The sequence below is a fragment of the Mixophyes fleayi genome, chromosome 8, assembly GCF_038048845.1.
Source record: "Mixophyes fleayi isolate aMixFle1 chromosome 8, aMixFle1.hap1, whole genome shotgun sequence".
In the NCBI taxonomy this organism is placed as follows: Eukaryota; Metazoa; Chordata; class Amphibia; order Anura; family Limnodynastidae; genus Mixophyes; species Mixophyes fleayi.
In genome coordinates this window covers 103,674,244-103,746,332 of record NC_134409.1, presented here as the reverse complement: position 1 = coordinate 103,746,332, position 72,089 = coordinate 103,674,244, and the positions used below count along the sequence as shown (strand labels likewise).

Below are 72,089 nucleotides of genomic sequence, written 5' to 3'. Positions count from 1 at the left end.
AGCACAGGACACAGGACCACTGGACTGAACAGGACACAGCACACAGGACCCAGCAGCACCACTGAACTCAAAATTGACAGAGCACAGCACACAGCACCACTGGACTGATACTGCAGAATGTGGGAACTTTGTAATATTGCAGCAGTACCACTGGACTTTTACTGCTGAATGTGTGAACTTGGTAATATTGCAGTACCAATGGGCTTATACTGCAAGATTGGTTTTGCAAATTTTGTTGTAATTAAAAAAATAAATAAATTAGTTTTTTGTATTTTTTTTTATAACTTTTTTTAATTTTTTTTAAACACTTGGGAATATTGGGGAAATAACTATGCCCTTAGAAGCACAGAGCACAGGACACAGGACCACTGGACTGAACAGGACACAGCACAGGACCCAGCAGCACCACTGAACTCAAAATTGACAGAGCACAGCACACAGCACCACTGGACTGATACTGCAGAACACAGCACAGCACAGTACAGCACAGCACAGTACAGCACAGCACTAAACAGCACAGAACTAAACAGCACAGAACTAAACAGCACAGCACGAGATCTACCAGGACAGAGGACCACCTAACACACCCTCCCTCTACCCTGATCAATGCCCGAGTGAAGATGGCGGCGACTAGCGGGGAATTTATAGGATCCGAGTATCGCGAGATCCGACAGCTGGATTATGACTCCGAGCCTCGGTTTCAAGTTTTCATTTGGCGCCAATACCCGGATCTGTCTCGGATCCGACTCGGATCGGCAACGTTCGGGTGGGCTCGGATTCAGGAAATCCGAGTGCGCTCATCTCTAATTATAATCTCATTCGATCATTCAGTAGGTCTGGCCTGCCACTGTAGGTCAAGAGGGGCTCCACTTATTTTTCATTTAAAAAACTTTTTGGGAAGGAAGATGTCAAGATATAGGGGACATCGTAACAAAGGGGCATGATGCTGCTACACAGGCGTATGGTTTCTCACCCATGCCTCTTCTTCTATAGTACTAGTGTTTTCTTTGTGCTGCATTAGAGACACCTATTTCCTGGCTGTACCACCAGAATGCAGACAGTTAAGGGAATTTATATTCTCTTCTTTCAAGAGCTATGTTGTCATTGCATTGTGTGCCCAATAGAAAAGAGAATGTAAAATGTCCTTATCTCCATCACAGTCTGTGGTTCCATGGTACATAATAATACATGCATTTTATGAAGAAGGCAAGCGAGGTAGTGAAGGGGCAGTGGACACTTCCTCATTGTATGAAACATGGGGAGTACAGACAATGAGACAAGGTGGGGAAGATGAGGCAGACGTGAAAAATGGTGGCACAAAAAGGCACTAAAATAAGGATGCAGATAAGTTATGGGAGAGACACAATGGGCACTGAGCAGATATAAAGCAAGGAGTTCAGGAGATAAGGCAAGGGGTAGCATTCATCAGATGTGTAGGGGAATGGTCATACAAGAGAGGAGACACATGTAAGACAAGGGACTGATATATGGTAAGGGGCAGCAATCAATGAGCAAGGAAGAAAGTAATACAAATGTAGGGCACATAAAATTAGGTGAAGTATAGTGAGCAGATGAAATATGGGGGAGACAAGGAAGGCAGACAAGGTGAAGGTAGGCATGAAGAAAGCAGATTGATAGGGGCACAGGAGGACAGAGGTATGGCAAGTAGAAGCTAGCAGGAAAGAATGGAAGACACAAAGGGGGAAAATATGGGAAGCAGGAGAAATAATGAGGGGTACACTTGTGGCAAGTGTTAGGGAATACATTGGGAAAATGGGAGCTGGCAGAGACAACAGTGGGCAGACACAAGGCAATAGGAAAATGTATAGCAGGGTAAACAATGGAAACCAGAAAGCTGGAAGAGTGGGCAGAGCCCCTACCACGTAGGCAAATACAAACTTCACTTGAGAAATAGCTGCTAGGTAAGGAATGTTTTGTGTTTATTCTGTGCGCCTTTTAAAGAGTTCTCTAGTTAAATGTTTCATATTTTCCTTTGCTCCCTAAGTAGGTGATAGTTGTCGTACTTGCTGATGACTGCAGCTGCAGGATTTATACGTCCACAAGTGATTGGCTATAAGTTGTTATTGTTAGAGCACTGTATGGAGTTCTCACATTCTAGATTTTCCATGCCCCCTGCAGGTAACTGTGAAATGCTATACATGTAACATCTTGCAGCCAGGACCAAGTGAAAGTGCAGAGCCTGCAGCACCATTAGGTTTTCTAATGTCTCTTAATATAGCGTTTAACTGGTGGTGGATTGGGTGTTTCTATGTGTAGCCAATGCTATTATGATGAGGAGTTCTATTAAAATTGACTTTTTGTAAACTCAGTGTGAGCTTTAAAGGGGGTTTCCTCTTTGTAACCATAACCTGAGTATGTAAAGCACAGTAGCATTTACAACCTGTATCCAACATGAGGATGAGCATCTGTTTTTTTTTGTTGTTTTTTAGTAAACCCCATTATTGTACCACTTCTATTGTTCTGTGTGCTTGATGTAATACTCAGAATCTGCATTAAATGCAAAACAATTGGGAGGCTGTATAAAATGCATGATAGTAGAGCCGTATTATATTTTGTAGCATTAAACTCTGTGCTGTATTCTGTGTTATATTCTAAATAATAAGGCTGTATAATGTGGTGAAAATTGGGGCTGTATTATTTCATCATTATTATAAGCTGGTCATTATTTTATATGCTGAATTGTTTGGATGGCTAATAGATATGGGGGTAAATGTATGAACCTCCGGATTCTTCAACTCTGGCGAGTTCAGCGTCTTCAGCGCTTAAATTTCAAGCGGCGCTGCCTTGTAAAGGGAGACTTCCCTTTACAAGGCAGCGCCGCTTTAAATTTAAGCGCTGAACTCGCCGGAGTTGAAGAATCCGGAGGTTCATACATTTACCCCATGGTATTAGTTGCTCACTCAATAGGTCTCCCTGCCAGCTTGAGTGACAAGCGCTCACTGACAGCTTGCCACTATTTACATATGTGTATACCAACACACCTTTTTAAAATCTAGTGGAGGACAGCACTTTTTTTTAAGCTTCTGCCTCAAAACCATTTTCTTTGGAAACTGCACTACATTCAGAGCCAATGTCCTGAAAGCTGGCAATTTGATGATGTCATCAAATGTTTATCAGAATTACAGTGAGCATGCTCCTGCAAATATATTGAGTTTGTCAATCAGTAATGTTATCTACATTGATAAGCACCAATTCTATCATTTGCTGCTGTAAAATAGGTCTTGTGCAATAAATTTTGGCTGCTATAAAGGTGCTGTGTCAAAAATAATTGAATATAGCACAAATTTATTTTCTTGCACAAAATTAATTTTGTGAGTTACAAAACTATTCTTGTGACACAAAATCCATAGTGTTATACATATTTAATCCATATAACTGTAAATCTTATATATTTCAGAAAATCAATCTTTTATCATCATTTTTTATCTTTCATTCTGAAATAATGTTGTGCCACAAAACCAAAGGTGTTATAAAATAATGTTTATAAACTACACAACTGTATTAGAAAATAGAGATTTGAAACACATATTCAGCCCATTTGGTGAAATGAACATGACCGTCAACTTTGCACTATCCACAACTGTACATTACCACCAGATATTTATGATTATAATATACCAAATATACATTTTATAAACAACAAATTATTGTAATTGGTCCTAGAAAGGTCGCAGACTTTTTGTATGTCTGCCAGCATAATACATTATTTACTGTTACTTATAAAATAGTTTGATTTCTTATTAATTTATACAGATGATACATGTTAGAAATCAGCCCCATGGATCTCTATGGAGAAGGGGAGTAGCAGGGTAGCAAAAGTGGCTTACGAAGCCAAAAAGTTCTATCCATGTCTGATTGTAAGACACAGCAGATAGTTGTAGTAGACATGGAATCTTAAGTGTGTGTGCTATTCACTTTTTTTATTTTTCCTTATTTCATGTAATAATTTTAATTTCAATTTTAAAACACGACAGAGATGAAATACACTTGCTGCAGCTAAAGTGATTTAATCGCATGCTACATGGCTGCAGCTTTTGCTATGTAAGCTTACAGCCTACTTGTGAACTAATTAAAATGTAGCCTAGGGGCAGATCCAGAAGTGGGCTGCATACTACACAGGTGTACCTGGCAGCTGAGATGCAGGCAAAGGATCCTGTCTGCTTGCTCTGATTGTGTTATAAACACACATTCTAAACACAATCGGAGTGGCTGGGCAGCATCATCTGCCTGATTCTCAGCCACCAGGCACGGTCATACAGTTACTGGGTATGACAGCGTTGTGGCTGTATCTCTGAACATGGATCCTCACCAACAGCTTCAATTGTTACTCCACTGCCTTACATATTATGTGTTTTCCCCACCTCTTAGATTGTAAGCTCATCTGGGCAGGGAAATTTTGACCTTCTGTTTCATGTCATTTATTTGTTTCCATCACAATCCCCTCAGCACTGAGTAATATGTTGGTGCTTTATTAATAAACTATAATATTAGTAAAATGCCTACTTGCCACTTTAAAGTAGAGTTGTAGGGTGCCTTTGTTGATATTCTTAATCTATCTGTGAATAAATTCAAGTATGCTAGCATTCTAATGTAATAATTGTTGGACAATTATCAAATGAAACGACCTTTATCATACAACATTGATATCCAAGTGAATGGCTATAGCATACTTCCCAATCTCCTGATTTTGGAGGGACAGTCCCGCTTTGAGGGGACTGCCCTGCAGATCAGGATTTTGTCCCAATTTCAGGACAGTTGGGAGTTGTACCCTACTGATGGTTCATGGGCGGACAGGGTCGGACTGATCATATGGCACTTCTGGCAAATGCCAGAAGGGCCAATGGCAAAATGGTCCGATCTATCTGCCCGAGTATCAGCACCTCCCAGTGGTACATTTTTTTTTCCCCAGGAGTCACATTATGTCTCAACTCTCACATGTACCAAGCTTTCACTTCCTACCAAGTCACATGCTCCTGGAGGCTGCGCATGAGCAATGGCAGGCACACGGAACTACAACTCCCGGCATGCTTTGCAGTGCAGCTTTCCTCGCTGCTTTAGGTTCTATGCTCTAGTGTTGCTTGTGGGAGATGTAGTTCTTCTCTAAACCCCACTGACCACAGGTTGTCCTGGCCACGGCTTCAGTAGGGAACCTGTGTGATCAGGAGTGTGGTCACCAGTGGTCCTTCCTGATCGGTGTGAGCGTGCACACGGCTAGCGGAAGATGAGGGGTGCACTGGAGAGTGCAGTGGGTTGCTTGTGCGTGATAGTTACAGGGGAACGGAAGCTTTTTGTCAGCCACAGGTATAGCAGTTACTACCCAGGGAAGTAGGAGCATTGGGGTAAGTAGGAGCACTGGTAATGCACCTGGTCAACAAGGTGCATTTTCATTATTACAAGGGTGGTATGAGATGCATTGCGGTTGGGAATGGTTCTCCATGTTAGCTGGTAACTAGAATCCTTGTGCAGATGACCTGATCACTAAAGTGCACTGTCATTATCACTGGGGGATTGTACGGTAGTTACCTGGTCACTAGAGTGCAGTCATTATCACTGGAAAATTGTATGGTAGTTATCTGGTCACTACAGTGCAGTCATTATCACTGGGGGATTGTATGGTAGTTAGTTGGGCTTTTTTGGGGCTATTTAGAATTGCTTTAGGCTTGTTTTTCACTTAGCGGTTGCTTGTTTTTCATTTCAGCGTTGGCACACCACATGACAGCTGCCATTCCGTGTGGCCAGAGTAGCACCAAAGGCAGACAGTAGAGTCTCCTACACAGCGCTTATGGAAAAAGGTAGGTGTGAGTAAGGAGGGGGGGGGGGTGGCGGGTATGTTATGATAATGTATGGGGGGGTATGTTAATATATTAATATAATAAGCAAAGAAAGGGGGGGCTTAATATAATGGGGGTGGCAGGGCCGGTGCTAGGGTCCATGGCGCCCTAGTCATTTTGAAAAAATCGGCGACCCCCCCCCCCCCCGCAAAACCGGCTCCCTCCTCCCTCTGCCCTCCTCACCCCGTCTTTCCTTACCTCACCACCGCCGCCTCCCTGCTCCGTCTCCTCCACCTCCACTTACTGACACTAGTGAGTGGAGGGGAGGAGACGGAGCAGAGAGGCGGCGGTGGTGAGCAATAGCCTCTTCCCCCCCCTCCCCCGTGCATCTGAATGCTGTGTGGCGGCCGTGACAGGTATGGTCAGCGGTCGCCGCACAGCCCGGCGCCCTAGGCAAGTGCCTAACCTTGCCTAATGGGAGCGCCGGGCCTGGAGGGTGGGAGGTAGGCTATTAATTTAATGGAGTGTAGGTTGGGGCTAATTCTATAATGAGTGCTATTTTATTTGTGGCGTGTTGGTGCAGCAATTTAATTTAGTAGTGGGGCATATTAATTTAAGATGGAGTGATGCGGCCTGTAATTTAAAGCTGGGGTGGTTTGGGACTATTGATTGAATGTAGGGCTAAGTTTGTTAGGAGGGGTATTTATTCAATGTGGATATGAATTATTTAATGCCGGGGATGGTTGTGGAAATTGGTTATAATTATTAAACATAAATGTTATTAATTTATTGCTGGTGCTGTTTGGAGGAAGGGAAATAGGTTTATTTATTAAATGGGGATACTACTATTTTAATATTGGGGCTGGTTAAGGGAAATAGATCTATTTATCATATGTGAACACTATGTGAATACTAGTATTTTAATGTTGGGGCTGGAGGGGGACCTATTTATTAAACATGGGTGCTTTTGATTTAACACTTGGGATGGTTGGAGTTTTCTAAATTTCATGTACCTATTTTTTTTTACAAATAGGTTACCATCATTCCAGGATCCAGACAAGCAGCAACTGACCTAAATATACCAGTGAAAGTGACAATAACAGGGAGGAGAGAGCAGGACAGTCTGCCAACTGTACTGAAACTGTTGGGTCAGTCCCGTATTTGGGTCACTGTCTCGCTTAGTCAGGATTTGCACACAACTCTGCCTTTATAAGCAGTACCACTTCACACTGTACTGCTCGTGAAGGCAGAGCTGTGTGCACCTAACAGTAGTGCACACAGTATTGCTTGTGTATTTTGCTAAAATTTGGCCAAAATGATATCCATTTTACATCACCCTCCTATCTTAAGTGCCCCGGGCCCCCTAGGTCTTAATCCAGCTCTGGTTAGGAGAAGGGAGCTGATAGCTGCTCCCAGTCCCCGGACAGGACACAGCCTGCTGTCACGACTGATAGTGGGTACCTGCTGTTGTTGGCGCAACTCAGAGGAAGGCGCGGAGTCTAACGTGCCCCTGGTATTCACCAGGAACCCCCGCAAGGAAGTATAGACTCCGCTGCAGGGACACGCAGGTCGCGGTCCTTCCTAGAGTCCACAGCGAGATACAAGGAGGTGTCAGACAGGCCGGGTCAGCAACGTTCAGGTAGAAGAGGTACAAAGGGAAATCCAGAAGAATGGTGAGGCAAGCCGGGTCGGTAACTTTCAGGGAGAACAGTACAAAGGCAGAATCCAAATAGGGGTGGTCAAACGGTCCGGGTCAAAAGGTCACAAGCAGCACGAGGATAGTCAGGAACTAATACAGCAACTGGTATACACAAACGCTGGAGGCAGGAAGACCTGATACTCTGGCACTGGTGAGAGGGCAGGAAAAGGTTTAAATACCGTGGTAGCCCAATCAGAATCAGCGCTGCAGCGCTGTCATACCTGCCGCCGGGAATCCTTCATAGCGTCCCGTTGCCTAGCAACGGGGCGCGTCATCACACCCAGAGGTCGGACGGCAGGGGGATCCGGAAGTGATGCGTCTGGTTGCTATGCAACCAGACGCGCTGTCAGCAGACAGGCGGCCGTGCGGAACGGCGCCTGACACCTGCAGAGCAAGCCGAGGAGCTCTAAGTCTCATGAGATTTGGTAATCTCGTGAGATTAAAAGCTTCTCTGCTCACTATGCCCTGATGGATGTCAGCAGCACCAGAAGCATAGATAAGTACCGTGGGCTGGGGTGTCATAAAGTGCATGGGGGATGTGGTGTGACGTGGCTGGGGAAGGCGTGATAAATGTAATGCACGGTGGAACTCAGTTTCTTTCATACTCATCAACAGAGGTGAGCCTGTGTGCTTTAAATGCCAGGGCTGATTTTTAGTCCCAGTCCGGCCCTGTGGGCGGATCTAGAATTTTGTTTTGGGGAGGGGGGCAATTTAGTCCCTACCCCCATTTTGACAGGTAAGGCTGCCTGCGGCTGCACACTATGTGCTGGTTCGTGACACAGCAGAGACTGGCAGGCAAAGTATGCGGCCCGGCCGCTCTGATTGTGGTGGTGGCCTGTTCAATGCTGTGTGTACATGGGGAGGGAAAGTGTGGCAGCTTAGTGTTTCAAAACGACAGACAGAGGCCCGGAGACATACCAGGCTACCACACCCCCCATGTAGCATGATCATGCCCTTAGCTTAGACACTCCCTAAATCTTTGCAGCCTTAGGTCAGCTAACGGTATCACCAGGGCCGGACTGGGACTAAAAATCAGCCCTGGCATTTAAGGTACACAGGCCCACCCCAGTTCCAGCAGGAAAGAAAACATGTGCCGCCGCGCAGCGGTGGCGCCGAACAGGGCCTGACCTCATTGTGTTTTGAGTGTGGCCAACATGGGATATTGATACATACATTATAAAGATACATTACATTTATCATTTTAGACAAATACACAGGCACTACTGTTAGAAGCACACAGCTTTGCCTTCACAAGCAGTACGTTGTGAAGTGGGACATACCTCCCAACTGTCCTTGCAGTCGGACCAAATCCTGACTAAGGGAGACATTCACCCAAATTCAGGACTGCCCCACCAGATTCAGGACAGTTGGCAGACTGTCCTGCTATCTTCTACCTGTCTTGGTCACTTTCACCACTTGTAGCAGCTGGTTTCTTTAGCTCAGTCTTGATCCTGGAATATTGGATGCCCTATTTTGAAAAAAAAAATGGGTACATGAGATTTAGAAAACTCCCCGGTGTTAAAACAATAGCACTCACGTTTTATAATTAGGCCTCCCTCCAGTCCCTACAATAATAATATTCACATTTAATAAGTAGACCTATTTCCCTCCAATCAGCCCCAACATTAAATTAACAGTATACCCATTTACTCAAAACATATTTCCCTCCCTCCAAACAGTCCCAGCAATAAATTAAATAGCATTAAAGTTTAATAAATATAGCCATTTTCCACAACCATCCCAGATAATAAATAAATCATATTCACATTTAATAAATAGCCCTCCTCCCCAAAATCAGCCCCTTATTTAACTGATAGCCCTAAACCACCCCAGCATTAAATTAAACTTTCCTTCACCTCACCTTAAATAATTAGCCCTCACCTACACTCCACCATTAAATAGCCTACCTCCCACACTATATTAAGATCCTCCCTTCCCTCACATATTATATTAAAATCCTGCACGCGCGCACACACACGCACACTATATGAACATGGCCAAATGCACACTATAGCAACATGGGGCCACACAGAAACACTATTAGCCACACAGACACACTACTAGCCACACACACTATTTGCCACACAGCCACACTATTAGCCACACAGACACGCTATTAGCCACACACACTATTTGCCACACAGACACACTATTAGCCACACAATTTGTCACACAGACACACTATTAGCCACACACACTATTTGTCACACAGACACGCTATTAGCCACACACACTATTTGCCACACAGACACACTATTAGCCACACACACTATTTGCCACACAGACACACTATTAGCCACACACACTATTTGCCACACAGCCATACTATTAGCCACACACACTATTTGCCACACAGCCATACTATTAGCCACACACACTATTTGCCACACAGACACACTATTAGCCACACACACTATTTGCCACACAGACACACTATTAGCCACACACACTATTTGCCACACAGCCATACTATTAGCCACACACACTATTTGCCACACAGCCATACTATTAGCCACACACACTATTTGCTACACAGCCACACTAATAGCCCCACACACACTATTTGCCACACAGACACACTATTAGCCACACAATAGCCACACATCCACAAACACTATTTGCTACACAGCCACACATATCATTGAAAATAATCATTGTATAAATACAAAGAAATTCATTAAAATACTAGTATCCCTTACTAATGGGTAATGAGTATATTTAATTGACAGTAAAATATATATATATTGAAGGAAGACAGGACACACATGCGCAGAACGGAGTTCATGCACACTGGACATCGCAGCTAGAGCGCTCGCTGTGGATGCAAGAATGGACTTTATAAGGATCACCTGGTTTCTGACTTCTCATCCCCTAAACTGTAAGTTCAAAGACTATTGCAATTTATTGGAAAATAGACTCCAGATATAGACTCAGAACTTACACCTATTATACTACTAGTGGCTGAAGTAATCTTCATATCACGGAGAACAATATGATGTTTGCAACTTTTTTATCATACCCATGCTCATTCTAGCCTATAGTTATAGGCAATAGAACCTACATATGGATGTTTATTTTCTTTCTGGTCAGAAAAGTATATGTTTATGCATTTTAAATAACTACAATACAAAAAGTTTTATTCAAGATTGATAGAATATTATTATGATTTTTAAAGCGGTGGAGCGCCAGGGAAACTATCTATTGCAGTAAAATATATTACTTTATTTAATAATGCTGAAGCCCTATAGCAAATCTTTTACATTTAAGCCCCCACACACACTATTTTCCACACAAACATATTACACAAACACACACAGACACTTACCTTACATCCAGCAGCAGCACTCAGCGCGCAGCGCGGCAGAAGGAGAATCAGTGACAGCCGCCTATGCGAGCAATCACATGGGACGGCACCACGTGACAGGTGCCGTCCCATGTGATTGGTCGCATAGGCGGCTGTCACTGATTCTCCATTCGCCGAGCAGCGCGCAGAGTGTTGCTGCTCGGCAGACATGGGGACCGGCCCCTCTGGCTATCGGCCCTTCTGGCATTTGGCAGAAGTGCCAGATGGCCAGTCCGGCCCTGGGTAGCACCCTAGCTGTAGCACCCACCCATCCTATTCCTGGAAGAAAAGTAAAAGCAAAGACGGTATAAAATATAGGCATATATCACTTATGCTTTTGTATTTGTCTAAAATGCATGTAAAACATTTTTCAGCAAAAACCTCTAATATAACAAGGGCTAAATGTCAGGTTTCCATCAGAACTTTCACAATCGGGTAAAGATAATTCTTTGTGAACCAATCTGACACCATCTAGTGTGTGTGATAGAAATTGAGTATTGCTGATGGTAAGTGGGCTGAACAGTTTATATACCAAACTAGTTAAAATTGAATTGGAATGATTGTAACAGAGAATAAAATATATTTAAGTATTCTAATCTTTGTATTTAGAATATATATTGTACTGCAATGTCATTTTATGATGTATTCTCTTGGACATAATAAAATTTAAGTTTCAGAAAAAAAACTAGTGTAATGAGATCATATTTACCCAATTCAACTCAAATAATGCAGAACACACATAATCTACGCATTCAATCGACAGATAAATACTAAATTGTAGAATCAATGCGGGAGTGTAATATAATATTTAATATTTAAGTTATCTGAAATTTGTGTATTGTAATTGTACAAATAAAAGCTAAAAATCTTACAACAGCGAATGCAAATACTAGTGAAGCAGTCATTGCTTTTTTTATTTTTACTTCTGGGGGTGTATTTACTAAACTGCAGGTTTGAAAAAGGGATTTTGCCTATAGCAACCAATCAGCTTCTAACCTTCATTTATTGCATTCTACAAAACGACAGCTAGAACCCGATTGGTTGCTATAGGCAACATCTCTGCTTTTTGAAACCCGTAGTTTAGTAAATATACCCCCTGATCTGATTAGAAACAGAGGAAAAACGATTCAGATTGTAACATATGGGCCTTTATCCTACGATGCATCCATATGATTGCAGAGAAATCCAATCATTATATTTCAAGCAAAATAATAATTAAAAAACAATGGCCCTGTGTATGGTAAGCTTAACAAAGTTCAGTAAATACTAGAAGTATAAAAAGCAGTCACTCACTACTCCCATGGATATGGGGGAAGTGTAATCATCACATATGTTAATTTGCATTCTTTTCTTAATAAAAGGAATATGGTACATTCCCAGAGTATCCACCAAAGTGTCTCCCCAGGGGATATACTCACAGAAGTAGCCTTCCTTTTATTATTTGACACAGCAATAGTTAAAGTAAGATCCCTGTTGCTACTGCCAAACACGTCTGGGAGAATGTGGCCTCTAGGAGGCTGACTAATAGACATAAGGACATTGCATGGATGGCTATCCAGGGGGGTCTGCCTCTCAGGACATTCATGCACTCCCGGAACCTGTGCAGATATGTTCACTGCCCCTTTTGTATCACCAGAAGGGAAACAACTCAGCATATTTTTTGGGACTGCCCCACTGCACAGGCACTGTTGGATGCCCTGGAACATGAACTTAAGGACAGTGTGCCCAGGACTTGCCTTTCATATCATTCGGTATTTAATGGATTATTTCCTGGGACCCACACCGTTGGGGCAATCCAGGAGGCCTGGCGCCTTATGAACTGTTTTAAGGACGCTATGTGGCTTGCCAGGAATTGCCTCATCTTGAAGCGGGAGAAGATGACCATCCAGGACTGTCGCAGGCTGTGGATCAGCCTGCGACAGCTAAGAGACTATAACACCCTTGACAGTCCTGAGGAAGAAGAAGATGACGATTGATTGTTATTGATTGTTGTCTCGCTCTTCTTCTCCCCATTGTGTGTTTTTTTCAATAAAATCTTTGATTTGTGCCTCCCCTCCCTTACCCCCTCCAACCCACTCCCCCATCACAGGTTGAAGTGTTATTGATTATCATGCCTTATTTATGCACCCTTCCCTTTTTGTGTATGTCGTCAATAAAGCTTCGGGCTCATGACCTCCCCACCCTACTCCTATCACCTACCTCCCCCTCACATCCAATATTTTTTATTGCAATGTTAGGATGTTTAAGTTTGAATGGTTAGTGCAGTACTTGATGTATAGTGTAGGATGTTATATATGTACTTTCTGCCTTGTATTGTACTAAAATGTATGCTTGATTATGTTTTATGGTGTACTGTGTACACTAGAATGTAACGTATCATATGTGTTTTTTGTACTTTATGCACAATAAAGCTACTTTTTCAATCAAAAATAGTTAAAGTAAGATCGCTTCTTGGACTTTTGGCTAAGATCAAGTGTAGTATTTCTTCTTATGAGGCCCAACACCCAGTGGTCGCAATGCTGATTGTGGCTTATTTCATAGCATGATCTAACACTGGTGAGGGTTAAAACTGTTTAAGACTGTGCTGCATCTTGCTTCCTACGCCGACCGGATGAAGGATGATGATGAGGAAGTTCCACTTTAGGGAAAGAAACTCTGCTAGATCCTACCTGCTGGAAGAGAACTTTGGGATCAACTCCTGCTGAAGAAGCCTCCATCCCTTCGGGAGACCCTGCCCTGATCTTCTCTATTTGGTAAAAGACTTCGGGACAACCCCAGCCGAAGAACCCCTCTTCTCAGCTGAAAACCCTGCTCTTCTCTTCCCAGCGGGAAGAAATCTGCATCGCTCCTCCCCCTTGAAGAAGATCGCCCTCTAGACCAGCTTTTCAAGCCCTTGTACCTGGGAAGAAGAGCCAGGGAGATGGCTTCAGCTGCTGCAGCTCCTGCCTCCACCCCTGCTCCTGTCCCTAGGAAGAAGGGAGAAAAGACCCCTGCACCAACAAAGCCTCTCCCTGAGAACCTCTGCCTCCACTGCTCCAGCTGTCCCAGGACAAGGGAAGCCCAGCCAGGATGCCCTCCATAGAACTCCCACCCTGGAACCCTGGATGAGGCAGACCATCGTCCTGAAGCTGAAGGAAGTGGACGGAAGAGTTCCAGATCTGACGGCTAAGACCTTTTGGAAGAAGATGGTCCTTGAACAAGGCTTCTCAAAGGCTGAAACACTCAGCATCCACACCTACATCAAGGGGATCTTTTACATCACCTTTGCCTCCATAGCGATCTGCAAGAGATACTGGGAGGCGGTGAAGTTAGCAAGACCCGAATTCCATTTTCTAGATTTGTGGGGAAATGTCCCATGCAGAGAGAGGAAAGAAGAGTGACGGTCTCCATGAGCAAGGATATCGCTACCTTCCTATACCGCTTCTGCTCCGTGGTCTAGAACCCCTCCAAGATCCTGAATGCCAAGGTTTCTGGACAGGCAAGTGGTCTATCATTGTTAGGCTGAGGGAAAAACGACACTGCAACAGACGTTCTCTAACTCCTGCCATCATGCTTTGCTCTGGGCAGCTCTGCCGGCCTTCTTCACTACGCTGATCAGCCAAGGAACTGCAGGAAGTGTGGGGAAACTGAGCACATGTGGAGAAGCTGCAAAGTTTCAGCCTCCAGGAACTGCAGAGTGGCAGGGCACGAGACCAAGGATTGCCCAAGGAAGACATCTTCCAATCTCTGCGGCCTGGCCAGCCACATCTACAGGGACTGTCCCCAGAGGGCCAGTACCTATTCTGCAGCAGCTGGTATAGGTCTACTGGAAGGTGGACCTGCTCCTGGCCTGCAGCCCAAGCCAGCCCAGAGGAAGCAACAGAAGCCCCTAGTCATGAGTAGGTAAGATACCTTCCACCCCTTCTCTCCCCACTCCCCTTCCAACCTCTCTCCCTACTCCTTTCATCCCCGATCCTGTTGTGACAGTATCTCCCTCCATTCCTGCTGTCACAACTTCCCCACCCTCCACAACCCGCTCACGTCCTCTACCCACTTTAACACCTCCCCCTTCGCATCCCTCCCTCCTTTCCCATGCAGTAGCAATAACCCCCTCCAACGCTACTGCAGCTCTCTCCCTCTCCGTGGAAGATTTTCCCTTCTTGTGTCCGCTGAAGGTAAGGAAAGCAAATTGAGGAGGAAGAGAAAAGAGCTGGACAGCCCAACTGCCGACTGTGAAACTTCCAAGAAGCCAGCGGTCGAGCTCGAAGAGGACCCCCTTCCACAGAAGGAGGCCCTGGAAGAGATGGTAGAGGAGCTGCTGGTAGCTCAGGATTCTGAAACGGAGGAGGAGTTGGATGTGGATGTAGAGTTGGATGAGGCTAAAGGGAAGACAACAGGCGTGTGAGAGGAAAAGAAACTTCAGGAGGATGCAACGTCAGCTACAGTCCCTGTTGGTTCTCCAGCTTGGTGGCTGGGATGTGAAGGATGATCTGGCGGAGGCCAAGGGGGGGAGCTGCACTCTGTCGCTAGATAATTTTGGCCGGGTAGAACCCCGGGAAGTGATGGTCTCCCAGTCGAGGTCTATGTAGCGCTGTGGGACCTCATTGGCCCGGACCTGCTAGAGCTTTACGAGGAGATTGTGGTGGAGGGCAAAATGCCTCCTACTCTGAGAGAGGGATTGATCACGACCCTGTATAAGTGCAAGGGGGAGAGATGTGACCTTAAAAATTGACGGCCCATCTCTCTCCTGATCGTGGACTGCAAGATCCTCGCCAAGGTACTAGCCAACAGACTTGTGTCATTCCTGGTTACAGGATTGCAGACAGCCTTGCGCTGCTGCGGGACACTGTGCATTACATCAAAGTTCGCCATGCACACTTGGCCCTGGTCAGTCTTGATCAGGAGAAGGCCTTTGATCGTGTTTTTCATGATTTAATGCATAGAGTTTTGTGCAGGTTTGGCTTGGGTGATATGTTTTGAATGACGTCACTGTCTTTTGCGCTGACCAGCGTTCAGTGACAGCACTCGTCCAGACCTGCGAGAACTTCGGCCGAGCTTCAGCAGCAGAGGTCAACTGCGGAAAGTCAGAGGTGGTGCCCTTCAGGCAGTGGCAACTGTCATCCCCCGCTGCATTCCCCTTCGCAATCAAGTCGAACTTCATGAAAATTCTTGGAATTTGGTTCGGGGGCCAGCCCTGAAGTGTTAGGAAGTGTCACACATCAGGCCCACTGATCGACGGGTTCCTCGCTATGACTCACCTTATTCACGACGGCTGTACTTCTCAGTGACCGACACCAAGGCTCTCCTGGTGGGACGCCATCTTGTCTGGTGAACTGCGCGAACTAGCACTTCTCCCCCATTCATTTCCTTCAACCAATCAGATGACGCCTGACCGCACTATTTAACCACACCTCTTACCTGTGTAAGTTGCCAGATCTTCAGGTCTCACCTCCTGTTCAGACATCCTGTACACTGGCTCCATCGCTATCTACTACTTGTATCTCCAGCACCTTGGTCCGCAGATTATCACAGCCTCCATGTCTACACCACTGTCATTGCGGTAATCGCTCTGTAGATCATCGCTATCCACTACTTGTATCTACAGCACCTTGGTCCGCAGATCATCACAGCCTCCACAGGAAGTTACTTCAATGGTGCCATGCCTCGCGTTCCTCTCGTCATGCTGGAATCTGAAGAACCACTGAACTCATCTCCAGAAGTTATTGGTGGCCCACTTTTCGTATCGATACCAAACAGTTTGTGTCTGCCTGTAACCTCTGTGCTCAGCATAAGACACCTCGTGTAAGGACAGCCGGTCCACTAGTTCCACTGCCTCTCCCAACCAAACCATGGTTATACATCTCCATGGATTTTATTACAGATCTCCCCTCAAGTAAAGGTTTTAATACTGTGTGGGTGTCCGTTTTCCACTTTTCAAAAATGGCTCAGTTTGTATCTCTCCGGGGATTACCCTCGGCCGTTCACCTAGCCCGCTTGCTCGTGAAGGAGATTTTTCAACTACATGGGTGCCCTTTGGAGATTGTATCAGACCGAGGTGTTCAATTTACGTCCAGATTCTGGCGATCCCTGTGCAAACTTCTCAATATCCAACTCAACTTCTCATCAGCCTATCACCCACAATCTAATGTGCAAACAGAGAGAGTTAATCAGGAATTGGAGATGTTCATTCAAATTTATTCTTCTGCCGCTCAAAACAACTGGTCTGATCTCCTGCCCTGGGCAAAATTTGCACACAACAACCTTTACCACAAGTGTACCTTTTTCACCCCATTTTTTATTACATATGGGCAACACCCAAACCTCCCTAGGTTTGTCTCCCTCCCACCCACCCAGATGCCTGCTGTCGATAACACTTATCAGAATTTTGTCTCCATCTGAGCACAAACTTTCAAAAGTCTCAGAAAATCCTCCTCTTGTTACAATCACTTTGCCGAAAAAAAACGTTGGGCTATTCCTCCATTGAAAGTCGATGATAATGTGTGGCTGTCCACATAGAGTATCCAAGTACCTGCTTGAAATTTGCGCCCCGATTCATCGGTCCATTCAAAATTCTCTGGGTCATCAATCCTACTTCAGTGAAGTTAAAATTACCTGCTTCTCTCCGGATCTCCAACACCTTTCACGTGTCCTTACTCAAACCCTCGTCATTGATCGATTCTCACCCATTAGGGTTCCTCCTGCACCTCTCACTGCTACGCATGATGAGGAATTTGAGATAAGTCAGATTCTGGACAGTAAGATTTCTCGGAGGAAGCTTAAATATCTTGTGGATTGGAAAGGCTACGGTCCTGAAAAAGGCACGTGGATTGATTCTTCTAACGTCCATGCTCCTGTCTTGGTATAGAGGTTCCATTCCACAAAACCTAAGAAACCTACGCTTATGTGTCCAGTGTCCATCTTTAAAAGGGGGGATTCTGTTACACACCAGACCCACTAATCGACGGGCTCTCCACTGTGACTCACCTTATTCACGGCGGCTACTTGGTGACAGACGCCACAACTCTGCTGACGGAACGCCATATTATCTGTTGAACTGCCTGTGCACAAACCGGCACTTCTCCCCCATTCAGTTCCTTCAACCAATCAGATGCCTGACCGCACTATTTAAACACACCTCTTACCTGCAGATCATCACAGCCTCCATGTCTACTCCACTGTCATTGGGGTAATCACACTGTAGATCATCGCTGTCCACTACATGTATCTACAACACCTTGGTCTGCAGATCATCATGGCCTCCGTGTCTACTTCACTGTTATTGTGGTAATTGCTCTGCAGATCATCGCTATCTACTACTTGTATCTCCAACACCTTGGTCCGCAGATCATCATGGCCTCCGTGTCTACTCCACTGTCATTGTGGTAATCGCTCTGCAGATCATCGCTATCTACCTCCTGAGTCTCCTGCATGTTGCGCTACAGACTTTTGACACCCAGGGGTAAATGTATCAAGGTCCGATTTTGCCAGCGTGTTAAAATCGCAGCAAATCGCGGGCGGTAACCTGCGATTTTAGTTCCAAACTCATCAAATGTATCAAGCTGCGATTTTTACCCTGAACTTCAAAATCGCTGGTCATCTTCGACGATTTGCAGCGATTTCAAACACTCCTGTGTATGGCAAAGTCTCCTGTGTTGTAGCAGCGTTTTGTAAACACATCACTGTTACACTGCCTGTCATACAGCTGCCGGAGTTTGATCTCTGGCAGTTTTGGAAATAGCGATTTTGACAGAAGCACAACTCTGGCGATTTTGCATGAAATCTCTGCTTCGTACATCTGCGAGTTTCAACTCTCCCGAGTTGCTGATTTTGCAAGATTGCACCTTGATACATTTACCCCCCTGTGTCTCTACTGCTCATGGAGGAGACAATCTCCTAGACTCTCACTAGTTCTGAATCTACTTCCTGTAGCAATCTCAGTCATTCTCTGGGTTCTCAATACAGTCTCGCTCACCATCCCCTAAGAGCTCCGCGACCTGAGGTCTGGGAGCCGCAAAGTCCAAACTCCCTTGTTGGAGTCCCTGGCGAAAACCTCCCTCACCGTTAGATTCCGCACCTCTTGGGAGGTAATACCAAAATGTGCCGACTGTATTGGCATTCCTCTGACCCTAGCTGAGTGACAGGAAGAGAGACTCGCTGCTGTAAGACAGAAAGTTGGCTTGTGGAGCCTCAGATACCTTACCATCAAAGGGAAAGCACTGGTGCTGCGCAACGAGATTCTTCCTGTTCTGTACTACACGGCCCAAGCTTGGCCACCTCTTGCTGCCGTCTGCAAGACCATCACGAGGACTGTCTTCCACTTCATCTGGGACTCCAAAATGGACAGAGTGAAGCGGTTGGTTATGTACATGGAGCCCCTCAAAGGTGGGAAAGGGATCCCAGATATCCCAACGATGCAGCGAGCCTTCTTCATTTGTAACTGCATCCGCAGAAATCTTATTGAAAAGAATATGCTCTGCTGGGAAGTCCATGTCTTGCTTTTTCCTCCTGCCTCTTTGGAGGACCCTTGGTTGGGACAAGTGGGACAGCTCCTTCCCTTACAACTGGACTACACCTTGGTTTTACCTGGATGTTGGACAATATGTGAGAGAGCACCATCTGGAGGGACTTGAACCAGACTTGTGGAAGCCAAAAACTGTCTAGAAGCTCATCAGCGCTAAAGACGTTATGGAGTCTGTTCCAGGGCTCCCTGCAGCAACTGCTAAACATGTTTGGGAGAAAGGCTCCCTGCAGCAACTGCTAAACATGTTTGGGAGAAAGTGGCCTCTAAGAGGAGGACTAATAGACATAAAGATATTGTATGGATGACTATCCAGGGGGTTTGCCTCTCAATACATTCATGCACACCCGGAACCTGTGCAGATGTGTTCATTGCCTCTTCTGCATTACCAGAAGGGAAACGGCTCAGCATATTTTTTTGGGACTGTCTCTCTGGTTGCCTTGGAACATGAATAAGTAAGTGAATGGAATTTTATAATAGTTTTACATTGAAGGCAGAATGAAAAGCGGCGGAATGGTATACTACTCCGCATGCACCCCACTTCTACCACTGTATTTATGTATAATATACATATAATGTATGTATATATGCATATATATATATACACATACATACATATATATATATATATATATATATATATATGTATATACATATATATATATGTATATACATATATATGTATATGTGTATATATATATATATATATATATATATATATATATATATATATATATATATATATATTACACATGTGTGTTACTTTTACAAATAGTTTTCTTCATGCAAAGCAACTTTTGTTTGTCTATAGTTGTCTACAAACATGGTTATATTTGATTGGGAAAACTGGTTGAACTGGTATGTTTACCTCAAAAGTCATGTTGTAAGAGGCATTGGGATGTGGAAGGAAGCCTTTTATTATTTTCTGTAGTACTTGTCCTGAGTTGCATAGCTGTTTATTTACATACACCCTCTACCCGCACCACTTTTACCCCTTTTACCTCTAAGTTGTCTTAAGTTTAAAATCATGACCTGAAATAAGAACACAGACACATGTTTACATTTTTGGTGCACTAAGGTCACAGTTTCAGTTGTTATACAAAATGGTGGCAACGAAAGCAGATGAGGGAACAGCTACCAGTCAATACCAACAAAAACATGGGGATGGCCAGTCGACCCAGAACCCCAGCGCTACCTTATGGCATCAGAAAGTCTCCGACCCTTCTGGCCTCAAAGGGCCCGCTTACACAAACGATACCCTGGGCACTTACACAAGTGACCCCGAAGAGACAAGATTGACAGAGGAAGAATACTGCGGTTTACAACATAACACTTGCTCCATGTATTAAACCGCTGGCTAAACTGCTTCCTGCCGACTGTGCCTCATCTGAATTAGGAGAGAAGACCAAGGTTAAACAACAATATACAAATGTCATTGACAAAACACATCAATAGGCAGGACAGGAGGGAAATCCTGAAGAAAGAGAGAGAGACTTCCTGTCTCTCCTGCTTATGAAGACTTTCTACACCCCACCGCATGGGATTCCATTCGCTGCTTCAAATTCCTGAGAAAGCTTAACCCTTAAAGGTAAGTGCCGTGGTGAGAATACCAGCCTGGGGTTTAAATTCATTCCTCCCCATCTAGGTCTTCATTTATTATTCTGTCAGGCAGAGATTTGCCCTAACAGTGCTTAGATAAAATGGTAATATATTTGAATATAACTCAATATCATTATGTTTTGTTGCTAACTTTGTCCCTCCACAGCTTCTATAGTCTTTGAACTCTTGATTGATATTTGATTCTGTAGGTTTATCAATAGGCCCCTTACTTAACAATAAGTAGGATTTTTATCACCACAATTTACCAAATGATACTGACCTGGAGCTACATTATTTAACTTATCTTACCGCTTCTCAGGACCAATCTCTGAGAAACTTGTTAAATAGGCTTTCAGATGCTGACAAATTATTCTGCTGGCAGGAGTTATCGCTGGTGATAACAATGTTTGCACTGGCAGTAATTCTTTCATGTATAGGACAAAGTGAAAAAAAATCACTCTTTCAGCCCATTGATAAATCAGTCCTTTAGTTTAGTAAAAAACATTATATATTTCTATTTTTTGCCATTGGTCTCTGTATTAAGGATGTCTGACAATGAAGTGCTGATGTAACTCCATAGTTGCCTACTCTTCCGGAATGTCAGGGAGACATCCTCGACTATTGGGAAATCCTCGTAGCCCCAGAGAGGCAGGTTAAGTTCCCTGATCTCTGCTGTGTGTTAAAAAAGATGGCCACCGCTATACAGCACAAAGGAGGTGTGCTGCAAGAAAATGTCCACCGCTAATTAGCACGCAAAAAGAGGTGTACTACAACAAAATGGACATTGCTCTCCTACACGGAGGAACAAATTTTAAAACTGGAGACGTAAATGAAGGCTTAGGTCATCGAAAATTGCCTCAAAATGTATAGCACCTATAGGGCACTTGTTAAAGAGGCTAGCAGCACTCTGCATTCAGTTGCATGGCAGAGTGTGAGTCACTGAAGTGCTGCTCTGCTTTTTCTGTCACTGTGAAAAGTTTGTATGCTGTTGTGAGAGAGGACAAAACGGAATGTTCAATATGTCTTGCATTTAATAATTGGTGGTAGTATACACACTGATCAGCCATAACATTATAATCACCTGCCTAATATTGTGTAGGTCCCTCTTGTGCTGCCGAAACAGCTCTGACCCGTCAAGGCATGGACTCCAAAAGACCTCTGAAGATGTCCTGTGGTATCTGGTAACAAAACATTAACAGCAAATCCTTTAAGTCCTGTGAGATGCGAGGTGGGGCCTCCATGTCTCAGATATGTTTTTCCAGAACATCCCACAGATGCTTGATCAAAATGAGATCTGGGGAATTTGGAGACCAAGTCAGCACCTTGAACTCTTTGTCATGTTTCTCAAACCATTCCTGAACAATTTTTGCAGTGTGGCAGGGCATATTATTCTGCTGAAAGAGGCCATTGCCATCAGGAAATATCGCCATCATGAAGTGGTGTACTTGTTCTGCAACAAATTTTAGATAGGTGGTACGTGTCAAAGTACCACCCACATGAATGCCAGGACCCAAGCAGAACATTGCCCAGGACATCACACTGCCTCAGATGGCTTACCTTCTTTCCATAGTGCATCCTGATGCCATCTCTTCCCCAGGTAAATGACACACACGCACCCGGCCATCCACATGATGTAAAGGAAAACGTTATTTATCAGACCAGGCCAAATTCTTCCATTGCTCCATGGTCTAGTTCTGCACCAGGATGCACTATTTGAAGAAGGCAAGACAGCGGAAGCAGTGTGATGCCCTTGGCAATGTTCTGCTGGGAAACCTTGGATCCTAGCATTCATGTGCATGGTTCTTTGACATGTACTATTTACCAAAACATTTTTGTAGATCAAGGACACCTCTTCATGACAACGCGCCTATTGTAGGCGCTTTCAGAGGTGGATAGGGGTCAGCATGGGCACTTAGACTGGTCTGCAGCTAGCAACCTCAAACGCAGCAAACGGTTCACTGGTTGTTCTTCCATGGACCACTTTTGATGTTACTAACCACTGCATACCAAGAACACCCCACAGACCTGCCGTTTTGGAGATGCTCTGACCCAGTCTTCTAGCCATCACAATTTGGCCCTTGTTAAAGTCGCTCAGATGCTTAGGCTTTCCAATTTTTCCTGCTTTCAACACAGCAACTTCAAGAACTGACTGTTTACTCCCTGCCTAATATATAACACTCCTTGACAATTGCCATTGTAATGAGATAATCAATGTTATTCACTTCACTTGATGTGCCTGGACTTACTACAGTTTAACCCTCTGGAACTTCGCTTACTAACTTTTGTTAAACCATGTACCGACCTGGCTCTGGATATTGTTTAATCCCTTACAACTTTGCTTACTGACATTGCTATACTGTTTACTGACGCGGATCGGGACTATTGGACTCACTATAGCTTAATCCCCTGGAGGCCTTCCGACTAAATAGCTGCTATATACTGTACCTATTTAACTCTAGACATTTGAACTTGTATGATTAACCCCTTAGAGCTTCACCTTCATCATACTACCATCTTGCAGCCCAAACCTGCCAGGACTCTGGACTGTGTCTCTATAATTATGAAAAATCAGTTCTCACAGATTGCTCCACACCTGTACCAGAAAGTACTTTCCTGGAACCATCGTCTCAGCAGGCTCTCGGACTCCTCATCCAGCTTCATCAACAACTCCTTTCTGCTTCCAGTCCGTCATAGTAAGTTAACAGAGTTACTTTTCTTACTGTTACCATGACAGTAAGTCATTTTTAATTGTTCTTTTATATATTTCTTAATTTATTTTTTAATAATTTATTATAAGTCCAAAATCTGTTTGTTAAAGAATGATAGAGAGATTTTTGATAGTTAAAAAATTTAGGGGCTTTTTATCGAGCACTATAAAATAGAGATGGGCGGGCTCGGTTCCCCGAGATCCGAATCCTACCAAATCTAGGGTATGCGAGTACCGAGCCGAGCACGCTCGGTACTCTCCCGCTCATTCGGATTCGAAATCGAGGCAAAACATCATCGTGACATATTCGTTTTTCTGAGCTCGGTTCTCGCGAGATTTGAAAAGCATAAATACCAGCCTCCACAGCAATCCATCGCCATTTGACAGAGGGAGAAAGCAGGTCACACTGGCTATATCAGCACAGGGACAGTGATTGATTGTATTCAATACCATTGTAATCAGTTGTTACAGCAGTAAGAGGAGAAGAGAGGAGGGTTTTTGTTCAATTTCTGGCACTCCAAGTGCTTTTGGGGTGACCCCCATTCTTTTGCAGAAATGTATCTGGCTGTCAAAAAAGTCCTATTTGGCAGCAGTGCCAAAAAAATATATTTAGCACTCCCATTTGTTTTTGGGGTGTTCCCCATTGTTTTGCAGAGATTTTTCTGGCTGTCAAAAAAGTCCTATTTTGCAGCAGTGCCCAAAAAAATATATTTAGCACCCCCATTTGCTTTTGGGGTGTCCCCCATTCTTTTGCAGAAATTTTTCTGCCTGTCCAAAAAGTCGTATTTGGCAGCAGTGTCAAAAACAATTTGTAGCACTACAAGTGCTTTGGGCTCAGAATGGATTCAAAGCAGTCCACATATGAGCAAAATGAGCAACCAGGTTCTGTCAACAGTCCTGATGGTAGTGTTCCCAGTACGTCATCTGGGAAAGGCGATGTCAAACTACACCGTCTTTTGAAATCAGGCAAAAAAACACACACCCCAAAAAAATTTACTGTGTTGAAGCGAAAAAGAAGTGTAACTGAGGAAAAGTTAACTGCGGATAAAAAAAAAATTGCCAACATGCCATTCTACACAAGCAGTGGCAAAGAGAGAATGAGGCCTTCGCCTTTCTCTATTAGTGGCAGATCCAAAAATGTTACCGAGCCTGCAAGTGGTGCACAACTACTGTTACGCGTCAAAGCCGAGCTGCAAGATAACAGTAAGGCATTACAGGATAATGTTTGCTCTGAATCAGAAATGACACCAATCCCTGTGGAGAGTCCATCCAACAGTGGGATGTCTAATCGTGAGCATTCTGTTAGTGTACCCATAAAGAAGGGCCCTTTCAGCAGTTCTGCTGATGTGTGCCTGAACAGCCCGAGTGTAGCCGGTGATACCCAATTTGAGGATGCCACTTTGGAAATAGAAGAGGATGAGGGGGAGATTTGTGTAGGCGACGAGGGTGCTAATGATGATGTTGATGATTATGATGCAGACAGATACCAAATTGCCTTTCTCAATTTCTATTTATATTCTAGATTATATAACGGCTGAATAGTTTTCTATTTTACTCCTAGTGGAGAGGGGATCTGATGCAGACAGATACCAAACTGCCTTTGTCCATTTCTTTTAATATTCTAGTTCTACAGTCTATGCAGGCTGCTTTTTTTCTATTCAACTACAAGTAGAGGGCGGGGGGGGGGGGGGGGGTGTCATAGACAGCCACCAAACTACCTTGGTCCATTTATTTTTTATATTGTTCAGTCTATCCAGGCTGCTTTTTTCTATTCAACTACAAGTGGAGGGCGGGGGGGGCTGATGCAGACAGAAACCAAACTGCCTTTGTCCATTTCTTTAAATATTTAACTAGAAGTGTAGGGTGTAATATACACCCAAAGACGATGGCTGCATTGCCAATAGGCTAAGATGGAGAGGAAGACAATCAGGTTCGTGTGCAGAATTAAGGACGGCCTACCAGGGATTAAACTATTTTCTTCCTAATTTATTAGCTTTAGAATTACCTTAATTATCCAAGAAACAGGTGGAGCACTAAATTTGGTTAGTTTATGCCCAAAAACATTGATTTTTCAACAAATTAGCAAAACAAAACCAAACAAAACCAAAACACGCAATGGCGGTTTGGCAAAACCAAAACCAAAACACGACAGTAATCCAGATCCAAAACCAAAACCAAAACACGGGGGTCAGTGAGAATCTTTACTATAAAAACGATAAAATGTTTAGTGCATCGATGGTTTTTTTTTTTTTTGCTTTGCTCTATTTATTCAATCTGTTATCACAAGAGATTGAGCCTCCATGCTTCTGCATGGGAGACTTAGTTATTATTTAAACTTTAGTAAGTTTTACACTAAAATAAAAAATATCTTCCCTTCATCCCTGTTACACCATATTGTGGGATGCCGCGCACAGTACTATAAGTACCACCTGTGGTTCCGGGCATGCGCCTGGGTTGTACTAGATACACCCTCAGGTGGAGCTGGAAATGCCCCTTTGGTTTAGTAGGACACACCTCCTTGGGTATCTTGCCACACTCTGCATGGCTCCAGGATTTAATTTCCATAATCTCCCTGAATGATTTTTCAAAAATGTGTGTAATACACATCAAATAATAATTGTTCAATGCAAATAGACAAGTTGCATTCTTTGAATATTCACCAAACAATACATTTGTACATCGTGTTATGCCACAGTCACTGGAATCAGGCTCTCACAGACAGCATTTGGTTCTACTGCAATGCTAGCGAAAGATCGCTGTTTCAAACTGCCCTCAAAAGCAACAGGTCACTGTTAATAGTAACAAAAAAGAAAGAATTTAGAGAGCGCTGATTCCAGGCAATATATTTATTAGTTAGTATAAAAACAATTGTATAATAATTGTCACTGTAAATATAAACATAAAACTAGCAATTAGATATAAATATGCATGGATGTCTACAGCAGCAATAATTCATCATATAGACAGTTAAATATCTCAATATCTTTATCTCCTGGAGTGAAGCATAACAACAGAATCCGGGTTCAAGACCCTCTTCATCAGGGAGAATAAAAGGAAAAGTCACCAAATCCACTGGGAATAATTGAGTCCAGAACTATTAAATATTAAGAAATATTAAATAAAGGCTCAATAGCATATGGAAGTAGATCGCAGAAATTGTAGAAATGCTTATCTAACCTGATATCAGCTGAGTGTCCAGAGAGATAATAAGGAAATATCCCAATGTTGATCCAAAGCGATAGTGGTGACTCTAATCCAAATGTTAAAAATCCAAACCCAGAGGTTATAATAATTGTCACTCTAGAAGCTCACAGTGCCACTCACAATACATTGGCCATATCCTTTTCTCCGTCATAAGAGACGATTTCATCAGAGGACTAGTCCTCTGATGAAACCACTCAGCTGATATCAAGTGTGAAAAAACTGGTAGGCTGGGGAAGTATATGTGAGAAAAGCTGGTGAGCAGATGGTCATGTATGAGAAAATCTTGTGAGCAAAGAGTAGCATGTGAGAGAAGCTGTTGGTCACGGAGCATGTGTGAGAAAAGCTCAGATGCAGGGGACATGTGTGAGAAAAAATTGAGAGGCAGGGGGCATATGTGAGAAAAGCTGGTGGGCAGATGGGCATGTGTAAGAAAAGCTGGTATGCAGATTGGTATTGTGTAGGAAAAGTTGGAGGGCATGCGGCATAAGTTAGAAAAGCTGGTGGGCAGGCGGCAGAAGTGAATACTGGGGGGGAGGGAGAAGTAGATTGAAGTTTTGCCTATGGCACCGGCCCTGCCTGAGTCCCGTCCTCCTCTCCTGCTTCACCTTACAAAATGCGTCAGCATCCTGCACAGTGTAGTACTGTTCTACAAATTTGGGCTTCTCACTGATTTTTGAGCCATTTAGTTAGTCCTGCTCACAGACGATTAACAGTACACAATTCTAAAGCATGTCTCCCGAATATAAATTATCAAACTAACCTGAGCAAACAATCTTGTCACAGTCACTAGGAGTCTTGACCCAGAAATTACCAGATGTAGCTTTACTCACCAGAGGCGCGGAGTCTAACACAGTGACTGGTCTTCTCCAGGAACTCCCGCAAGGAAGTATGGGTTTTAGCGGCTTCCACTGTGCAAGTCGCGCCCCCCTGGAGAGTATGGTAAATAGACGGATACAGCTACACACAATGGGAGCAAGGACCACCTTGAGCTGGATAGGAGGTGGAATGCCAGAAGATTAGATAGTCACTGAGTAGTAGGAATAGTAATGACACAGCGGGAATGATGACCAGTAGTAACTGGAAATGAGAGGTTCCGAAGTGCCTAGAGTGCAGGTAAACTGTAATAGACGGATACTTCACAACTGAAGGAAAAGACTATACGGGCAGCCAATAATACAAAGTAGCAAAGAAGTCAGCAACTAGCAGATATTACCACAGATGCAAAGTAGAACCTTAGTTCCGGTAATAGATAACATAAAAGGTTGTGTGGAGTGGTCTGCGACTGACAGGTATTACCACTGGCGTGGAGTAAAGACTTGTCCCAATGCAGGTAAAATACAAGGTAGCGTGGAGCGGTCTGCGGCTGACAGGTATTACCACTGGCGTGGAGCAGAGACTTGTCCAGGTGCAGATAAGATACAAGGTAGCGTGGAGCGGTCCGCAGCCGACAGGCATCACCACTGGCGTGGAGCAGAGACCTGTCCAGGTGCAGGTAAGATACGAGGTAGTGTGGAGCGCTCTGCGGCTGACAGGTATTACCACTGGCGTGAAGTAGAGACTTGTCCAGGTGCAGGTAAGATACGAGGTAGTGTGGAGCGCTCTGCGGCTGACAGGTATTACCACTGGCGTGGAGAAGAGACTTGTCCAGGTGCAGGTAAGATACGAGGTAGCGCGGAGCGGTCTGCGGCTGACAGGTATTACCACTGGCGTAGAGTAGAGACTTGTCCAGGTGCAGATAAGCGTCCACAGCAAACAGGAACCACGAACAGGAACAGAGAACTCCTTGATTACCTCAGAGGAATGAGGACCAAGAACAGGCAAACGTAGTAGGGCAGCAGGTGTCTTAAATAGTGAGAAGTAATTAATCATCCAATGAGGAGAGGAACAAGGTTTTAACAGTCTGTAGGTCTGCACATGCACAGACCCCTGGTCAAGATGGCGGGCGGCCGCGGCGCAAGACAGGCGTCGGCAAGGCGGAGAGAGACCTAGGTCTTGAGCCAGAGGAACTAACAGTCCGGTGAGTGACAAATCTATAAAAGAAGGAAGGACAGGGAAGCCACTAACATTTTTACCCATCTATTACTTTGGTAAAAGTTTGAATATATTGTAATGTGGTGGCACTCCGGAATTTTTTATGGCTTGTAATGTTAAACTTCTGGCACCCAAAGAGAAAAACGTTGCCTATTCCTGTACTAAGGCTTTGGCTGCAGATCTTGACTTAGCAACTGTAATGGCAATATACGTAACAGTTTCATGCAACTCAGTTAAACTATCAATCACAGGGTGGTTTAAGGACATCTTTGATGCAGTATATTTGCTGGCTAAAACACTCCTCCACAGTGGAACTCTGTATTATGTGATTCAGAGATTTAACACTTGTTGCCATTTGGTCTTCAAGAGTGGATCATGCAGGGTGAATCATGCAAGTGCAGTACAGTAAGAGAATGAAGAAGCATTGACATTGTTGACTCATCAGTGATCTGGGCTTCTGCATTGTAAAGTCAAAGTTGTGTGGTCTGCATTGTAAAGCTAACAAACATCTGGGGTCTGCACTGTGTCAACACTAGAGGTCTGCATTGTGTTGCCACCAGACATCTGGGGTCTGCATTGTGTCACCACCAGAGATCTGGAGCCTACATTGTGTCCTGACCAGAGATCTGGGGTCTGTATTGTGTCCTGACCAAACATCTGGGGTCTGCATTGTGTAATGACCAGAGATCTAGCCTCTGCATTATGTTGCCACCAGACATCTGGGGTCTGCATTTTGTCACCACCAGACATCTGGGGTCTGCATTGTGTTGCCACCAGACATCTGGGGTCTGCATTTTGTAAACACCAGAAATCTAGGCTCTGCATTATGTTGCCACCAGACATCTAGGGCAGTGTTGGCTAACCTGTGAAACTCCAGGTGTTGTGAAACTACAAGTCCCTGCATGCTTTGCCAATATAGAGCCGCTTATTGCTGGAAGGGTATGCTGGGACTTGAAGTAAACATCACAACACCTGGAGTGTCACAGGTTAGCCAACACTGATCTAGGGTCTAAATTCTGTAACCACCAGAGTTCTAGGGTCTGCATTGTGTGGCCACCACACATCTCGGGTCTGCATTGTGTCACCACCAGAGATCTGGAGTCTGCATTGTGTCACCAGAAAAGATCTAGTGTCTGCATTGTGTCACCACCAGAGATCTGGGGTCTGCATTATGTCACCACCAGAAATCTGGGGTCTGCATTATGTTGCCACCAGACATTTGGGGTCTGCATTATGTCACCACCAGACATCTGGGATCTGCATTGTGTCGCCACCAGAGATCTAGGGTCTGCATTATGTCGCCACCAGAGATCTGGGGTCTGCATTGTGTCGTCACCAGAGATCTGGAATCTGGAGTCCCAATTCTCTAGAAGCTTTACAATGCAGACCCCAGATGTCTGGTGGCGACATAATGCAGACCCCAGATCTCTGGTGGCGACAATTACGAGAAGGCCTAGCTCGCAATCTCCGTTTCAGTTCAATCCAAAGGTGTTTGATGGGGTTGAGGTGAGGGCCCTGTGCAGACCAGTCAAGTTCTTCCACACCAAACTCATCAAACCATGTCTTCTGTAGTCCTTGCTTTGTGCAATGGGGCAGAGTCAATTTGGAATAGGCCTTCCCCCAACTGTTCCCACAAAGTTGAAAGAATAGCATTGTCCAAAATAACTTGGTATGATTAAGCATTAAAAGTGCCCTTCACTGGAGATAAGGGGTCAAGACCAAACCCTGAAAAACAGCCCCATACCATTATCCCTCCTCCAACAAAACTTCACAGTTGGCATAATGCAGTCAGGCAGGTAACATTCTCTCAGCATCCGCCAAACCCAGACACACCCATCTGGCTGCCAAATAGAGAAGCGTGATTCATCATTCCACAGAACACATTTCAACTGCTCCACAGTCCAGTGTCGGTGTGCCACTTCATCCGACACTTGGCATTGGTTTTGGTGATGTGAGGCTTGCATGCAGCTTCTTGGCCTTGGAAACCCATTCCATTAAGCTCCTGCTGCACAATTTTTGTGCTTACATTAATGCCAGTGGAAGTTCGGAACTCTTCAGCTATGAAATCAGGAGAGCGTTGGCAACTTTTACACACCATGCTCCTTACAGTTGTTGACCCTGCTCTGTGATTTTACGCGGTCTTCTGCTTCGTAGCTGAGTTGCTGTTGTTTCTAAACTCTTCCACTTTCCAGGACTGGGAAGAAAAATCCCATCAAATACCTGAATCACTTCTAATTTCCACCAAAAGTGCTTTTATTTAATATAATTTGGCATTGGATCCCCTACTACAAATTTTAACATTTCACCCCAATCTGAAAGACATTAATATATTACACTAAGAGATAAGAATTGTTGTGTTTACAGATGACATATTATTATTTTTCCCTGACTCGTATCTAGGGATGTGCACCAGCCACTTTTGGTATCTCGTGTTTTGGATTCGGATTCGGATTTGCTTGAGGTTTTGGGTTCGGATTTGTTTCGCAAAACACCTGACGAAAGGTTTTGGTTCGGATTTAAGGTTTTGGATTCGGATTTATTTTGAAAAAAACATAAAAAGTGTTAAAATCATGTTTTTTTGGTTTATTTTCACTCCTACGCTATTATTAACCTCAATAACATTCAATAACAATCATTTCCACTAATTCTCAGTCTATTCTGCAGAATTAGTGAACTTTGTAATATTGCAGTACCAATGGACTTATACTGCAGGATTGTTTTTGGATCTTTTTTTTTTAATTTCTTTTTTTTATAATTATTTCTTTTTTATTTTTTTTATAACTTTTTTTAAAAATTTATATAACTTGGGAATAATGGGGAAAGAGCACAGCACAGCACAGCACAGCACGAGATATAGCAGGACAGAGGACCACCTAACAAGACCTCCCTCTACCCTGATCAATGCCCGAGTGAAGATGGCGGCGGCTAGCAGGGAATTTATAGAATACGAGTATCGCGAGATCCGACAGCGGGATTATGACTCAGAGCCTCGGTTTCAGTTTTGCAATTGGCGGGAATACCCGGATCTTATCGGATCCGGCTCGGATAGGCAACGTTCGGGTGGGCTCGGATTTCAGATATCCGAGCCTGCTCATCTCTACTCGTATCTACACAATCACCACTTTTAAAAACAAAGTATAACAATACGGTGTAGTCTCTGAATTTGCAATTAACCATTTGAAATCGATGGTGATGTCCTTAGGCCTCAAGACCAGGCCATCATGGAGCAAAATCTATACTTTGTATTGGACCAGTAGGTTTTTCACCTACTTAGGCATCCAACTGCCATAAAAATATACACAACTTCTATACACTGAACATTAGAAGGTTCATCAAGACAGCAGTTTATGAAATGAATGGCTAGAAGCATCTTTTGCTTTCATATTTGGGTCGTGCAAATTTAATTAAGATGATCGTGTTTCCCAGACTCTTATATTCACCAGTAATGTTACCTATCCTGCTATCGGTAAAAGAGAAACAGCTGCTCAACAATTAATTCAGAAAATGCGTTTGGCAATCTAAGAAACCCAAAATTGGAGTTTTTAAACTCAAGCAAAGCACGTCTGATGGGAGCATCTAGTTCCCTAACTTAAAACTATACAGTTACGCAGGAACCCTATGATATATTAGAGATTGGTTGCACACTAGAAATACTTATGTCCAATATGAATTGGAGCTTTCATTTCTGTTAGGTATGCACTTGCCAGCCTTTCTCCATCTTCACAAACAGGAAATCCCGGAGGAGATTGTAGATAACCTACTTTTAATGACAGTCTTGAAGTCCTAAGGGATCTGGGAGTGACTGTTTCAGGTGACTTAGGCAGGGAAGCAATGTAACAAAGCAAAAGAAAGGCAAGTCAGATGCTTAGTTGCACAAATAGAGGAATCAGTAGCAGAAAGAAAGAAGTAATAATGCCACTGTATAGGTTATTGGTACGGCCTCATCTAGAATACTATATTCAATTCTGGAGGCTATATCTCCAGAAGGATATAAATACATTAGAGACTGTACAAAGAAGGGCTACTAAAATGGTACATGGCCTACATCACAAAACTTACCTGGAAAGACTAAGAGATCTTAATATGTATAGTTTTGAGCAAAGAATAGAAAGGGGGACATGATAGAAACTTTCAAATATAGCAAGCGTTTAAACAAGGTGCAAAGGAAGATAAGTATTAGAACACAAGGACATGCACTGATACTGGAGGGAAGTAGGGTCAGAGGAAATTTGAGGAAAAATTACTTCACAGAAACGGTAGTGGAAAAGTGGAATAGCCTCCCATCAGAGGTGGTAGAGGCTAATACCAAACACAAGTACATAGCAAGATATTGTAAATTATGTTATATTTTCACAGAGAAAAAGAAAATATCGGACATTGCCAAAATGTTGACAATAGCCATCAAATAAGCACCGCTCTGCACTGAGCAACTCTCACCTCTCTGCAGTGCCCAACAGAGGAGGGTTCAAAAGACTACCAATAGTCCGACTGTTCACAACAGCTTGCACTGCTAGTACATCTATTGCATCCACAGTTGCTGTGGAGAGAACTGTTGAAGTGGAGATACAAAAGAAGTCATAAATAGCCAACATGCCCCTCAGATAGTTTTCATTGGGACTACCTGTCCCCTGCCCTTAGATTTACAATAGACTGTACTGATTCCAGTGGGGGCCCTAAATTCCAAGCTAGTGAAGCATCCTTTTATCACAGTATGTGCGAGTGTCCATACATCAAACGCTTTGGATAGTTTGTACTAATATAAACAGCTATTTGGTAGACATGTTATTAGCTTATTAAAATGTATCAAATCTGAAATATTTGTTATTAAATATTGCTTATTGAAAATTAACTCTAATTGTTTGCTGCCTTGTACCTTCATATTACATATCCTGTTACCTGACCTTATAATATCAATGTACATACATGTTGTTCTATGCTGTTCTTGTTAGTGAATCATTAATGTTTATTATATTGTTGAGCAGTGCTTCAATAAAAATATTTCCTTAATAAAAAGCATCTCAGCCCACTTTTCTTCTCCATAAAGCAGGTTATTATTATTATCGTAGATTTATAAGGCACCACGGTGCTACGCAGTAGGGGTACAGGACATACATAAAACTTAAAAAGTAGACAAAATAAATGCACACATGAAAATAAAGTGCATGGAGGGCCTTGCTCATTATAGAGATTACATTCTAAGTGGAAGAGGGCACAGCTTTGAGTACAGATTGGAAAAGTTGTGAGGCTGCATTAGTGTGAGTAGTGTCATTGGGGATAAGGTAAGCTCTAATAAAGAGATGGTTTTTCAGAGAGCATCTAAAGATTTGTAGGCTGTGGGAAAGCCTGATTGGATGTGGTAAGGAATTCCATAAGTGGGGAGCAGCACGGGAAAAGTCTTGTAGGTGGGAGTGAGAGGTGGTTCTCAGTTACGAAACAAGACACAGATCAGTGGTAGATCTAAGAGGGCGGGATGGTGAATATTTTGATATTAGATATATGAAAGGGTGGTGTTATTGAGGATTTTGTAGGTAAGAGTGAGTAATTTGAATAGGATACTGGAGTTTGTATGTTTGCAGTTTCGTTAATGAGCCTTTCTTCCTGTCTAACAGTTTTCTGGCTTACCGCAAGTGAAGTGGAAATGGTGGCTCACTCTCCTTGATGCTCTACAATTTTCCAGGCCCACCTCCCCTCCGGGCACTGTAATGGCCACACTCCGTACAATGACTGTCCCATGCCCAGATAGGCTTGGCCTAGAACAAGCACGACGTGCTATGTGCGGGACATTTACAAAATTGTCAGTGTGTTTTTATGAATTAAGGGCATCTTTGCTCTTTCCTTTTCTGCTGTTCTCATTGGGCACACGTTTTCCGTGGTAAGATTTCTATAAACGTCTGAAATTGAGAGTCAATAAATGAGAGAGCCTTCAGAGGATATTGAACTACTGCATGTAAGTGTTCTGAAAACTATATATGTTTAATCAAACATGTAATTGTACTACATGGGCTCTGTAATTGTACCACAGTCACCAGAATATACACACAATAAGGAAATACTTTTTATTACCATAGCATGGTGCACATATTTACACCTCATTTACCACAGCACTAAACCTCTGTTTTTGACTTAAGCAAAAGGTGTCGACTTTAGCTCCTAGCATATCATTCTTTCATCTTTCTATCCATTGCTTTCAGTCAGTCTTAGCAGTTGATTTAACTTTCACTGTGATTTTATATGAACTCATATTGCACTTTCCCACCGTGCCTATTAACCTTTGCTTTACAGCCTCTCGACCAGCCCACAGTACACAGGAACAGCATATTACATGTCACTTCTAGTTCAGCATTCTCTGGCCTCTTTCCACCTCATGCAGTCTCTTCCTATTCCATCATATATTATACAGCGTAATGACATTCATACTTTGCTTCCCTTCTGCAGCACAACACTTTAGACTTAGCTGCTCATAGCTTAAACAGATAAACAGCAATTTCTATAGTTCCTATTTTACTCCATGTATTTCTCATAGTATCGTAGTCAATGCTTTTAAAATTTAGTTGTAATTTTGCATCAATTTTAGAACGTTGAGTTCATCACTATCAGTCTGATGTTTAATCTCATCTCCAGACTTTAACATGACCCTTTCAATTCTCATCATTTAGCTCATTCCATGCTATTTTACTCATCATACCACTGTCTGCTATTCAGTACGGTTTGTACTAATTTCCACAAATATTCCAAATGTAATTAACTATTCCGTGTTACTTTATTTCATTTTAAAACTACACTTAGTAATTGCCATTATTTAATATTCATATTTACACGTTGGTGGCTAAATTAAAATGAAGGAAACAGCCTTCACACCAACTTTCTTGTCTCTGCCTGTTCCTGCCACATGCCAAAGGGTCTTTTTTATTTCTTTTATATTAATGCATGTAAAACAATGAAAGCAAATATTTGGCTGCTATTTTTAGTGCATATTTTCACATAACTCCTTGCCAGAAACAAAACAAATTGTCAAAAAATAATTCATAGACCCTTTTCTTAAGTATTTTGCTTTATCCAAGTAGAAATTTGGAATCGCACTAGGAATGGAACCATCCTCATTCCTGAATCCAAAAAGATCTAGGTATAGTTGACAGTATAGGTGAGGGGGTGCTAATCTAACAGATTAACAATTTTCATTTTAAAGACCAGAGTTAGAATAAAAACAACAATAAGCACTCCAGTACACTAATCTTAACTAATATCTCATGTATTAATGGATCATTTATAAATTATTGATCATACAGTAATTGGCCAAAGCCTTGATTTGGAGAATAATATAAGTGAATATTAAAAACATAGTAAGAGATAGTGAATAGATTTATATAGATAAATGTGAGCTAGAAACAGGACCAGAACCCCTATAGTTGGTGCAGTCCTTGTATCCACACACTATATAACATTGTATAATTTTATTGATATGTATTTTTAGGTTGATTTATCTCTCCCACCTATTTTATACAAACATCTTAGGGGGGTATTCAATTGTTAGCGTTAACGGAAAAATACGAGCGCTCAAAAAATATTACCGTTTATACGGTAATATTGCGCGAGAAAAGCGTTAATACGGTAGTTTACTCGCGGAATTTCAGCTTGCCGCTCAGGGAGCTGCGAGCTGAAATTCCGCGAGTAATTACTGTATTAACGCTAAGATTTTTTGAGCGCTCGTTTTTTTTCCGTTAACGCTAACAATTGAATACCCCCCTTAGAGGCAGGAGTTGGCAGTTATTAATCAGTGCCGTTCATTGCCATTCTTATCATTCCCTATGATCCAACTAAATTGTGAGATAAAGAAATGAAAATGAACGATAAGTGCTCCTTATAGGGATTAGGGGATGGGCATTTGGATGCTGCCACCGTTCCAATAAGGGCAAAACATGCCAGTCCCCAAAAAGGATATATAGAAGAAATGCATAATTATGGACTAGGCACAAATAGGATGGAAATAGAAATATAGGAACTCCTTAATCACCATTAGATTTTGTCAAAGATGAAATAGATCTATAAATCAACTCCTATAGTGTAAAGTAATGTCCACTATTTTAAAGTAATAAAACTTGTGGCAACAGATGGATTCATCTTAATCAAATTGCGGGGGAATACCTTGTGCAACCCAATAATATGCGTCAATATTTATGCATGTATCTTCTACTGTATGAATAACTTACATATAGGGTAAATCAGTATTCATACAAAAGAACTCCAAATCTAAGAGACTACAATTTTCCAGACATAACAATTTAAACCCAGAAATCAGTTTATCAGCTCCTATAGTACAGGGTGATTTAAAAGTCGCAGTACACCCTTTTATTTCACAAACTCTACAGGAATTGGGCCGATTGGCCGATTTCAAGATGGCGCCCATGTTTGGTACATACCGTAAAAGATAGACCACGTCACCCATACCTTACTGGAGTATTCAGGTTTCCCAATTTCCTGTAGAGTTTTTGAAATAAAAGGGTGTACTGCGACTTTTGAATCACCCTGTATATTGTCCACTAGTAAAGGTGATGGCTTATAGCAAAAGAATATTGGGTATCTGTCAAACTGTAGGATTGCAAACTATATACAACCCGATATTATGCATCAATACATAGGGAAATGACAATGCCCGTGTTTTCTAGTCAATGAATGACATGTAATTAATATAAAAGTTTCCTTGGAAAAGGCAATCCGGATCTGAAAAACTTCAAATATCCAAATATGAAAATCTCAACACAGAATTGTTTTCTCCAAATTCCGATTAGTTTTACATGTGCTTTCTTTTGCCCTCAGAAGCCATCTTTCCCGACAGATGATCATAAAAGAAGAAAGGGAAAACAAGAGAAAGCTCCATAGTGCAATATTCTCCACACAAGTTTTAATCATAAACATAGTTAAAATTCACTCACATTTTAACGGCGAGATGAAACTTCAAAAGGTTTCTTTGTAACAATCCCTCCGACACGTTATTACCCTGAGTTCATTCTAAGGGGCAGTGTATAATAGCGGTCCATAAAATGCATGGATTAATATTGACGTATATGATTGGGTTGCACAAGGTATTCCCCCGCAATTTGATTACGATTAATTAATCTGTTTCCACAAGTTTTATTGCTTTAAAATAGTGGACATTACATTACACTATAGGAGTTCATTTATAGATCTATTTCCATTTCATCTTTGACAAAATCGAATGGTGATTAAGGAGTTCCTATATTTCTATTTCCATCCTATTTGCGCCTAGTCCAAAATGATCCATTTCTTCTATATAAGTTGTGAGATCAAAGTCATCCAATGACCGCTGATTGTAATTGTATAGTACACCTATTAGAAAAATCTCACTCTGTGACGGAGATAACTAATCAGTCTTAAATTAGGATTATGTAAAAAATCATAGAGGGATACAAATTATATAATCAACAAAACACAGCTGGGGAATGAATTAAAGAGTGTACTTTATACATTTGGTACAAGCAGGATCTTACCAGCAATGTTAGTTGGGTCAATTAACCCTTAGAAGAGCTGTTCCTTTAAGTGCATACACACGTCCCAACAAGATACTGTTAAGACATGGCCTACTAGTCTTTCTTTCATAGAGGTTTTACGCATATGATTGGGTAAACCAGACCCCCGCTCCCCTATACAATCCAGACCCTTATCTGTACATGAGGGTCAGCCTGGACATCTTTATATTCAACATAGTGGCAGGGGGGTGTCTCAAGTCCCTTGTCTCTGTGCAGACCACATAGGCTCAGACTCGTCTAAGCCCTGGTGTCACTAAGTATAAAGATATATATGTATATATTAACAAAGCAGGGAATCTGACAAACCGCCAATTCTCAGCAGTTTGCCATCATTTTCTTAAAACTGCAATTCTATTAAAGACAAGAACCCAATTAGCTTTATCTTCAATAAAATTGTCATTTAACAAAGGAGGAACTGCTGCTTGATAAATATACACTCTAATCTGTGAACTGTAAAAAGTGTTTTTCTTATTATATACATCAGTCTATTACATCCTATATGTACTACAATACTATGACATCCAGGTGCTATACTAACTATACAATCATTATATATTTATTCACAAAATCAAATTAGAAGGATGGCGTCACAGCTCCACTCTGATGTTAGAGCAGGGAGCGGCTGTGCATGGTGTGAATGGAGTGGAGCCCCCAATTCTTTTAAAATCAACACTCATGAGGGTTTATACAAACCTGCCTGTTGATGTGAAAGTATAGCTCCATTCCCATACATATGTGGCTCCAAATTAAGATTGTTAACCTTGTCTTATGAATGAAATGGCTTTAAGTAGAACGGCATTAAGGAAATAAATGCACAAAAAGCATACAGTGATAGAAAAATATAGTGGTTTTACTTCACTATCAGTTTAAAGACATCTTACAAATGTAGCAAACTTACATCCATTCTGTTACACCAATTATTGGAACTCAGAGGCTGGCTGGGGGACATCAGCCCCCAGGACGGTCCCATAATGGGCAACCTTGGGCTCTGTCACTGGGCTACCTGTCTTTTTTCGATTTAAAATGTTCCTAGTAGGCTACGGAGATGAGTCTCAACCCCCAACCCAGGCTACAATTTGCCAGTCAGCCCCTGTTGGACCTCCGCAGTCTTGTGCAGTCAAGAAGAAATCCAGCAGATAAATTAGGAATCTTGATGCTATGTTACTGGACATTAAGTTTGCTCAACAGATTACACAGCTGAAGTTCTAATGAACAAAGAACATAACAGTGATATTTATTACCAGTATCCTGTCTGTTCTCTTGCCTTTTGCAGTGGCCATGTATCCAATCAGAATGGACAGAATACTGTCTTATCTATATACTGTATGATGTTGTTTTACAGGTTAAGAGGTTGTCAGGATGTGCTATATGGCAAAAGTTGATCTGGTTACAATTGGTCAAATTCGTTGCTATACAATACTCATACATAGTTCATTGACTTAAACTGACCCCACAAACTGCACATATCTTAATAATGCCTGAACTTTTTAACATATGTCTGTTTTTGTCATTTCAAATCATATTAACCATTGTAGTCCACCTTGTAAAAATAATAAGTTTATTCACTTATTGAGATTGCAAATGTAGCAACTTTTTTAATTAATAAAACCGCTTTAATTATTTTGGATCACTTTTTTTTTTTTTTTTTTAAATCAGAAAGGGCCACAATATAATTATTTAATTATATTGTGGCCCTTTCTTTATTTTGGATCACTTTTGTTTTTTAATAAAATAAAGCATGTAGAGTCATTTACCAACATTAAACCCAGAATACATACAGAAACCTTCATAAATTAAAAAAAATACATTAATATATTACCATCCTCCATATATATTTAGCAGACATCTACTCTTCTACCTTTATGTTACACATTGGTCACTATAGCTCAGTATTTCCATTATCTAGATCGCGAGAGAAGGTTCCTAATCAGAGAATCATTTTAGACTTAAGAGTGCGCCCGTTACCTACACATAGTGGCAGCTTTGTATGTGCTGCAGCAACATTCAGCAGAAGGCAGTCCATCAATTTACTAGGAACCAGGGGCATCACTAAGGCATGAGCAATATTCTCATGAATATTTGTATAACCCAGACTGACTGCCTCTACTGTAGGCCGGCAATGAGTGGACTTTATTACCATCACTAAATAATATGTGCCTTAGAGTCATTATATATGTTCCTGAATCCTGCGCTCTATATTCCTTGTCTCTTATTATTTTTGTATATCCTCCTCTCCGATCCATGTCATACTCTCCCCCCTCCACCGTCTTGGTCTTTTATCTTAGTCGCTGCAGTCTTTACATTCTGACTTCCGCACCGAAGAAGGAATTCAGTAATATATCCGATAGTACATAGATTGCCAGACATGTGTTCGGCTCAGCCTCTGCTACACCTTCTTCTTTGGTTGTCTGGATAGGAATTGACTGTGTATGAAGTGGGTGAGTTTTCTTTCCGACAGGACAAGCGTAGCTAAAGTAAGGAAAAGACAGAGGGCTCCAACCACGATGTGAGCCAGGCGGGATGGCCAGCCCATGTCACAGCACAGGTTCATCTGTCAAAAGAACAGTAACAGTGTTAAAACAAGTCAGGCTACTGCTAACAGCACTCTGGAACATCTCTTGAAATATCCTAGGGGGAAAAGAAAATCATTCTATACTTCCTATGCAGACTGTGGCTTCCCACAGTCACTGAAACAAAGAGAAGTTAGCGAAGTCTTTAAGCTACATCATAGGAACAATATGCAAATAAGCCACTTATGCAAGAGATCAGACTCCTGGGTAATGCCATTTACATGGCAACCATTGCTCAATGCTTTGAGTTTGTGCTGACACGAAATATTCTATTACACAAAGAACAGCTGTAATGCAAATAGCATTACCCAGAAGTATATTCCCCTTAATAGGAATGGCTTATCTGCACAGTCATTGGAAAAACATCTGCAATGTCAAATAGAATTTTACACATTTTCTGGATGTTATAATATGCTTGCTCTCTCGCCAGCTGATATTGTGGCCCTTTCTGATTTAATAATTTAAATATATTTCTTTATTTGAACCAAAATCAGAAAGGTATTAAGTGGAAGAATACAATTCCAAGACATAAACAGAAGTCTTTTTTTCCCATGTGGTGACCTTCTTGTGACTTGATCTTTTAATTTTCTTATGTTCTTACTAGTTCTTGGCACTAAACCTGGTTTCTGATATACATTTAAAACACAGGTTAATATTTTTCCAGGATACCATTGTCAAAGATACCATTAACATTCTAAAGTTGGGTTCACACAAACAAGTTGACAACATGCTGAACGCAACTGCTCCCTATGCAAAACCGTTGACAGAAAAAAAAAAAATATGTTTTGCCACGCATGCCTCCCCAAATACCTTTTTTTTTTTTTAAAGGGCTCCAATGGGGCATCAGTATCACCTAGTCACATTGAAGAAAACAAACCATACAAAATAATCTACAAAGTTTTAAAAAAGGTACAAAAACTATTTGCCCAGTATCACCGCATGTGTAGTCCCAAAACATGATCAAAATTGTCCTGCTCATTGTTTAGTATGTACATCAGAAAGTACATATCACTGAAACAGCAACATGATACGGCTGCATGATCTGGTCAACGTGACCTACTGGCTGCAAAGCTAACAATAAAATATGGATCTTTCAAATCCCCCATCTTTTCTTTGTCCTTCCTCGTGTTTCATCTATTATCTGTTTTACTGTCAACACACAGAAGAAACAAACTGAATCAGGTTACTATTAAAGCAAGTTTGATGGCATTTGAGACGATTTTGGTTTGTGCCTAGTGACAGTTACTATGCAAACAGAAGTTTTGTACTACTGAGAAAAACTGTTTGTTTATTAGGTGACTGTCCTATTTCTTTGTATTTCACTACAACATAAAAGGAATAACAAAAAAAAAAAAAAAAAAAATCACAATGCAAGTATAAAACTATTGTAAGAAAAAAAAAAAAGTTTGGTTACCTCTGAATAGCCGGTCACCGCAGTACTGACAGCCAGAACACACATAACTGCTGGGGATGGGACAAGTCCAGAAAGAGGCTGGTAAGGGCTTTCCTTGTAATATCTCCTAATGTAGAGTAGACTGTGGGTGATCCGCATACCCATATTGAAGCAGTTTGCAAGGATGAATCCGATGCTGCCCAACCAAAGAGTCATGTAGTAGGAGAGGCAGAGAAAACTCAGCGAGAGACCCAACATGACATAGTTAAATCTGGTAAAGAGGTAATGGAGGGTATGAGAGACTGGCAGAAACCGAAAAATCAGGAAGATTTTACTAGATGTTTGCATGAGAAGCACAATTTGTATTTTTAAATCCATTCCGCTTGGATTGTTCCACTAACATGAAGTTGGCATGGTCATTCACTACATCCTACCCAAAGAAAAAGTTCCAATGGGCAGATCCTTTATGTATAAATGCACTCTATTCCTTTATATCAATATGAAGGGGTTTAAATCCCTTTCAAATAATATGCATTTGTAAATGAATTTGAACTAAAATGTGATCTGACCTTCATCTAAGAACTGATACAGTAAAAGATAAAGAGGATATTGTGAAATCCTACACAAAATAATTATATGGTTTCTTTTTTACTGAATACATTTATCCAACAATCACTGTACGATAAAAAAATATGTAATGTTTTACATTTATAAACTCTGTAGCGATGAGTTCAACAAAACATTTCCTTTTGCAGTTTTTTTGGCCAATTCCGCTCTACAGAACTGCTCCAACTTGCTCTAATTTCAGGTTAAGACACAACATTTCAATTGGGTTAAAGTCAATATTTTGGTTTGGTTATTCCAAAATGTGAAATGTCTTCTGCTCCAACCATTCTGTTGTATGTTTGCTCGTTCGTTTAAGATCAGCTCTGTATTGCATCTTGAATCAAACATCAAAAGCTTCGGCTATCTGATGTACTCTACTCCAAAATTCCCAGTACAATCAAGAATTATTTGTTCCTGCAATGATTTTGATCTGTTTGGATTCTTGAACTGCGAAAGTTAAAGCGGTAATCCCACATAGAAGTTTTTTTCCCCTTTAAATAGCAAGTTTTGTACCTTTGAAGCATTCACCTGATTTTTTTTCTTAGCTATTCTCCTACAAATCATTATCTCCTTTTCAAAATCTCTCTGCAGGGGAGACAAATATGACTGCTAGTCATACACATAGACTCCCAGGTCCCAGCATGTTATTATTTTTGACAACAAATTACAGACCCCCTCCCATTGTATACATTGATGACCAACTTTTGAGGAATACAAAGAATCCTTATTTTAGGATTTGTCTAAATCCTAAAAAACATTCTTCCAACGCATAAGTATTTATGGAGAGCGGGTTAAATCATTAAATATCTATTTTTAGCTTTTCACTGTGTCTTGTGCAGGCAGATCACACAAAATCGGGGTATGTAAAAAAACCCTTGGATTCAACTAAAATCAAAAACACACTGTTACATTCACCCACCTGTCTACCTCCTCTTTGCTCATTGAGGCGAAGGTGAAACACTCGGAGACCCCATTGATGGCCAGCAGAAGAACATACAGACAGTAGCAGCGCAGGAGAACAGGACCTATAAAACACATTGTTAGTGGATTTAGCAAGATGACACTTAAATGCATAATAATAATAACTTTATCTAGTAAAGAAATACAAATTGTAATTTTCCAAACTACATTTCTTAGACATTTTTTTCAGCCGGAACCACAAACTAACAATTTGTGGCCAGTGTCAGGCTATAAGCACTGATTCTATCTCAATAGTGGACTTGTCTAACTTTTAAGCCCCAGTATGTAAAACATTTACGTAAAGGGATGTAAATAGCACTTACTAGAAGTATTGTCTTTTGAAAAGCAGTTTGTTTAAATATATATTGCTAGTAATCTAAATCACTCTATAACCGTTTAATTGTTTCAGTGGGACTGGGCCAAACGAATACTATGATTAAATAGGTGTTCTTGTGCTAGAAAAGAATTACTCTGTATTCCCATATGTGTGTGTGGCTGGAGTCCTGGATTCCTCTCTCCCCATACGTACTATGGAACATGGTTTAATTTAATAACCTATAGGAAAGCGGTGTTACAAATGTTCGATTTTGCATTTTTAAATGTTGGAAGTCATGCCCACACTGTAGTGATAACAAGGAGAAAGAGATAGAATAACTGTTATAAATACTAGCCGTCACATGGTTAGTGTGACAGGATGGACCTCCTATGTCACCCTTGCCTTGCCACGGTCCCTATTCTGTATCCCAAATTCTGCCCTCTAACAGTAAGAGGGGCTTGCTGCTGCCACCACTAGGCTCCTTTGTCAACACCTAGAACCAGTTCCTTTTGGGTAACTGTCGCTGCTAGTGTACCCCCTTGATGGGGCTGGTACACCGGACCTCTTGCCTTCCAATCGGTGTTGCTGTTGATGGTTCCCCCTAGCCTATCAAACTGGCCAGAGCTGCAGGCAGTGGGCAGAGCATTGGTACTGGATTCCAACCTCAGAACAGCCGGATAACTGATTAGATTGGTCTAATCTGTAGGTCAGGAATTACAGCAGGAAAGAAATTGTCAAAGCAGGATCTTGAAGCAGTGATTTTTTATTAGCTCAAGTGTCCTAATAAGGTCGGTTACACACTAGTTTATGGTACTAGTGATCTCAGAAGGTACAGATGGAATAATGATACATTATATGGTCAAACAGTTCTCTTGTTATACAAAATTACACACATACTCTAGCAGGATGTAATCCAGCCTTTGACCAATCCAGGCTGCTTCATGCAGCCTGCGCATAAATCAGCCTGAAGGGGTTTAACATCTTTTTACATTGCTGCTAGTGGCACCATAACATCTGAGGTTTTAGATTGAATGTTTTACCATCAGGATATAACATTTTCTCTAATCTTGCATTCAACTTGCAAAACTCACTTGCATCATGAGATTTACGAAGATAGAGAGTCTACTAGCAAGTCTAATTACCCCCTCCTGTGCTATCAGGCAGTCAGACGTGTTGGTCACTCAGAGATGAAAGGTTGAAATAACACGAGTTTACCTGCCTTTAGACAGTTGCAAAACACACCCTTTGTCTACACATATGCCTAAATGGGGATTTCCTCTCGAAAAGTTACAAAACCAAATCCTGACATACTGTCTCAGAAATCCATACATTTCCGTGCAAAATACATACCAATATAAAAAAAAAGTACATTTGCAATAATATACAGCAGTGCACTGCACCCCTAATTAAAATAAATATCTTCGATTAGTTATTTCTATGTGATCCAGCCACAGTCAGTGTGTTCATTTTACTGGCACACTATCCTTTTTTTATTTAATGCAAAGTAATATCGTGTTGCATCATTTTTCTAGCTTCTATAAAATTTATTAAGTATACTTGAAGAGCTAACCAGGCATTAGAAAGCCAAGTACTTAGACTCTACCCCATAAATCCCTAATATCCCCAAAAGTCCTCTTGTCAAGCTGAAATGTGTGAAATAATTTACTGTACAACAGCTTGGAAGTATGGCCAGGGGTCTGATGCCACCAGGGGGTACCCAGGTAAATAAAAACAGAAAGGTCATATAGGCAGACACAATCTATCTTTGCTCAGCCTGGCCAGAGAGAAAACATAAAGCGATGTGTAGTATATCTGAACATTCCTATAAACAAACTTCCAAGGCAATGTTTAACTTTAAAGTGCCTTTGAAAGCAGTATCACACCACCGGATAACGGGAGGTGTGATTTTCACAAGTACACAGAAGACACAGCAGAGGTTAGCTAGACCTATCTCCCTTCACTCCCATTCCTTCTTACCAGAGCCTCCACTCAGCATTGATCCACCATAAATATCCAACGCCAGCTGGGAATATGCATATCCAAATGCAATGATAATCAGGCCAATCAATGACACCAGTTTCAGCAGTGACCGCAGGACTTTAGAGGCTTCAGAGATCTCCTCCTTTTGGAAACATAAAAAAGGATAGCAAAAAAACCGCTCTATTTTTAGAACATTTAGAAAAGTCCATCTCAATAAACATTTTACTGGTCTTAATTTAGACATCTCAGTACATATTAATGCAAATGTCAATTAAAGCATGAAAACTGTGGCTCACAAAACTGCCTATGTAGCAATGCAATGATAACATCAGGCTTTTCCTGTTCACACCAATAAAAAGGTTTTGTTTTCCATCAAAACAGATATTTTAATTGCCACTGTTGAGAAGATGTAGGTACACTTTGACGTACCTTTCTCTGGCTCCCGACATTTTTCCCTCTCTCCAAGACTTTGGCAAAATACACATAGAAACTCTCTTCTATAGGCAAGAAGATGAAGCGTGCCACCAGTGAGCCCAAGTTATTTATAATATCATACACTCCTGAGGAAAGACAGCAGATTGAGGGAGGTGTGAAGGCAGCTTCCAGGAGGTCTCCAACTTAAAATGTTCACATCACAGATATCACATTTCTTTCTAAACATTATTAATGTACAATTAGAATTACCCTCACATGACCTAAATATTTGACGTGCCAATTTAACAGTTATCCCATCCTAAAATACTGTGATTTCTTCATACTATTTAATCCATGGAACTAAAGCAATTAACAGTACTTCTAGATAGTGTCACACTTACCCTGATCTCCAAATGACAGCACATTCAGAAAGGTCATTACATAGCGTTCACCTGTGTGAGATACACAGAAATATTAAGATATAACCATCATAGATATAAACTCATTTATCTTTTTCCTCACTGCTCCCACATGTTGTATAACATGGCCGACACCCCAGACAACTTGTACCCAGGTATAACATGGCCGACACCCCAGACATCTTGTACCCAGGTATAACATGGCCGACACCCCAGACATCTTGTACCCAGGTATAACATGGCCGACACCCCAGACAACTTGTACCCAGGTATAACATGGCCGACACCCCAGACATCTTGTACCCAGGTATAACATGGCCGACACCCCAGACAACTTGTACCCAGGTATAACATGGCCGACACCCCAGACAACTTGTACCCAGGTATAACATGGCCGACACCCCAGACAACTTGTACCCAGGTATAACATGGTCGACACCCCAGACAACTTGTACCCAGGTATAACATGGCCGACACCCCAGACATCTTGTACCCAGGTATAACATGGCCGACACCCCAGACATCTTGTACCCAGGTATAACATGGCCGACACCCCAGACAACTTGTACCCAGGTATAACATGGCCGACACCCCAGACATCTTGTACCCAGGTATAACATGGCCGACACCCCAGACAACTTGTACCCAGGTATAACATGGCCGACACCCCAGACAACTTGTACCCAGGTATAACATGGCCGACACCCCAGACATCTTGTACCCAGGTATAACATGGCCGACACCCCAGACATCTTGTACCCAGGTATAACATGGCCGACACCCCAGACATCTTGTACCCAGGTATAACATGGCCGACACCCCAGACATCTTGTACCCAGGTATAACATGGCCGACACCCCAGACATCTTGTACCCAGGTATAACATGGCCGACACCCCAGACATCTTGTACCCAGGTATAACATGGCCGACACCCCAGACATCTTGTACCCAGGTATAACATGGCCGACACCCCAGACATCTTGTACCCAGGTATAACATGGCCGACACCCAAGACATCTTGTACCCAGGTATAACATGGCCGACACCCCAGACATCTTGTACCCAGGTATAACATGGCCGACACCCCAGACATCTTGTACCCAGGTATAACATGGCCGACACCCCAGACATCTTGTACCCAGGTATAACATGGCCGACACCCCAGATATCTTGTACCCAGGTATAACATGGCCGACACCCCAGACATCTTGTACCCAGGTATAACATGGCTGACACCCCAGACAATCATATTATATGAAGATTTACAAAAGAATCTCATTTAGATTATTTCACGTCAAGAAAATTAAGCTATTAAGTTTACCAACAGAGACACATCACTCAGTGTTTATTGTTTTACATTCATCGATATGGTAACTACCCAGGTTGTGGAGAGCCTTAAATACTCAAATAATGTACACATTCACCTTCTGTCAGGATCTGCTTCAGAAATGACTGCTTGAAGAAGCTCCATGCTAACCAGGTCTGTTTCCAATCTAGGAAGTCCTGTTGAATAGATATAATAACCCAACTGATAAGTATGATTGTCCATTGGGCACACTAACATCAAGGGGCTTTCTCCAGAAAACTGGGCTGCAGAAGAGAGATGTGTATGCTAAACACTATCACTGGAGCATGCTTTCTTGAAATAAAGCTAATCCTCCATTAGTCAATACTTAGAATTACCTAGAATTTCTGCCAAACGCAATAATTAATAATATTGGTTCATATAGCAATTAATGATTATAGAGTTTATCAGTGCTGGATGTGTCCATCTCACTTCTGCTTACAAGTTCCTAAACAAAACAGTCTTATTATTTTTTGTTTATTTGAGAATGATATTAAAGGAGTAATGATACATTTCCACAGACTCCTTACAGACAACTATATAGTATTTGAGGTTATTCATGCAGCTCACTGTCTATGGATTTCAGTACCTGAGATGCAGAATATCGGGGGAAAAATTCCATCATACTGCGGACAGGGAAAGATTTCTTCTCTGCCTTCTCGGAGCCCAGGAACTTTGCAAAGTAAAGTATGTAACACAAGGCGAGGAGGCTGGTGTACAGGATCTAGGTCACACAAAGCTCAGTTTGAGAGAAGGAAGGAGGCATATTAACTATTTACAATAACTGCAAAATAAAATACACAGCACCTAGTAAATGTTTAATGAATCTTTGCTAAAACTGTTGAATCTTCAAATTTATAGAGTAGAGTCCTACTGTTTTATTGACACAAAATAATGGAATATACAGTACTGTGCCAAAGTTTTAGGCAGGTGTGGAAGAAATACTGCAAAGTAAGAATTTTTTCAAAAATAGATCATTGTTAATAGTTTATTTTATCAATTAAATACAGGCAGGTACTTATCCATTATGCAATACCATCAGGGAGGCGTCTGATTGGCTCCAACTTTATTCTGCAGCAGGACAACAACAACCCCAAACATACAGCCAATGTCATTAAGAACTATCGTCAGCGTAAGGCAGAACAAGGAGTCCTGGAAGTGATGATATGGCCCCCACAGAGCCCTTATCTCAACATCATCAAGTCTGTCCGGGATTATATGAAGAGACAGACGGAATTGAGCAAGCCTACATCCACAGAAGATCTGTGTTTAGTTCTCCAAGATGTTTGGAACAACCTCCCTGCCGAGTTCCTACAAAAACTGTGTGCAAGTGTACCTAGAAGAACTGATGCTGTTTTGAAGGCAAAGGGTGGTCACATCAAATATTGGTTTGATTTAGATTTATTTTCTGTTCATTCACTTTGCATTTTGTCAATTTGAAAAATATAGACTAATAGCACTTCTATTATTGAAACCATTCTTACTTTGCAGCGTTTTTTTCCACACCTGCATTAAACTTTTGCACTGTATTGTATGTATAAGAAGTCCTGTAAAATGTATCATTATACATGGAGAGCAGTGATGTTCCTTGGGTCACATGACTCATTGTGACAGTGCTCCATGGTGTAAGGTATAACTGTCCACACCTGCATAACCAGATCACCTCCTACAAGGAACTTGCTTTGCTTGAAATAGAAAAGTGTTTGTATTGTAGGGACTGTATTGCTCCTCCTATCTTTATTATAAAATAAAAATAAAAATTAGAAGTCATCTGGTAGAAAAAGCAAAATTAATTTCCTAAGTCACCAAACTCCTTGGTGAATTCTAATATTCCTATATCTAATATCCATTATATACAATAGGAGATACATTCTTACTAACAGTGATAGCTGCCAGCTTTCCAGATTTCTGGCAGCCAAAAGTGGTGTGCCCTACCTAGGAATGGGTGTGGTGTCACTAACCAGGGGTGAGGAAACCGCAGATCAAATGCATGGTCTAGTTACTCCTGATTTTCCAATCAGTAATATTGGCAGTAGTATGCAGTGAGCAGATTGCCAACAGCAACGAATACAGTTTCCCAGATATCCTCTATACTATCATATAGCTTAAAAAAAGATTTTGTGTGGGTGAACCCTGAAGCAATGTTGTATTTTCTAGGTCAGTGATATTCAGTGTAGAATAGGCTAAATGTATATTCAGTAGTACAGACAGTCAGATAAACCCGTAGACAGTTTAAAAGAAAGGCTATCTGTCTTCTGTACATTACATAATGATGTAACTGTTTTGTCACTTGATGTTAGAGCGCTCCACTCTTAAAGGGCTCATATGCTGGGGACAAGCACTTTTGAAGTATTGATGAGAGCTCTACTCATATATAAAACACCAAATTTAAAGCTAAAATGCTTCAGGACGTGCGTTTTTTTAACAGTTTTTATAGGACTAAAATTTGAGCCCTACTAGTGGTTATACACAATAGATGTGTGTATTGTTCATATATAGGAAACAAAGTAGACACATATAACTTGTTTCCACAGCATGCAAAGAGGTAATCCATAAGTATCAGATCATTAGATCTGTTTTCAACTTTATCCTTTTTCCAATAATTCATATAGCTTAAAGGATAAATATGCCCTTATAATAAGGAGGGGATTTTGGTTTGTTATGTTAGTGTAATGGGTGCAAAATATTCTGTACAGAAAAACACACAGCTCTGTAGAGACACATAATGACCTAAACAACACAGAACTGACAAATCACTTTGGCTGTATCCTTGTTGCACTCCACAAGAAGAAATCTGAGAAGGAAAAATAGTTTATAAAGAGAAGTTATTTTGTCACAATGCTCTTTACAAGATTACATAGATTGGATAAAGTAAAACGGATGGCCTTGTCTAGAGAAACTGTTGCTTACAGATATTACATATGTGTTACCTGAGCCAGTGAGAAGATGAGGAGGCCCCAGTGAGGACATAGGAGTACCAGAATAACCGTGATAGAACAACGGAGAATTATTGCAAGACTCTCAGCCATCACCTACAATACACAACATTGGAAAGAAAATATATAGGGCAGCAAATAAAAAATATAGTCACCAGCCATACATCCTGTAACTAGTAATTGTGTCTTTCATACCTAAAGATATTTATCAGTGTGGATTATTTCTTTTTCTGTTACTATACAGGTGCAAAATTTAAAAATGTAATTCTGGCCATATGTCTATTCATTGGTTAGATACACGGGGGTAAATGTATTATGGTCCGATTTTTTTTCAACTCGCCGGAAATCGGCGAGTTTACAGCCGAAATTTAAAGTGGCGCTGGCTTGTAAAGGCAAGTTTGCCTTTACAAGCCAGCGCCGCTTTAAATTTTAGCTGTAAACTCGCCGATTTCCGGCGTGTTGAAAAAAAATCGGACTATAATACATTTACCCCACGGTCTAGTAGAGTACAAGGAACTGCTATCTCTAGGGGGCTGGGCAGAGGCATTGCCCAACATTGGATTTCAACAGAATAGTGCAAAGAGCTATTTTACTAGTGATTTTCGTTGGGCATAGGACGCTGCCCTGGGTGCATGGCATATGCTTAGAACTGTGTATGCCTGGCTTCCTGAGATGTAGGCCAAGCAGAAAAAGGTTACATAAATTCGATTAAAGAGTGTAGCTACCAAACAACCTGGGGTAGAATAGGTTATAGTCACAAAATAGACTTTTCAAGTCTATTTTGTACATTTCTTAAACACTGCCAGCAAAGTGGACATAATCCTTTAAATACAGCTAATTTTGTTTGGAATGTGCCTTATATTTTGTGACTAATGGGTATATTTACTAAACTGCGGGTTTGAAAAAGTGGAGATGTTGCCTATAGCAACCAGATTCTAGTTATTTAATATATTGCACAAAATGACAGCTAGAATATGAATGGTTGCTATAGGCAACATCTCCACTTTTTCAAATCCGCATCTTAGTAAATATACCAATTAGTATTTCATCTTGCATGTATTGCAATGTTAAAGCACTGGAAATGCTATGTGTGTTATTTTGGAACCTTAATGTATAACTGTGTGTGCTAGAAATAAGGATTTTTCACCTATATTTTTCTTTAACAAAACGCTGTCATCTGTACATATAAAAAGGCATTAGTGCTTTTAAAATATCTAATAATTATTTTTCCCAGTGCATATGTTAGAAAAATGGTCAAAATGTTGCTATTTAAAAAGAACCTTTAAAACCTAAGAAAGGGATTTTCGATGGGTAATGTTTACCCCTAGGGAGACATGGCCCTGGAAACAACTGACTCCTCCTCATTATATATGACCAACATCTACACTTTTTCAAACCCGCAGTTTAGTAAATATACCCCCAGGTGCCATAGACTGGCAGTTTATTTAGTTACACTGTCATTAGATTTATTTTCAGATCTGCACATGGTGCTGAAAAACTTCAAATTGGAGGGACCTGGGATATAGAGCATAAACTGGAAAGATGGATTTCTGAGAAGATCATGTATGCATGATGGAATATTGCTCCCCATCCCAGGAGACAGGCATCTGTAATGAGGAGTTGCCAAACTGCAACGGAGAAGCGTCTACCTACCCTCAAATAGGAGATATACATTCACCACGTTGGGGATGAAACTATACTGTGAAACCGGATGGGACCCTTGAGATGCCCGAGAGACCATTTCCAATAACAGCGAAATGCATTTTGAATAGAGTGCATGGGGAATTGCATGTAAGGCACTGCTTCCAGGATAAAGGCTATGATCTCCACTACCCTCATACACTGTCAGATGGTAATAGCAGTGGGTCATGGTTTGGAGGGCGTTACAAAAAGGATATCAGATATCCCAGATTGACAGTGAGCATCCAGGGTTACAATATGTACTGAGAAGAGAAATAGATGAGACCCAACCACTTCCATGTTCCCTAGGTCCTAGTTGGTAGACAACTACTGCTTTGACCAGACTCGGGATGTTCCCATGTACAAATCCAGAAGGGCTTATTTTTGGGATGCTAGCAAGCTGGGAGCCTGAGGCTGCAACAAATGATCCCATGACTGTTTTGCACCCAGGCAGCAAAATAAACTCTTGTGGTTTTTAAGTTATTTTGGGTCTATTCTAGAGATGAAATTCTTCCCACCTGTAGCACCCTTGATTATCTTCTCCAGTTGCAGCTGAAGAAAGCCTTCCTTGAAAAAAATCAGCAAAGGCAGGGATCTTTTAAATGTATTGGCTGCTGACAAAGATTTGAACCAGAGAGCTGTGAAAGCCACCACTTAAATCAGTGAGGATCTGGACACTAGTCTAGCAGAATCAAAGGCTGTGTTCTCCGCCAAATGCTGCTTTCACCCTGCAGCAGTTGGTCTGCACAAGTGAATATGGCTTAAGGCTGGACTAAGCACAAAGCCAGAGGTGGAAGGTAAGCTCTCTGAAAAACTGTCTAACCGCTTGTTCAAGGGATCATTAAAAAAACAGTGTCCAGAAGAGTAATCGTGATCCCCCTAGACAGATGTTAAGGTAACAAACTAAATTAAGGACCTAGTCCAAGCAGGTTCGAGGACAAAAACGTCCAAGGTACTATGGCTTCCCTCTGCTAGGACAGGTAGGTAAGAAAAGCGGTCCAGAGACAGTGAGACCAAGCACGCTCTGGTTCAACACATCCTGATTTGCTTCAGGCCCTGTGAGTGCTCCCTGGGCTTGCCAAAGGATGAAGCGGGGTACAATTGTCCCCAGGTAATTTAGTTTTCTGTTTGGCACAGACATAACTATTAACCACCAAGATTGGGGTTCTAGTGCCCTTTTTCAAGACTATCCTGCTACCTCCTAAAGTAAGCAAGAGTCACCAATTAGGATAGCTAGAGAGCAGAGAGGACGGACAATACCGTTCCCTAAAAAGGTGCAGTCCTGGGGGAGCAGGATGCGGTCCTCATCAGAATGGTACAATTGTGCCTCCAGGGAAGGCTGGAATAAAGAGTGGATGATAACCAGGCTGCCTTGACAGGCTAAAGGCCATCTGGAGGCACTAGCAGGTCCAGTACCTGTAAATTGCAGCCATGCTAATGGCCAGTTGTATCACATGGAGGACTCACATGGTCCCGCACTCTTCTAGTCTATAGGCGGCAGATACTTCTGGGAGTTGCAGAATCTTCAAAAGTTGTAACTTTTACAAATATAATTGAAGAACTATTTACTTAAAAATTTAATTAATTAGTGTCTCCTGAGTATAAAGATAAAAATACATTTGAAAAAAAAAAAATATTGTCTTTTTGTCTGAATACGCATGCACAAGTCTAACACGGTAAGAGTCCTCTTACTGCTGCCAGTCAGTATGGCCGGGGAGGCGAGTATCGCTCATTGTTCATTTGGGAAAAATCTTAAGTCTCCAAATGAGTAGCTGTATGCTTTGATTTGGGTGCAGAAGTCCTAAATAAATCTGGATCTCTATACACCAGTTTATACAGGATATGTTGAAATGGCAAATAAAGTAGCCTCTGCTTCTCTGGTTTTAAATAGTGGGTGGTCTGCAAGTAGTTAAAAAACTAAAATACAAGTAACTAAATAACATGAAATTGTACAACATTCTATATTTAAAAAGCATGTGGCATTAAAGTTCTGTTGCACCTTATTCCTTTTCTCATGGACACGAATGTTGCTGGTAGCGTAAATGTCGGCAATCAACAGTGTCTGTGTCTTGTGGGGTTTTTAATAAAACAGTGTATGATTTCACATAAATACCTTTAGCCTGACAAAGAGATGAGCTTGTGCAAGCACCCAGAACGGTTCTGCAAGGAGTTCAACCACTGCAGAAAATCCAAATGCCACAACTCCAGTGCCATAGTGTGGGATCATTTCTGGATCTGGAACCTCCAGTACTCTCAGCCATATCCAGCCTAAGACCAATGACCAGCAGATTCCTAATGGCACCCTAAAAACAATACACAACAGAAAAATGTCAGACTATAGTTGATCCTTGACTTGGTTTTTTATATTTTGAAATTAAAGTGGTCGCATACACCCTAGTATATATTTTAAAGAAAGCTGCAGTTCTAATGCACAGAATACAAATATAAGTATATATTTTATGTCATCTTCTACAGAACAGGATGTTCATGTGTTGAATACAGCAGGAGACCACGCTATTGTATAGTTATGCTGGCCACAATAGTTGTAATCCTCACCCTCACCTACAAGGCTCTCTCCCACTCTACTGCCCCTCACATTTCTAACCTCCTCTCCATTCACACTTCATCCTGCTCCCTGCGATCGGCCAATGACCGTCGCCTCTTCTCCACCCTGATCACTTCATCCCACTCCAAAATCCAAGACTTCTCCCGAGCTGCCCCTCTTCATCGGAATGACCTCTCACACTTCATCCGACTGTCCCCTAATTTGTCCTCCTTTAAGTTGGCACTTAAAACTAATGTTTTCCTCAAAGCCTACCAGCCATCCACCTAACCTTCTTTCCATGCTTGAATACTTCACCCTCTCTCATACCCCACTCTTGCGATTGATCCCCTCCTCTGACTCCCTTGTGCATTTCCCTTGAGTGGGGCCCTCTTTCCTCTTCTTTCTCTACCTATTCTTCTGCTCCTACATCACTATGCAAGTTATGTTTGGAGTCTTTGAAGTCCTGGGGGTATATTTACTAAACTGCAGGTTTGACAAAGTGGAGATGTTGCCTATAGCAACCAATCAGATTCTAGCTGTCATTTTGCAGAATGTACTAAATAAATGATAACTAGAATCTAATTTGTTGCTATAGTCAACATCTCCAGTTTTTCAAATTCGCAGTTTAGTAAATATACCCCCAGGTATTTTTTGTTTAATGTTTGATACTGTTTTAACCAGTATGGTCTAATGTCCGTTTCTGTATGGAGCTGCGGAAATTTTGTGGCGCCCTGTAAATAACGGCTAATATTATTATTATTATTATTATTATTATTATTAGCCCAGTAATAACTGTGAAGTCTGATGATGATTGAAATTGATCATGGTGGTAAATGCAGTTGGAAGATGACCACTACGGACCTGTCTGCAGTCACTTTCTAACCACATTAAAAGACCTCAGTCAGAAGTGAACAGCCTGATCTTGTACAATTTGGCCTCTTACATATGGCCAAACTGGACATTGATCCAGCTCTTGACATTAGCAGTACAAGCTGCTTAAATATGTATATATAATTTCACATATCTTCAACGCCGTGAAATGAAGGGAACTTTCATTATATTGGATCAAACTTGAGTTTAGCTACAATGTTCTTTTAAAGTCCTAACCTGTGGAGTAGGGCAACATCAGTGTTAGGAACTTACCTTGTCCCCGTTCCGCTGCGCTGTCAGCGGGAGCTGACAGCGGTGTCCATGTCTTCAGCGCTGCTTCTGTTAGCGCTGCCGCACTTCCTGCTTCTCTCTGCTGCTGATCATGTGACTCCTGGGCGGGGAATTCAAACTCCTATATCTTCCCTGCTCTGACACGCTGCCTGTGTCAGAGCAATGTGTTTCCTGTTCCTGGCTACAGTTCCTGTGTCCTGACTCCTGTGATCCTGCTCCCTGTTAACCCCTCTATTCCTCCTACTCCTGTGTACCTACCTGGCTGTGTGACCGACTATTCTCTGGATCTCCCTCTGGCACCGTATACCTGATACCTCCTGTGTACCGACCCGGCTGTGTGACCGACTATTCTCTGGATCTCCCTCTGGCACCGTATACCTGATACCTCCTGTGTACCGACCCGGCTGTGTGACCGACTATTCTCTGGATCTCCCTCTGGCACCGTATACCTGTTACCTTCTGTGTACCGACCCGGCTGTGTTACCGACTATTCTCTGGATCCTGCCACGCACCCATTGCCTCCGTGCATCTACCGGTTACTGTTCCAGACCTACTACGCCTGGAATTCACGGTTAGTGCCTGTACTTGCACCGCATTGTCTATTTTCTTGTCTGCCTGCCATCACTTAGAACTTTCTCCCTTACGTCAGTAGGCTAATCTGGGGGCCGCGACCTGCGGTTCTTCGGCAGCTAAGCCCACACTACCTTGCGGTGGTTCTTGGTGAAGACCGGAAGGCCGTTAGACTCCGCGCCCTAGGTAAGCCTGTGCTAATACTGACTAAGGCATCAAGATCGTAACAGTTTGCTCTGACCCTTATCTAACTGATGGAAGCGACAGGGAATCCCACTGCGAGAGTACTACTGGATAACTTAGCGGCTCAGGTTGAGGAACAGGGGAAAAATCAAGAACAGTTATTACAGATTCTGCAGACTCTGTCTAACAGGTTGGATACGCTCCAAGCAGCTCAGGTGGCAGCTCCTAATCCTCCACCTGCTCCGGCCCCACAGCCTGCCCCCGCTCCAAGCGGTTCAGCTGTATCTGCCCCCACCACCTCTCAACTCCGCATACCTAACCCACCCAAGTTCAATGGGGATCCTAAGGAATGCCGAGGCTTCTTGAACCAGTGTGCTATTCAATTCGAACTTTTGCCCGGGAACTTTCCTACACAGAAAACTAAAGTCGCCTATATTATTTCCTTATTGTCTGGTCAAGCGCTTGCCTGGGCTTCTCCTCTCTGGGAACATGATGACCCCATTCTCCATAATTGTGCCACTTTCTTGGAAACCTTCAGACGCATCTTTGATGAACCCGGACGAGTCTCCAGTGCAGCTTCTGGACTCCTCCGTCTGCGCCAGGGTACCCTTACTCTGGGCCAGTATGCCCTTCAATTTCGCACTATGGCGGCCGAACTTCGTTGGAACAATGAAGCTTTAGTGGCCACCTTTTGGCAAGGCTTGTCCGATCGTATTAAGGACGAGCTAGCAGCCCGAGAGTTACCCACTAACCTGGATGCTTTGATCTCTCTCTGTAACCAGATTGATATACGTTTCCGTGAACGCACTCAGGAAAGAGAGAGTTCCCGTCGATCTACCTTCCGTTTGGCTCCTCGCTTCCAAAGTCCTATTACACCGGAGGAAGAGCCTATGCAGTTGGGAAGAGCACGTTTATCCCAGGAGGAAAGAGAGAGGCGGTTCAAGAATCGTTTATGCCTTTATTGCGGGGAACCCGGTCATGTCCTGAGTCAATGTGGGAAGCGCCCGGGAAACGATCGGACCTAACTGATGACGGAGAGACTAAGTTAGGTATGAACATTCTCTCTCCTATGGATTCTAGTTTTTCTATCCAAGTTATTCTGCAATATACTGATAAACAATTGTCTCTTCCAGCGCTTATTGACTCCGGTGCAGCGGGGAACTTTTTACGAGCTGACATTGTAGAGCGGTTATCATTGCCTAGGCAACCCTTAGATCCACCTATTGCCATTACAGCTATAGATGGCAGTCGTATCATTGGAGGATCCATTAAGAACAGAACTGTTAACATGTCTCTACGCATTGGAGCCTTGCACACTGAGGAAATCTCCTTCTTAGTCATTCCAAAGGCTATCAACCCGTTGATCTTAGGCCTACCTTGGCTCAGACTTCACTCCCCCACTTTAGATTGGCAGAAACCGGAAGTTCTTGCATGGGGTTCAGAGTGTCATTCCCGATGTCTTCCCAGGATTCATAGACCCGCTATGGGTTGTCTCCCAACACCCTCCGGTATTCCTCCTCAATATCATTCGTTTTCTGATGTCTTTTGTGAAAAGGAGGCTTCCAAGTTACCCCCTCATAGACCTTGGGATTGCTCCATTGAATTGTTGCCGGATAAGATGCCACCTAGAGGACGGGTATTTCCATTATCTCTACCCGAATCAGAGGCCATGTCCCTATATATTAAGGAGAATCTAAACAGGGGTTTTATCCGGAAATCCTCGTCACCAGCAGGAGCAGGGTTCTTTTTCGTAAAAAAGAAGGACGGCGGATTGCGTCCTTGCATAGACTACCGTGGCCTCAACGCCATAACGAAAAAGAATAGGTACCCCTTACCATTAATCTCTGAACTCTTTGATAGGATCAAGGGAGCTTCAATTTTTTCTAAGCTGGATTTGAAAGGGGCCTACAACCTTATCCGTATTAAACAAGGGGATGAATGGAAGACGGCGTTCAATACGCACGATGGGCATTTTGAGTATCTTGTCATGCCATTTGGACTTTGTAACGCTCCTGCGGTTTTTCAAAATTTTATTAACGAAGTCTTTCAGGATTTCCTGTATCAATTTGTTGTCATCTACCTTGACGATATTCTTATTTTTTCACCTGATATTATTACTCATCGCCATCATGTCTCCTTGATTCTTCAACGCCTTCGGTCGCATCATCTGTACTGTAATGTGGACAAGTGTGTCTTTGAAAAAACGCATCTTCCTTTTCTTGGTCACGTGGTTTCTGGCTCCGGATTACGTATGGACCCTGAGAAATTAAAGGCGATTTCTGATTGGCCCCAACCGGTTGGACTTAAGGCCATCCAGCGGTTTATTGGATTCTCTAATTATTACCGCCACTTTATTAAAGGGTTTTCGTCTGTTATTGCTCCCATCACTTCCCTGACCAAGAAATCTGCCAACGCTAAGACCTGGCCACCAGAGGCGGTAGAGGCCTTCAAGTATCTTAAAGAAGCCTTCATATCGGCACCTATTCTTCAACAGCCAGATTCTTCCTTCCCCTTTTTTCTCGAAGTTGACGCATCCTCCACTGGAGTAGGAGCTATTTTGTCTCAGAAGAATTCTACTGGAAAGTTTTCTCCCTGTGGCTTCTTTTCTCGTAAATTCTCATCCACCGAAAAAAACTACGGCATTGGAGACAGAGAACTACTTGCTATCAAATTGGCCTTGGAGGCCTGGAGACATCATTTGGAGGGAGCCAGATTTCCTGTTACTATTTTTACGGATCACAAGAACCTGCTTTATCTACAAACTGCATCCTGCCTCAATCCCCGTCAGGCCAGATGGTCGTTATTTTTTTTCACGATTCAATATGATCATTACCTTCAGACCAGGGTCCAAGAACAAGAAGGCTGATGCCCTCTCTCGTTCCTTTGATTCTATGGATACCGAAGAAGAGAGTGTTAGGTCTATTCTAGATCCAGAATGTATTTTGGCTACTACTCCTACTCGGGTGATCATTCCTCACGGGAAGACTTTGGTTCCTCCACATCTCCAAACTAAACTCCTTAAATGGGCTCATGCCTCCCGTTTTTCTGGTCATGCCGGTATAAAGAAGACCTTGGAATTTATCTCCCGTAGTTATTGGTGGCCGGCTATCCGTTCGGACGTTCGACAGTTTGTGACGGCGTGTTCCACTTGCGCTCAGAATAAAGTTCCTCGTCAGGCTCCATACGGTCTGCTGCAGCCTCTGCCAATTCCGGATCGACCTTGGAGTCATCTCTCCATGGATTTTATCACAGATTTACCCTCCTCCAGAGGGTTCTCAGTAGTGTGGGTGGTCACCGATCGCCTTTCCCGAGCCGCTCATTTTGTGGCATTAAAAGGTCTCCCTTCTGCTCCTGTTCTGGCTCAACTCTTCATTAAAGAAATTTTCCGCCTACACGGCTGTCCAGATATTATCGTTTCTGATCGAGGAACTCAGTTTGTGGCAAGATTTTGGAGGGCCTTTTCTCGTCTTTGTGGAATTAAGTTAAATTTCTCTTCTGCATATCATCCGCAAAGTAATGGTCTCACGGAAAGGACGAATCAAGAATTGGAGAAATTCCTCAGATGTTTCATTTCAGCTAAACATGATGATTGGGTTGATTTATTACCTTGGGCAGAATTCGCCCACAATAATAATTCACACGACTCTACCTCCATTTCTCCCTTTTTTGCTCTTCAGGGATTTCATCCTAAAGTTCCACCCTTCAAAGAGTTAACCGCTTCTGGGGTTCCTGCAGTGGATTCCCTTCTATCGGACTTCTCGTCTAGGTGGGATCTTATCAAACGCAAATTACTTCACACCTCTGCCATCAGTAAAAAAGCATTTGACAAAAGAAGAAGACCGTCTCCACTACTCACTCCTGGTGACAAAGTGTGGTTGTCTACAAGGAATCTTCGCCTGTTGGTTCCTTCTAGGAAATTCGCTCCCCGATTTATCGGTCCCTTCAAGATCATTGAGGTCATTAATCCGGTGGCCTTTAGATTAAAATTACCCCCTACCTTGAGGATTCCCAATGTCTTCCACATTTCCCTTCTCAAACCACTTGTTGTTAACAAATTCTTCTCTTCAAGAAGACCTCCTGCTGCTATTTCTGCACCAGATCAGGAATTTGAGGTGAAGGAGATTCTAGATTCTCGGATTTCCAGAGGTTCCTTGCAGTTCCTGGTTGACTGGAAAGGTTACGGTCCTGAAGAGCGTTCTTGGATTCCTGCACGAGACCTTCATGCTCCGAGTTTGTTGAAGAAATTCCATACCAAGTTCCCTCTAAAGCCTTATAGGTTGTCCGGAGGCCACCCCTGAAGGGGGGGGTACTGTTAGGAACTTACCTTGTCCCCGTTCCGCTGCGCTGTCAGCGGGAGCTGACAGCGGTGTCCATGTCTTCAGCGCTGCTTTTGTTAGCGCTGCCGCACTTCCTGCTTCTCTCTGCTGCTGATCATGTGACTCCTGGGCGGGGAATTCAAACTCCTATATCTTCCCTGCTCTGACACGCTGCCTGTGTCAGAGCAATGTGTTTCCTGTTCCTGGCTACAGTTCCTGTGTCCTGACTCCTGTGATCCTGCTCCCTGTTAACCCCTCTATTCCTCCTACTCCTGTGTACCTACCTGGCTGTGTGACCGACTATTCTCTGGATCTCCCTCTGGCACCGTATACCTGATACCTCCTGTGTACCGACCCGGCTGTGTGACCGACTATTCTCTGGATCTCCCTCTGGCACCGTATACCTGATACCTCCTGTGTACCGACCCGGCTGTGTGACCGACTATTCTCTGGATCTCCCTCTGGCACCGTATACCTGTTACCTTCTGTGTACCGACCCGGCTGTGTTACCGACTATTCTCTGGATCCTGCCACGCACCCATTGCCTCCGTGCATCTACCGGTTACTGTTCCAGACCTACTACGCCTGGAATTCACGGTTAGTGCCTGTACTTGCACCGCATTGTCTATTTTCTTGTCTGCCTGCCATCACTTAGAACTTTCTCCCTTACGTCAGTAGGCTAATCTGGGGGCCGCGACCTGCGGTTCTTCGGCAGCTAAGCCCACACTACCTTGCGGTGGTTCTTGGTGAAGACCGGAAGGCCGTTAGACTCCGCGCCCTAGGTAAGCCTGTGCTAATACTGACTAAGGCATCAAGATCGTAACAATCAGGACACTACAAAGACAGTACTCACGCCAGCCAGGTGAGGTGTATGGTGTGCCTCCAGCTCTGCTGTGTGGAGTGGCTCAGGCAGGCTCTCCGAAAGGCTTCTCGTGCAAGGAACACTATGGTAGTATAAAAGAGGGTCAGCCTGAAGAAGAAGAAGCAAAGATGAATGTCAGAAACACATTGCTGAACGCAGAGGCAAAGGCCAAACCATTTTCTCATCTTGTGTCAGAGGTACTTTTCTTTGGTCAGTTGCATGTGAGAAATCTGCAACACTTCCTGCTCTTTGGAAGGATATATGTTTCATGTCTCTGGTGGTTTGGAATTCTCGTGGGGAACAGGCTCTGCAGGTGAATAAGGGTGCGTTGGAAGATTATGGAGTGAAAGAAGGTGTCCTGAGTGATCATCAGAATTGATCTATCTTGTGAGTATAATCACATGTGGAAACTTATTCAGGATTCCACTATGTGATATTTTTGAACTGTATCCAACATTTTGTTTTATGGAAAACTGTTTCAAGATTGCACTTAGTGTTATTTTGTAACCATATTTAATATTGTGCTATATGTTTGCACTATGGCACAACATCTTCATTATTATTCAATCTGAGATGATTTATACATTTTATTACTATCTTATTGTATGCCTCTATTCTTTAGGTTGGTATTTAATAGAGATCTATAATGTAAATGTAGCCTGTAATAATAAATAAAATGCATAAACTCACCGAACATTTACGATACCAATGATTTCCTTGGAGACATACCGTAGAGTGAAGGCGTTTAAAGCAAAAGTGAGCACACGAAAGAAAATCTATAAAAAGAAGAATATATACTGAATCTGGATGACCTTTACAAAGCCAAGTCTTTGACTATTGCTGTATGACTAAATGGCTGGAAACTGCCATTGTGGAGCACGGTGGCTTAGTGGTTAGCACTTCTGCCTCACAGCACTGGGGTCATGAGTTCAATTTCCGACCATGGCCTCCTTATCTGTGTGGAGTTTGTATATTCTTCCCGTGTTTGCATGGGTTTTCTCCTACACACCAAAAACATACTAGTAGGTTAATTGGCTGCTATTAAATTGACCATAGTCTCTCTAGGCCTGTGGGTGTGTTAGTGAATTTACACTAAGCTCCAATGGGGCAGGGACTGATGTGAATGAGTTCTCTGTACAGCTGCGGAATTAGTGGTGTTATATAAATAGCTGATGATGATGAACTGTCAAAACTGACTCAAGAAATTATAGACTATAATTAATGCTGCATAATGACAGCTGATCATCAAAACAAGCTAATTAGTGTCTTAGTTTCATGTACCTCAATGCAGGTAAAACAAGTGCTGTTTCTATAAGTCTATGTGATAATACAACAGGAAAGGAATAAATAGAGAAGTGTTTAAATTAAATGATGGAATTTAGTTTATGCAATTTGTAATTAAGTATTAGAAGTTGCCAGCTCTCAAAGTATTTTTATATAAATTTCCCGACACATTATTATGCCATACTTACCAACTTTTTAAAGTTGGTGTCCGGGAGACTCTCTGCAGAAGGTGGGCGTGCGGGGCGCCGAAATCGCGTCATTTTGGCTCCGCCCCCTGAGGTAATGACGCAAATCGCGTCATTTGACAGTGGGGGGCGGGGCGCTAAACGCCGCGATTCACCGGGAATCGCGGCGTTTGGGATCTAATTCTGCCCACTTCACTAGGAAGTGGGGCACTTCCTAGTGAAGTGGGCAGAATTCGGGAGATTGCCACACTCGCCTGGGAGACTCTCGCAAAATGCGGGAGTCTCCCGGACATTTTTGGGAGAGTTGGCAAGTATGTATTATGCTAGATCACAATTTGTCCTGAAAAGTGCAACAAAAGGGTCATCGGGGATTGCAAACTGTTCACAATCATAAACAATCTCAAAATAATTGATGTGGCTCCACTAAGATGTCTGTTATATGTTGCACTTGATGGTGCTTTCAGTGCACTCTGAACACTCAGAAAATCTGGGTCCACTGAAACTTTTGATGAACAGTCACTCTGTATGTATGGGGACACACTATGAACACTTTGGATGCAAAGCAATGTAACAAGAGCACTAGGGGCTTCATCAAGTGTTAGGAGACAATCCAACTAGCAGGTGCCATTTTGCACCTTGGCAAAACCAAATTGTACTGCAGGGACCACAAATTTAAAATGTGAGGACTGATTTAGAGTTGTGAGAGGGATGAGCCCTAGCTCAAGTATAAATCAAAAGGTTAAGCTACAACTGGCCAGTATTTGTATGGTAACATAGATTGTCCAGGGGCAAATTTGCACCGTTTGGCTGGATTTGCTTCTTACACTAAATTAGGCCCAAAGTGTACAAGGACATATTGCAGCAGGCAGGAGAATTTTTTTTTTTCCGCTGTCAGATTCACTAACAAGGAAATATTTTAAATGTATGTTTTGTGAATTCCTGACTGTGCTATCTGAAACATATACAAGGTGGTATATTTTAATTTACATTTAGATAAGTGTTTCAATGAACAGGGCATTATCTATAAAGCTGTATTGCCACATAATGGGCCTGATTCATCAAGAGATGTAAGTGGCAATTTCGTGCACATCATCCGCAAACCCAGAACCGCACCATACGCCACAGAACACAGCCACGTTCAGTTACTCTGTGAGCACAAAGGATACTTACTACAGGCTACAGGGCGGGGATTGGACATTTATACGTAGTCAATGTACAGTAAGGACATGCCAATCTCAAGCACATGCAACAGCGTCCGATCGCAGCTCTGGGCATCTCTGTGGTATTTGTTTTTTAGCCGTATCTCTTGCTCAAGCTACAGGTCTAGTCTAAGTGCCGATTACTAGTGATGACAGCTGAGTGTGTATGCTATTACACGTGCTTACAATCAGGAGCAACTGTACAAATATATTTTATGTACAGTAGACTCAGAACATACTAATAAATGTATTTCATCATTAATGTCTATATTATTAACAAATACCATAATTGAATTTTTTTTTCTTCTGTGCGTAATTTTTCAATTTTATATTCCACATATATACATCTGACGTATCCTGCAACGTCTTGTCTAATAGAGCAGTGCAAACGTACACCCATCACCATAAGTATCCGTTCCCTGTTGAATTCAGGCATACGTATACCCGATTTTTGTGCGTTCTAAAACAAACACACATTGCGCTCAGTGGGGGTTTACCGTGAAATCACTATGTACCATTGAAGCATCGCAGCAGATATCTCAGATATCTGCTGCTTTGCATTTCCTATCGTTTTTCTGAGCACTCCCCATAACAGTGTATGGGAAGTGCTCAGAACCGCTATGTATTAAAGGCTAACTAGAGAAAATGTTCTCTTTTTTTACATGTTAATGTACACCATCTGAAGCTGGCGCCATCTGAAGCTGGCGTACATTAACATATCTGAAAACTTTCGCGCTGTCCAGCTCTGCTCTGAAGAGCAGAGCTGGACAGCGCATGTGTGGAGGGATCATGTGATCCCTTCCTGTCAATCATCCTGCAGTTTGCCGGCCAGGATAATACTGCGCATGCACCAACTATTCGGTCGGTGTATGTGCACTAACAAAAAAAAAAAAAAAAAAGAGATCACCGCAGCCTTGAAAAATGAGAAAAGTCTGCGATGATCAGGTGAGTCACTTCTCAGGGACAGCAGGTTATCGGCACTGCTGTCCCTGAGAAGTTTTTTAATACATAGCCGTTACTTTTCAATCCTTATCAAGGAGATAAGGATTGAAAAGTATCAAGTCAAAAAAACGAAGGGTCATAAATAGACCCCAGTGTGCGTGCCATAATGAATCAGGCACAGCATCTATAAATAAACTCTTGTATGCAGACTAAGGCAAGTGTGACCTGCTCATTGCATGTGAAAGTTGAGTTTCAGACTCATACAAATGTATTTATACTGTACCTGTAAGATCATAGTATAAGAAGCCAGTTTGGTAGTGTCTGTGAGTACATCTTGCTGGGATCCCATTCTAGTGACAAGCTGTCAATATGGAGACGTGATGAACCGGCAAAGCTACTATTTTCCTAGTCCTCTCATACTGTATTGTACCTCCTATTATGCGAGTCTAGCGCAGCCATCTTTACTATGGGCGAATTCACTAATGGTAATAGCTAGATCCCCTTTACCGAAAGGACCTTCTCACATCAGCATGTCATGTGATCGCTGCAGTCACGTGGTTCACAGGGGAGGGAGCTGCTCTCAATGCTCCTGTGTAGCTACTGAAAGTAATAGGGAATCGGGTATATTGCAATATTTCTACTGAATTTAGATGGAAACATTGTTTCCTTGTCAGGCTTATTCACGTGTGAGGTGCTTTTCAGGCATCAATTAATCCCAGAAAAGACTCTTAAAAACAGGACACATTGAAGTGCATTAGCCAGTTTACATGTCAGCAGTTTGAATATTCTAACAGTATGAATGAGTATTACTAAAGTTGCATTGCATGTTCTATGTGTTTTTAGTATCACTAAATGAAATATACCTAGTAATGGACAGTGATCAGTCTTAATTGCTCTTTGGCTTTGCTGTAGTCATTTTATGACTCCTATAGGGAATTTCAGAGTGGGTCCTGTCCCCACAATGCAGGGTGGCAAATTTACTTAAGGTTTTCAGATTGCAGTACTTTCAAAGTAATACAGTAAAGGCTAGGGGGGAAGAAAGTATAAAATTAACACATACTTATATGTGTGTACTGCTTATTTTTCATGCTGACCAAATAGTATGCATAGGTCTTGTATAATTCTGTATGGTAACAGAACTTTTATATTTCTTTACTTGACAGGTAAAGACCAAAAGCAAAAATTAAAGCATTGTGGAAAAATAACTGCTATGAGGTAAATTCACATCCTAAAAATGTATAAATTGAGGGTTCAGGTGTAAAGGTGTTAAAATCAATACATGCATTGCAGTTAATAATAGGTAACATTAGATATCCACCGAAAGAATGTCTCCCATGCTTTGGATAAATGTAAATAAACTACTTTGTCAACAGCTATGGTGGTTTGTATCAGGAAAACTTATTAGAGAACAGAAGTAAGAAAATCTTGTCCTGTTGGCACTTAATGGATAATGCAATATCCTCCATTGCACTTCATTCCATTAAAGGGGATGCAGACAGACATTGCATAGCAAAGGTGTGCCATCCACAGCCCTAATGAGCTTTTTGTGGTACATGTTTAAGAGCTTGCACACATAGATGTGACCTTTCCATGAAAACTCTTGACTATCATGGTCAAAAATAATGAGGTTCTTTTCAATCATTAAAAGGAAAACATACCACTTATTAGAGTTTGGGGATAGACCCTATGGTTTATTTTGCAAATGTAACTGCTATCTGCTAGCATTTGCTATATAAACACTCTAGTATAGTATACATAGCACTAATGTACCTGCAACTCCTGCAATCTGTAAGAGGGCGTCCGCTATGAGTCCTTGTATGGCTGGTCCCGTCACTACGTCATCTTGTCAACATAATACAGTCGAGAAAGTAATTTGTGCCATTCAGTTCAACTCTGATGACATCAGGTATCAAGTTAGTGGCAAAGGGGAGAGATACCATCATAGACAAAGTGCTTACTACATCTGAAAATGGCAGGAGAGGAATGTGCTATATACACTTTGCTAGAGGGTCTATTTAGCACATCTAATACAAAATAAACAAAGCAAATCAATTTAGTCTTTCATTTTGTTCGTTAATATCTAATATATAAATGCTTAGTGGCGTCTGTGTGTGTGTGGGAAAAAACAACACGTTGCAGCGCCACCTGCTGGGCAGAGTTATACACTGACCTACTAAATTCTTAGTGTGTGTGGGGAAAAAAATTCAAAAAGGGCTGAAATTTGGTAGGGCTCAAACTCATTTTCGTGAGGTAATTTTACCTCCTAAACACACGTGTAGAGGCGTGCGTTAGTGTGTGCGTTAGTGTGTGTGTGTGTGTGTGTGTGTGGAAGAAACTATTTTCTCAGAAAGGGCTCATCCAATTGACCTGAAATTTGGTATACTGACATTATTTGACAAAAAAATTAGAATAGTCAAGTCAGTTAACTTCCATCATCCCCCCTTCCCCCCGTGGGAGGGGTAGTAAAGGCTAAATTTACGAGTTGAGGGGTCAAATTCATTTTCGTGAGGTAATTTTACCTCATCAACACACATTAATAAGGGCGCTTGCGACGGGAAGTAACGATCTTCCCCTGAGGAGGCCTGGGCTAGGCCCAAATGCATGACAAGAACCTTTTTAAGACCTTAAGTATCTTGATTTGACTAGAATGCATGAGTATCATGCACGGGTTAACTTGTATATACATATGTGTGTGTGTATATATATATATATATATATATATATATATATATATGTACAGTTTATTGAGAGCACAACAGATGGCTGAAATAGTAAGAAGGATGTAGATACTATGGTCACAAGAATTTAACATCAATGCTTAAGGTTATGAGAACAACATAAGTTACAATAACTATAAAGATAAAATAGAGACTACAAACTACAGCATGGTCTAGAGATGCCAACTTTTTTTTGGGGAGGTGGAATAATAGTTGGGGGGAGGGGGTTAAAGAATAGTTAGGGGGATCAGTAACATATCTTAGTAAGACATGGAGAAAGAATAATAACTGAGGGGTGGGGGGGAAAGAATGGTTAGGGGGATCACTAACATATCTTAGTAAGACATGGAACTGTGCTTCTGTGTATTCTGCAGCCACTGCAGAAAAGTTGTTTACATAAATAAATCCAACAGGCCTTATTTTGAGAATTCATGGCTAGGACACAAGCGGGATTTGAATGCCACAGGTTTTCAGCAAGTAAACAGTCATGTTCCACAAGTGCTTCTTTCCCTGGCACATAAAAGCATTTTGCTACCAAAGCACTTAATACCGCATGCTGAAAGTGCTTGTGTGTGATTGGACTAGCATTCTCCAAAATACTGTGCAATCGTCTCGCTCCTCTTCAGTCCATGCTCAATGCTTCAGTGAGACTAATCTTCCTCTCTTGCCGGTCTCCATCTGCCTCCCTCTCTGTCAAGCACTGCATCTGCTCCCCCCCTCTGACTACGTTACTGAATCCTCTTCAAACTCTTCACCCTCGCCTACAAAGCCCTCTCCAACTTCACTGCTCCTTACATCTCCAACCTCATCTCCATTCATGCTCCCTCTCGCCCTCTACCGTCAGCCAATGGCCGTCGCCTTTCCTCCCCTCTGGTTACCACGTCTCACTCCTACAGTCAAGATTTCTCATGTGCCGACCCCCTTCCTCAGCTCCTCTTGCTACACATTCTTGTTCATCTCTCCCTTCAAATTTCTAGTCTCTTCACCTGGACTCCCCACTTTGTGTTTTTGTCTCTTGTTAGTCTGCCACTTCCCTCTAGATGGTAAGCTTCCGTGAGCAGGGTCCTCTTATCCTCGTGTCCTCCTCCTTCTGTGACCTTTACCTTCAGCACCTCAACCTCATTTTTTCATCTTGACACAAGGCCCCCGCCCTTGGTCTCGTCTTCTCCCTTGCCTTCGCATATTGCAGCCTCTGATCCTGATATTTGGTTTAGTTCACTCCCCATCTCTCCTCCTTCCCCTTTCTAGTTTCTAAGTTTTCTGGACTTCACTTATACCTCTCTGCCCGGGGTACCTGTTTTCAGCTTTGTTGATAATTTATCCTCACTTTGTTTTTGTATTGCCCTGTATTGTTTTCTGTTTCGTCCTATGCTCTCTGTACAGCACCCTTTGTGGTGCCATAATAATAACAGATAATAATTGAAGTGCTTTTTACATTTGTAACACCCATGTGCCAAGGTCATTACAGCTTGGGAACAGCTTAGGAACATGTGGGATAATTACTGGTTCAATCAAATGCATTAATTCATCTTTGCATAAAAAAGAAAAGAGAGTGTTAAAAATATGGTCTGATGGTGGTACTTGAGGGAGGGTGAATGTACTTTGGTTTACAGCACCATTATTTCCAACATCATTAACTTAGGAGACCATCAGAGAATACAATTCAGGAAGAGGAAATAACGTTATCCCTCCAAAACAGAGCCAGACTGGTCATATATTTTTGGGTTTAAATATCATTGTAATTTTTGTATTTTTTGTCTTACTGATTCTAAGTAACAAAGTGCCACAAATGAGAGCAAGAAGTATGTAAATCCATGTCAGCTCTTACAAAGCTGTGATTGTAGAGACAACAGCAACTGAAGAAGCCATTCAGCTGCTTCCGGGTAACAGTGATACTTAAGTTGTTGGAACGCAGCACTTGTTGATGAACTGCCTGAAATTATATATATATATATATGGTAAGACTATGAACTGCTGACACTGACATAAACATAAACCTGTATTTCGGTTTTTCACAGAGATGGCCTATGATCTGTGCAATGTTCGGCATACCCAGTTACAGGAGGCCATACCTAGAAAGAGCAGTAAGTCACCACATTAAGTATATGATGAACAGAGGCTCAGGATAGCAATAGGGAAATAAGAACATACTACATATAAAATCCCAATCTTATAAGAACATACCACACATATAATCCCCATCTTACAATGCACAGGATGAAAGTGACCTCGGGCAGACTGACTGCTGTAGTCACATAGTACAAGGGGGAGGGGCGCTGCTGCAAACAAAATTGATCCTGTGTAGCTACTGAGAGTAATGGAGAATCGGGTGAGAAATGTGGGGAATGTGGGGAATGATCTGTTGATCCAAGGGGCATCACATGCCCACTCTTCCCACCATTCTCTGTCTCATATGCCACCCCTGTACACCAGCTTTTCTGTCACATGCCCCCTACTCACCAGACAATCTTCTGTGTCGCTCGCACCCCGTCTGCCTTCCACCCTCTATATTGCTTACCCACTCCCTCTGTGTGTCGCGTGCCGCCTCCACCCACCACAGTCTCTGTCGAGTGCGTGTCCACTCTGCCCACCACCCTCTATGTCGCTCCCCCACTCCCTCTGTGTGTTTCGTGCCGCCCTCCACCCACCACCGTCTCGTGCGTGTCCCCTCCACCCTGTATGTCGCTCCCCCACTCCCTCTGTGTGTTGCGTGCCGCCATCACCCACCACTGTCTCTATCACATGTGTGTCCCCTCCGCATCCACCAGATTTTCCCTCACATGGGCCCCCTACCGCACCCCTTCAGCTGCAGCTTATTCACCAGATCTCACTGCTCACCAGCTTAACCAAATGCCCCTGTTTTAAATTGCATTTGTCACTTCATATTGGTGCCTAATACCATTATCAATGCCCAGGAAACCTGCTGTAACCTCCATCTTGCTGCCATGAATATGTCCCATACAATCTTTTCGATCAGTTGGAATCCACACACGGTGGCAAAGTGGGCACAGATAGCATTTTGATCATTTTGAATAAGTAGCTGTTGTTTTGCAAGGGTTAAATGCTGTTGGACCACACATTTGATAAT

At 42.3% G+C, this 72,089-nt stretch overlaps 1 protein-coding gene across 1 annotated transcript; it reads right to left on the bottom strand.

Annotated features, from left to right (window-relative positions):
• Positions 1-39,246: 39,246 nt before the first annotated feature.
• On the bottom strand, positions 39,247-66,801 carry RFT1 (RFT1 glycolipid translocator homolog). Its single transcript, XM_075183039.1, has 13 exons — positions 66,568-66,801; positions 63,365-63,450; positions 62,666-62,782; positions 55,151-55,340; positions 51,352-51,453; positions 49,011-49,145; positions 48,501-48,579; positions 47,058-47,108; positions 46,672-46,802; positions 46,240-46,384; positions 43,906-44,011; positions 42,402-42,651; positions 39,247-40,968 (listed from the first exon to the last, which is right to left on the bottom strand). Exons 1-13 carry the CDS (start codon positions 66,631-66,633, stop codon positions 40,804-40,806), a joined length of 1,623 nt encoding a protein of 540 aa, XP_075039140.1. The 5' UTR covers positions 66,634-66,801; the 3' UTR covers positions 39,247-40,803.
• Positions 66,802-72,089: the final 5,288 nt, after the last annotated feature.

Excerpts from the sequence above, each read along its gene's own strand:
- RFT1 (XM_075183039.1), bottom strand. The coding sequence starts at position 66,633 with ATGGGATCCCAGCAAGATGTACTCACAGACACTACCAAACTGGCTTCT. Across the intron at positions 46,385-46,671 it reads ATGTCGGGAGCCAGAGAAAG|GAGGAGATCTCTGAAGCCTC; the intron begins GTACGTCAAAGT and ends TGTTTCCAAAAG. Across the intron at positions 44,012-46,239 it reads AATGCTGAGTGGAGGCTCTG|GTCCTGTTCTCCTGCGCTGC; the intron begins GTAAGAAGGAAT and ends TGTGTTTTATAG.